Source organism: Haliotis asinina, chromosome 6 (genome assembly GCF_037392515.1).
Source record: "Haliotis asinina isolate JCU_RB_2024 chromosome 6, JCU_Hal_asi_v2, whole genome shotgun sequence".
In the NCBI taxonomy this organism is placed as follows: Eukaryota; Metazoa; Mollusca; class Gastropoda; order Lepetellida; family Haliotidae; genus Haliotis; species Haliotis asinina.
Genome location: NC_090285.1, coordinates 70,279,007 through 70,343,112, shown reverse-complemented (window position 1 = coordinate 70,343,112; position 64,106 = coordinate 70,279,007). Strand labels below are relative to the sequence as shown.

Sequence of the window (64,106 nt, the reverse complement as noted above, 5' to 3'; positions counted from 1 at the left end):
ATAGACATAAATGCACAGGGACGGGCAGAGACACATACATACAGAGAGATCGACACGCAGATAGAGACAAACACACACAGACAGACACACTCGCGTGTAGACATACGCACAAACAGGCACACAGAAGAACGCAGAGCGACACACACACCAAAGTTAGACACATACAGAGACAGACACCCGTAACAGACACATACACTGAGAGACAGGCACAAATGTACACGTACAGAGACAGACGCAGACTAATAGAGACAAACACACAGAGACAGAGATACACGAAGGCAGACACAGGCAAAAATACAGGGACAGACACAGACAGACATACACATTTAGAGACATACACGCACAGAGACACACTCACAGAGACACACAGACAGACACGCACACCGAGAGGCGGACACAGAGACAGACACTAACACAGAGACACAGACACACGCCGATACACACACAGACACACACAGACACGTACAGACAGACATATACAGAGTCTGACACATACAGAGATTGACGCAGACAGAGACAGACACACAGCGATACACAGAGAGAGACAGACATACATTCTCACAGAGACACACACAATGGTAATGATAAAAGGACTGGTAAAAGTTACACGTGTAAAGACGCTATGAAGATATAATAATGCAGCATATCCAATACAGCAAGAACACACACGCACAAAATCCTTACCCATCCAACACACAATTCATGGGGGTCATTTTGTGAACACGTCAGTCTCTCCGAAGAGTTAAGTCGTATTAAACTTTTAAGTCATGCAAGATTATAGTCTGACAAATTGTTTATCATATCAGCAGATTGATGATGAAACCCACGTCAAGCCGACAATATCTTCTCATCTATTTCTTGTAATCTTTTGCTCAGCCTTTGCTTTGCTTTTGCTACATTCGGATTTAGAACTAGTAAATAATTTTGTACCCTAGTAACTTTCAGACTTAGCTAGCCCGACTGGGTAACACAGCTTGGAAACTACTTCTCACACTGGTTTGTAATATATTAAACATCCTATGCACACCTTCCTTCACCTTTCAGTCTGAATTTAGAAGAGCCGGTGTACAACCTCTCCTTTACAACCTCTGTGTGGGGTTTTACATATCTGACATCACCTTCCCGTGCGAGTGATATATCCGATATACCCTTTCAGCCTAACATTCTTTGTGGTGTAAGTTATGTATCCTATATGAATTTCTGATATCGTGGACTATCTGGCCAATAACAACATCAGTACCCTCTCCTGACCCTCCAGATCCCAGGATCTACACCCAATCGAACACCTTTGGGATCAGATCCATAGACGGGTACGTCGATGTCGTAATCCACCACAGAATCTTCAATAGTTGTTCAACATGCTGCAGAAGGAATGGAGAAGGATTCCACAATAAAAATGCAACGACTGATTCGACCTGTACCCAGGAGGTGTCAGGCAGTGGTAGCAGCTGGGGTGGGTCATACGAGGTACTGATTTCAACACCACCTGGTGGACAGCAGTAATGGCTGTGATGAGTGTTATTCTCTTGAAATATGGACAAGATAGCAATACATTGCTCCACAAAATGTCATTCATGTATCTTTGTTTTCCGCTGATTTACATGTCCTTAAATAACGCCAAATTTTCATTGATATTTGGGTTTTGCGTTTCTATTTTTGAAGAATGTATATCCGAAATATACCCTTTCCGAAATTCATTCTGTGTGGTGACACTGGCGTCCAACGTGGAACTGAGCACGTTCAAATCAAATTTGAGCAAAATAAGCCTCAGTACCCAACTATGCGGCTTGGGAGGTGCGTTTTGTTGACGGAGGAGTATGCAGCAGGGTGTGGAGTCATCTCTCAGATGACACCTTGTCAGATTGCTGACGGGCTTCACCTCTTTGGTCATGTGGACAAGGCATCCGACTTCGGATCGGAAGGTCCGTCGTTCAAATCCAAGCACAGGAAATTGTGTGGCCGCTGCACTTGCATTATCAAACATCAAAGTTAATGTAAATGAGAAGTCGTGTACTATGAAAGGTTTTCTTGAGTGGGGGTTGCCGCACGATTGGATAACTGACGAGTATAAAAATATTTAGAAGCTCTTACGTAATTTTCAGTGTATTCCGCGCATAGATCACCTTAAGTTTTAGAGTTAACCGGCAGGAGTACTGCAGTACATTGTGGACTGTTTATCCCAGTTCTGAGCGTATCCCAGTTCAGGCTACAGCCGTTACTGTGTCCCGGAATGACGCAACAAACACCGAAAAGGCTGCTGGGTGCCAACTCAAAAGGGCCCAACAGAAAAGGTCTAGCAAGGTTTTACATAATGATTGACAGGTATCAGGCTAACTGGCTATCTGCCCCCCATCCACTGGCGGAATGCAGGTTATACAGGTTATGCAGGTTATACACCATATTGCAGCTGAAGTGACGTCATTAGTTAGGACACGGTTTATTCAAGTTTATTAAAATAAACAACAACTACAACAAGAACAACAAAAACCCACCAAACATTCCATGTTTTGAATAGATTTGGGTTGATTTGGGTTACTTTTCACACGTGTACATAAACGTACATGTTCTTAGAGGGAGACTCACACATGTACATATATGTACATGTTCTCAATGGCAGACGCACACCTATGCGAACACGTTCTTAAACGGAGACTCACACGTGTACATAAACGTACATGTTCTTAGAGGGAGACTCACACGTGTACATATATGTACATGTTCTTAGAGGGAGACTCACACGTGTACATATACGTACACGTTCTTAGAGGGAGACTCACACGTGTACATATACTTACATGCTCTTAGAGGGAGTGAGTGAGTGAGTGAGTTTAATTTTACGCCGCACTCAGCAATATTCCAGCTATATGGCGGCGGTCTGTAAATAATCGAGTCTGGACCAGACAATCCAGTGATCAGCAACATGAGCATCGATCTGCGCAATTGGGAACCGATGACATGTGCCAACCAAGTCAGCGAGCCTGACCACCCGATCCCGTTAGTCGCCTCTTACGACAAGCTGAGTCGCCTTTTATGGCAAGCATGGGTTGCTGAAGGCCTATTCTACCCCGGGACCTTCACGGGGCCTTAGAGGGAGACTCACACGTGTACATATACTTACATGTTCTTAGAGGGAGACTCACACGTGTACATATACTTACATGTTCTTAGAGGGAGACTCACACGTGTACATAAACGTACATGTTCTTAGAGGGAGACTCACACGTGTACATATATGTACATGTTCTCAATGGCAGACGCACACCTATGCGAACACGTTCTTAAACGGAGACTCACACGTGTACATAAACGTACATGTTCTTAGACGGAGACTCACACGTGTACATAAACGTACATGTTCTTAGAGGGAGACTCACACGTGTACATATATGTACATGTTCTCAATGGCAGACGCACACCTATGCGAACACGTTCTTAAACGGAGACTCACACGTGTACATAAACGTACATGTTCTTAGAGGGAGACTCACACGTGTACATATATGTACATGTTCTTAGAGGGAGACTCACACGTGTACATATATGTACATGTTCTTAGAGGGAGACTCACACGTGTACATAAACGTACATGTTCTTAGAGGGAGACTCACACGTGTACATATATGTACATGTTCTCAATGGCAGACGCACACCTATGCGAACACGTTCTTAAACGGAGACTCACACGTGTACATAAACGTACATGTTCTTAGAGGGAGACTCACACGTGTACATAAACGTACATGTTCTTAGAGGGAGACTCACACGTGTACATATATGTACATGTTCTCAATGGCAGACGCACACCTATGCGAACACGTTCTTAAACGGAGACTCACACGTGTACATAAACGTACATGTTCTTAGAGGGAGACTCACACGTGTACATAAACGTACATGTTCTTAGAGGGAGACTCACACGTGTACATATATGTACATGTTCTCAATGGCAGACGCACACCTATGCGAACACGTTCTTAAACGGAGACTCACACGTGTACATAAACGTACAGGTTCTTAGAGGGAGACTCACACGTGTACATATATGTACATGTTCTCAATGGCAGACGCACACCTATGCGAACACGTTCTTCAACGGAGACTCACACGTGTACATAAACGTACATGTTCTTAGAGGGAGACTCACACGTGTACATATATGTACATGTTCTCAATGGCAGACGCACACCTATGCGAACACGTTCTTAAACGGAGACTCACACGTGTACATAAACGTACAGGTTCTTAGAGGGAGACTCACACGTGTACATATATGTACATGTTCTTAGAGGGAGACTCACACGTGTACATATATGTACATGTTCTTAGAGGGAGACTCACACGTGTACATATACTTACATGTTCTTAAACGGAGACTCACACGTGTACATATATGTACATGTTCTTAGAGGGAGACTCACACGTGTACATAAACGTACATGTTCTTAGAGGGAGACTAACACGTGTACATATACTTACATGTTCTTAGAGGGAGACTCACACGTGTACATAAACGTACATGTTCTTAGAGGGAGACTCACACGTGTACATATATGTACATGTTCTCAATGGCAGACGCACACCTATGCGAACACGTTCTTAAACGGAGACTAACACGTGTACATAAACGTACATGTTCTTAGAGGGAGACTCACACGTGTACATAAACGTACATGGTCTTAGAGGGAGACTCACACGTGTACATATATGTACATGTTCTCAATGGCAGACGCACACCTATGCGAACACGTTCTTAAACGGAGACTCACACGTGTACATAAACGTACATGTTCTTAGAGGGAGACTCACACGTGTACATATATGTACATGTTCTTAGAGGGAGACGCACACCTATGCGAACACGTTCTTAAACGGAGACTCACACGTGTACATAAACGAACATGTTCTTAGAGGGAGACTCACACGTGTACATAAACGTACATGTTCTTAGAGGGAGACTCACACGTGTACATATATGTACATGTTCTCAATGGCAGACGCACACCTATGCGAACACGTTCTTAAACGGAGACTCACACGTGTACATAAACGTACATGTTCTTAGAGGGAGACTCACACGTGTACATAAACGTACATGTTCTTAGAGGGAGACTCACACGTGTACATATATGTACATGTTCTCAATGGCAGACGCACACCTATGCGAACACGTTCTTAAACGGAGACTCACACGTGTACATAAACGTACAGGTTCTTAGAGGGAGACTCACACGTGTACATATATGTACATGTTCTCAATGGCAGACGCACACCTATGCGAACACGTTCTTAAACGGAGACTAACACGTGTACATAAACGTACATGTTCTTAGAGGGAGACTCACACGTGTACATAAACGTACATGGTCTTAGAGGGAGACTCACACGTGTACATATATGTACATGTTCTTAGAGGGAGACGCACACCTATGCGAACACGTTCTTAAACGGAGACTCACACGTGTACATAAACGTACAGGTTCTTAGAGGGAGACTCACACGTGTACATATATGTACATGTTCTCAATGGCAGACGCACACCTATGCGAACACGTTCTTCAACGGAGACTCACACGTGTACATAAACGTACATGTTCTTAGAGGGAGACTCACACGTGTACATATATGTACATGTTCTCAATGGCAGACGCACACCTATGCGAACACGTTCTTAAACGGAGACTCACACGTGTACATAAACGTACATGTTCTTAGAGGGAGACTCACACGTGTACATATATGTACATGTTCTTAGAGGGAGACTCACACGTGTACATATATGTACATGTTCTTAGAGGGAGACTCACACGTGTACATATACTTACATGTTCTTAAACGGAGACTCACACGTGTACATATATGTACATGTTCTTAGAGGGAGACTCACACGTGTACATAAACGTACATGTTCTTAGAGGGAGACTAACACGTGTACATATACTTACATGTTCTTAGAGGGAGACTCACACGTGTACATAAACGTACATGTTCTTAGAGGGAGACTCACACGTGTACATATATGTACATGTTCTCAATGGCAGACGCACACCTATGTGAACACGTTCTTAAACGGAGACTAACACGTGTACATAAACGTACATGTTCTTAGAGGGAGACTCACACGTGTACATAAACGTACATGTTCTTAGAGGGAGACTCACACGTGTACATATATGTACATGTTCTCAATGGCAGACGCACACCTATGCGAACACGTTCTTAAACGGAGACTCACACGTGTACATAAACGTACATGTTCTTAGAGGGAAACTCACACGTGTACATATATGTACATGTTCTCAATGGCAGACGCACACCTATGCGAACACGTTCTTAAACGGAGACTCACACGTGTACATAAACGTACATGTTCTTAGAGGGAGACTCACACGTGTACATAAACGTACATGTTCTTAGAGGGAGACTCACACGTGTACATATATGTACATGTTCTCAATGGCAGACGCACACCTATGCGAACACGTTCTTAAACGGGGACTCACACGTGTACATAAACGTACATGTTCTTAGAGGGAGACTCACACGTGTACATAAACGTACATGTTCTTAGAGGGAGACTCACACGTGTACATATATGTACATGTTCTCAATGGCAGACGCACACCTATGCGAACACGTTCTTAAACGGAGACTCACACGTGTACATAAACGTACAGGTTCTTAGAGGGAGACTCACACGTGTACATATATGTACATGTTCTCAATGGCAGACGCACACCTATGCGAACACGTTCTTAAACGGAGACTCACACGTGTACATAAACGTACATGTTCTTAGAGGGAGACTCACACGTGTACATATATGTACATGTTCTCAATGGCAGACGCACACCTATGCGAACACGTTCTTCAACGGAGACTCACACGTGTACATAAACGTACATGTTCTTAGAGGGAGACTCACACGTGTACATATATGTACATGTTCTCAATGGCAGACGCACACCTATGTGAACACGTTCTTAAACGGAGACTCACACGTGTACATAAACGTACATGTTCTTAGAGGGAGACTCACACGTGTACATATATGTACATGTTCTCAATGGCAGACGCACACCTATGCGAACACGTTCTTAAACGGAGACTCACACGTGTACATAAACGTACAGGTTCTTAGAGGGAGACTCACACGTGTACATATATGTACATGTTCTTAGAGGGAGACTCACACGTGTACATATATGTACATGTTCTTAGAGGGAGACTCACACGTGTACATAAACGTACATGTTCTTAGAGGGAGACTCACACGTGTACATATATGTACATGTTCTCAATGGCAGACGCACACCTATGCGAACACGTTCTTAAACGGAGACTCACACGTGTACATAAACGTACATGTTCTTAGAGGGAGACTCACACGTGTACATAAACGTACATGTTCTTAGAGGGAGACTCACACGTGTACATATATGTACATGTTCTCAATGGCAGACGCACACCTATGCGAACACGTCCTTAAACGGAGACTCACACGTGTACATATATGTACATGTTCTTAGAGGGAGACTCACACGTGTACATATATGTACATGTTCTTAGAGGGAGACTCACACGTGTACATATACTTACATGTTCTTAAACGGAGACTCACACGTGTACATATATGTACATGTTCTTAGAGGGAGACTCACACGTGTACATAAACGTACATGTTCTTAGAGGGAGACTAACACGTGTACATATACTTACATGTTCTTAGAGGGAGACTCACACGTGTACATAAACGTACATGTTCTTAGAGGGAGACTCACACGTGTACATATATGTACATGTTCTCAATGGCAGACGCACACCTATGCGAACACGTTCTTAAACGGAGACTAACACGTGTACATAAACGTACATGTTCTTAGAGGGAGACTCACACGTGTACATAAACGTACATGGTCTTAGAGGGAGACTCACACGTGTACATATATGTACATGTTCTCAATGGCAGACGCACACCTATGCGAACACGTTCTTAAACGGAGACTCACACGTGTACATAAACGTACATGTTCTTAGAGGGAGACTCACACGTGTACATATATGTACATGTTCTTAGAGGGAGACGCACACCTATGCGAACACGTTCTTAAACGGAGACTCACACGTGTACATAAACGTACATGTTCTTAGAGGGAGACTCACACGTGTACATAAACGTACATGTTCTTAGAGGGAGACTCACACGTGTACATATATGTACATGTTCTCAATGGCAGACGCACACCTATGCGAACACGTTCTTAAACGGAGACTCACACGTGTACATAAACGTACATGTTCTTAGAGGGAGACTCACACGTGTACACAAACGTACATGTTCTTAGAGGGAGACTCACACGTGTACATATATGTACATGTTCTCAATGGCAGACGCACACCTATGCGAACACGTTCTTAAACGGAGACTCACACGTGTACATAAACGTACATGTTCTTAGAGGGAGACTCACACGTGTACATAAACGTACATGTTCTTAGAGGGAGACTCACACGTGTACATATATGTACATGTTCTCAATGGCAGACGCACACCTATGCGAACACGTTCTTAAACGGAGACTCACACGTGTACATAAACGTACATGTTCTTAGAGGGAGACTCACACGTGTACATAAACGTACATGTTCTTAGAGGGAGACTCACACGTGTACATATATGTACATGTTCTCAATGGCAGACGCACACCTATGCGAACACGTTCTTAAACGGAGACTCACACGTGTACATAAACGTACAGGTTCTTAGAGGGAGACTCACACGTGTACATATATGTACATGTTCTCAATGGCAGACGCACACCTATGCGAACACGTTCTTCAAGGGAGACTCACACGTGTACATAAACGTACATGTTCTTAGAGGGAGACTCACACGTGTACATATATGTACATGTTCTCAATGGCAGACGCACACCTATGCGAACACGTTCTTAAACGGAGACTCACACGTGTACATAAACGTACATGTTCTTAGAGGGAGACTCACACGTGTACATATATGTACATGTTCTTAGAGGGAGACTCACACGTGTACATATATGTACATGTTCTTAGAGGGAGACTCACACGTGTACATATACTTACATGTTCTTAAACGGAGACTCACACGTGTACATAAACGTACATGTTCTTAGAGGGAGACTCACACGTGTACATAAACGTACATGTTCTTAGAGGGAGACTAACACGTGTACATATACTTACATGTTCTTAGAGGGAGACTCACACGTGTACATAAACGTACATGTTCTTAGAGGGAGACTCACACGTGTACATATATGTACATGTTCTCAATGGCAGACGCACACCTATGTGAACACGTTCTTAAACGGAGACTAACACGTGTACATAAACGTACATGTTCTTAGAGGGAGACTCACACGTGTACATAAACGTACATGTTCTTAGAGGGAGACTCACACGTGTACATATATGTACATGTTCTCAATGGCAGACGCACACCTATGCGAACACGTTCTTAAACGGAGACTCACACGTGTACATAAACGTACATGTTCTTAGAGGGAGACTCACACGTGTACATATATGTACATGTTCTCAATGGCAGACGCACACCTATGCGAACACGTTCTTAAACGGAGACTCACACGTGTACATAAACGTACATGTTCTTAGAGGGAGACTCACACGTGTACATAAACGTACATGTTCTTAGAGGGAGACTCACACGTGTACATATATGTACATGTTCTCAATGGCAGACGCACACCTATGCGAACACGTTCTTAAACGGAGACTCACACGTGTACATAAACGTACATGTTCCTAGAGGGAGACTCACACGTGTACATAAACGTACATGTTCTTAGAGGGAGACTCACACGTGTACATATATGTACATGTTCTCAATGGCAGACGCACACCTATGCGAACACGTTCTTAAACGGAGACTCACACGTGTACATAAACGTACAGGTTCTTAGAGGGAGACTCACACGTGTACATATATGTACATGTTCTCAATGGCAGACGCACACCTATGCGAACACGTTCTTAAACGGAGACTCACACGTGTACATAAACGTACATGTTCTTAGAGGGAGACTCACACGTGTACATATATGTACATGTTCTCAATGGCAGACGCACACCTATGCGAACACGTTCTTAAACGGAGACTCACACGTGTACATAAACGTACATGTTCTTAGAGGGAGACTCACACGTGTACATATATGTACATGTTCTCAATGGCAGACGCACACCTATGTGAACACGTTCTTAAACGGAGACTCACACGTGTACATAAACGTACATGTTCTTAGAGGGAGACTCACACGTGTACATATATGTACATGTTCTCAATGGCAGACGCACACCTATGCGAACACGTTCTTAAACGGAGACTCACACGTGTACATAAACGTACATGTTCTTAGAGGGAGACTCACACGTGTACATATATGTACATGTTCTCAATGGCAGACGCACACCTATGTGAACACGTTCTTAAACGGAGACTCACACGTGTACATAAACGTACAGGTTCTTAGAGGGAGACTCACACGTGTACATATATGTACATGTTCTTAGAGGGAGACTCACACGTGTACATATATGTACATGTTCTTAGAGGGAGACTCACACGTGTACATAAACGTACATGTTCTTAGAGGGAGACTCACACGTGTACATATATGTACATGTTCTCAATGGCAGACGCACACCTATGCGAACACGTTCTTAAACGGAGACTCACACGTGTACATAAACGTACATGTTCTTAGAGGGAGACTCACACGTGTACATAAACGTACATGTTCTTAGAGGGAGACTCACACGTGTACATATATGTACATGTTCTCAATGGCAGACGCACACCTATGCGAACACGTCCTTAAACGGAGACTCACACGTGTACATAAACGTACATGTTCTTAGAGGGAGACTCACACGTGTACATAAACGTACATGTTCTTAGAGGGAGACTCACACGTGTACATATATGTACATGTTCTCAATGGCAGACGCACACCTATGCGAACACGTTCTTAAACGGAGACTCACACGTGTACATAAACGTACATGTTCTTAGAGGGAGACTCACACGTGTACATATATGTACATGTTCTCAATGGCAGACGCACACCTATGCGAACACGTTCTTCAACGGAGACTCACACGTGTACATAAACGTACATGTTCTTAGAGGGAGACTCACACGTGTACATATATGTACATGTTCTCAATGGCAGACGCACACCTATGCGAACACGTTCTTAAACGGAGACTCACACGTGTACATAAACGTACATGTTCTTAGAGGGAGACTCACACGTGTACATATATGTACATGTTCTTAGAGGGAGACTCACACGTGTACATATATGTACATGTTCTTAGAGGGAGACTCACACGTGTACATATACTTACATGTTCTTAGAGGGAGACTCACACGTGTACATAAACGTACATGTTCTTAGAGGGAGACTCACACGTGTACATATATGTACATGTTCTCAATGGCAGACGCACACCTATGCGAACACGTTCTTAAACGGAGACTAACACGTGTACATAAACGTACATGTTCTTAGAGGGAGACTCACACGTGTACATAAACGTACATGGTCTTAGAGGGAGACTCACACGTGTACATATATGTACATGTTCTCAATGGCAGACGCACACCTATGCGAACACGTTCTTAAACGGAGACTCACACGTGTACATAAACGTACATGTTCTTAGAGGGAGACTCACACGTGTACATATATGTACATGTTCTCAATGGCAGACGCACACCTATGCGAACACGTTCTTAAACGGAGACTCACACGTGTACATAAACGTACATGTTCTTAGAGGGAGACTCACACGTGTACATAAACGTACATGTTCTTAGAGGGAGACTCACACGTGTACATATATGTACATGTTCTCAATGGCAGACGCACACCTATGCGAACACGTTCTTAAACGGAGACTCACACGTGTACATAAACGTACAGGTTCTTAGAGGGAGACTCACACGTGTACATATATGTACATGTTCTCAATGGCAGACGCACACCTATGCGAACACGTTCTTAAACGGAGACTAACACGTGTACATAAACGTACATGTTCTTAGAGGGAGACTCACACGTGTACATAAACGTACATGGTCTTAGAGGGAGACTCACACGTGTACATATATGTACATGTTCTCAATGGCAGACGCACACCTATGCGAACACGTTCTTAAACGGAGACTCACACGTGTACATAAACGTACATGTTCTTAGAGGGAGACTCACACGTGTACATATATGTACATGTTCTCAATGGCAGACGCACACCTATGCGAACACGTTCTTAAACGGGGACTCACACGTGTACATAAACGTACATGTTCTTAGAGGGAGACTCACACGTGTACATAAACGTACATGTTCTTAGAGGGAGACTCACACGTGTACATATATGTACATGTTCTCAATGGCAGACGCACACCTATGCGAACACGTTCTTAAACGGAGACTCACACGTGTACATAAACGTACAGGTTCTTAGAGGGAGACTCACACGTGTACATAAACGTACATGTTCTTAGAGGGAGACTCACACGTGTACATATATGTACATGTTCTCAATGGCCGACGCACACCTATGCGAACACGTTCTTAAACGGAGACTCACACGTGTACATAAACGTACAGGTTCTTAGAGGGAGACTCACACGTGTACATATATGTACATGTTCTCAATGGCAGACGCACACCTATGCGAACACGTTCTTCAACGGAGACTCACACGTGTACATAAACGTACATGTTCTTAGAGGGAGACTCACACGTGTACATATATGTACATGTTCTCAATGGCAGACGCACACCTATGCGAACACGTTCTTAAACGGAGACTCACACGTGTACATAAACGTACATGTTCTTAGAGGGAGACTCACACGTGTACATATATGTACATGTTCTCAATGGCAGACGCACACCTATGCGAACACGTTCTTAAACGGAGACTCACACGTGTACATAAACGTACATGTTCTTAGAGGGAGACTCACACGTGTACATATATGTACATGTTCTCAATGGCAGACGCACACCTATGCGAACACGTTCTTAAACGGAGACTCACACGTGTACATAAACGTACATGTTCTTAGAGGGAGACTCACACGTGTACATATATGTACATGTTCTTAGAGGGAGACTCACACGTGTACATATACGTACACGTTCTTAGAGGGAGACTCACACGTGTACATATACTTACATGCTCTTAGAGGGAGTGAGTGAGTGAGTGAGTTTAATTTTACGCCGCACTCAGCAATATTCCAGCTATATGGCGGCGGTCTGTAAATAATCGAGTCTGGACCAGACAATCCAGTGATCAGCAACATGAGCATCGATCTGCGCAATTGGGAACCGATGACATGTGCCAACCAAGTCAGCGAGCCTGACCACCCGATCCCGTTAGTCGCCTCTTACGACAAGCTGAGTCGCCTTTTATGGCAAGCATGGGTTGCTGAAGGCCTATTCTACCCCGGGACCTTCACGGGGCCTTAGAGGGAGACTCACACGTGTACATATATGTACATGTTCTTAGAGGGAGACTCACACGTGTACATATACTTACATGTTCTTAGAGGGAGACTCACACGTGTACATAAACGTACATGTTCTTAGAGGGAGACTCACACGTGTACATATATGTACATGTTCTCAATGGCAGACGCACACCTATGCGAACACGTTCTTAAACGGAGACTCACACGTGTATATAAACGTACACGTTCTTAGAGGGAGACTCACACGTGTACATAAACGTACATGTTCTTAGAGGGAGACTCACACGTGTACATATATGTACATGTTCTCAATGGCAGACGCACACCTATGCGAACACGTTCTTAAACGGAGACTCACACGTGTACATTAACGTACATGTTCTTAGAGGGAGACTCACACGTGTACATATATGTACATGTTCTTAGAGGGAGACTCACACGTGTACATATATGTACATGTTCTTAGAGGGAGACTCACACGTGTACATATACTTACATGTTCTTAAACGGAGACTCACACGTGTACATATATGTACATGTTCTTAGAGGGAGACTCACACGTGTACATAAACGTACATGTTCTTAGAGGGAGACTCACACGTGTACATATACTTACATGTTCTTAGAGGGAGACTCACACGTGTACATAAGCGTACATGTTCTTAGAGGGAGACTCACACGTGTACATATATGTACATGTTCTCAATGGTAGACGCACACCTATGCGAACACGTTCTTAAACGGAGACTCACACGTGTACATAAACGTACATGTTCTTAGAGGGAGACTCACACGTGTACATAAACGTACATGTTCTTAGAGGGAGACTCACACGTGTACATATATGTACATGTTCTCAATGGCAGACGCACACCTGTGCGAACACGTTCTTAAACGGAGACTCACACGTGTACATAAACGTACATGTTCTTAGAGGGAGACTCACACGTGTACATATATGTACATGTTCTCAATGGCAGACGCACACCTATGCGAACACGTTCTTAAACGGAGACTCACACGTGTACATAAACGTACATGTTCTTAGAGGGAGACTCACACGTGTACATAAACGTACATGTTCTTAGAGGGAGACTCACACGTGTACATATATGTACATGTTCTGAATGGCAGACGCACACCTATGCGAACACGTTCTTAAACGGAGACTCACACGTGTACATAAACGTACATGTTCTTGGAGGGAGACTCACACGTGTACATAAACGTACATGTTCTTAGAGGGAGACTCACACGTGTACATATATGTACATGTTCTCAATGGCAGACGCACACCTATGCGAACACGTTCTTAAACGGAGACTCACACGTGTACATAAACGTACAGGTTCTTAGAGGGAGACTCACACGTGTACATATATGTACATGTTCTCAATGGCAGACGCACACCTATGCGAACATGTTCTTAAACGGAGACTCACACGTGTACATAAACGTACATGTTCTTAGAGGGAGACTCACACGTGTACATATATGTACATGTTCTCAATGGCAGACGCACACCTATGCGAACACTCTTCTTAAACGGAGACTCACACGTGTACATAAACGTACATGTTCTTAGAGGGAGACTCACACGTGTACATAAACGTACATGTTCTTAGAGGGAGACTCACACGTGTACATATATGTACATGTTCTCAATGGCAGACGCACACCTATGCGAACACGTTCTTAAACGGAGACTCACACGTGTACATAAACGTACATGTTCTTAGAGGGAGACTCACACGTGTACATATATGTACATGTTCTCAATGGCAGACGCACACCTATGCGAACACGTTCTTAAACGGAGACTCACACGTGTACATAAACGTACATGTTCTTAGAGGGAGACTCACACGTGTACATAAACGTACATGTTCTTAGAGGGAGACTCACACGTGTACATATATGTACATGTTCTCAATGGCAGACGCACACCTATGCGAACACGTTCTTAAACGGAGACTCACACGTGTACATAAACGTACATGTTCTTAGAGGGAGACTCACACGTGTACATAAACGTACATGTTCTTAGAGGGAGACTCACACGTGTACATATATGTACATGTTCTCAATGGCAGACGCACACCTATGCGAACACGTTCTTAAACGGAGACTCACACGTGTACATAAACGTAGAGGTTCTTAGAGGGAGACTCACACGTGTACATATATGTACATGTTCTCAATGGCAGACGCACACCTATGCGAACATGTTCTTAAACGGAGACTCACACGTGTACATAAACGTACATGTTCTTAGAGGGAGACTCACACGTGTACATATATGTACATGTTCTCAATGGCAGACGCACACCTATGCGAACACGTTCTTAAACGGAGACTCACACGTGTACATAAACGTACATGTTCTTAGAGGGAGACTCACACGTGTACATATATGTACATGTTCTCAATGGCAGACGCACACCTATGCGAACACGTTCTTAAACGGAGACTCACACGTGTACATAAACGTACATGTTCTTAGAGGGAGACTCACACGTGTACATATATGTACATGTTCTCAATGGCAGACGCACACCTATGCGAACACGTTCTTAAACGGAGACTCACACGTGTACATAAACGTACATGTTCTTAGAGGGAGACTCACACGTGTACATATATGTACATGTTCTCAATGGCAGACGCACACCTATGCGAACACGTTCTTAAACGGAGACTCACACGTGTACATATACGTACAGGTTCTTAGAGGGAGACTCACAATTGCACATACATGTTCCTTTAAGCCCCAGGCAGCACTAGTTCACTTGTTACAGCCTGTTTACCACTCGTTCTCGTGTTACAGGCTGTTTACATACAACTTGCTACCGAAACGTTGCTGATGGCAGGACGTTATTTGTCATTCTTGCGTCTTTCGTATTTTTTTGAGTTCAGAGCATATAGACACGGGTGATTGTTTACTGCAGGGATCAATAATTTTAATTTCGCTGAATCGATAACCAGTTGTACCAGACATAGGAAGAACAACATCGTTTTGCCCGGTATGTCACTAACTTCATGTTGTTTTAGTCCAGTGACGTTGTGTTCTTCCATAATTAGTCTCAGCAAGTTGAAAAATAATACCCGGTTGCTGTTTAGAGTATGTCATATATTCCAGCCTAATGCCTTCAACATGACAACACCTCTATATCCCGGTGGATGTACCGACCACGAGACGTTCAATATGATTTTCATTCCGTCATGTTGAATTATTTACCGTTCATACATGTAATCAATATCACACAAACTATGATGCATATCGACCTCTTCTTCATTGTGTGACCCGTGAAGGTCACAGGGTAGAATAGGCCTTCAGCAACCCATGCTTGCCATAAAAGGTGACTGCTTGTCGTAACAGGCGACTAACGGGATCGGGGTGGTCAGGCTCGCTGACTTGGTTGCCACATGTCATTGGTTCCCGATTGCGGAGATCGATGCTCATGTTGTTGATCCCTGGATTGTCTGGTGGAGACTCGATTAACTATAGACCGCCGCCATATAGCTGGAGTATTGCTGGGTGCGGCGGCCTTACAACTTGTTTTATAGCCGGCCCAGTGCCCTAATACATTTCCCAAGGGTATATATTTGACCATGTCATTGACTACGAGAAATGTTTCGAAACTAATTCACAGTTGTGGTAACTAGATGATGTCTGTATAGTTCATGATCAATCAAATTTCCTCAGATCAACCTACCCATTTATAACACTAAATGTGATTGGTCTACAGAATGCTTTCAGCCAATGAATAATGTCGTTCTTAATAGTGACCACCAAGTCATGATTTTATTAAATTTGCTTTCGCACATGTTTAAGTTTACCTCACTACAAGTAATTCACTAATTCTTTTAACACCGTATCTCGTTTTCCTATATTTAATGCAGGGCTGTTCATGTTAACAGGGCCGACAACATTTTTTAAGTTAACAGCCCTACAATGGATTGAGTGGGTGGTCAGTTTGTATTCACCCGACGAAAAGTTTGTCTTATACTTGAATACCGATATTATTCTATAGCCTCTCGGGAACCTTCTGTTATTAGAAGTTCAGAAAGCAACGAAACCCGGTCTAAAAGGGCAAGTAGGTGGTTACTCAACAACATCTAAATGCATTGTTCCATATTTTAGCCATATTTGTAATTGCGCCTTTCATTCCGCCTTGTTGCAAACATTGGACAAGCACGTTCCTATGAAAACAGCAAAGGTTGTGATTAGGTCCGAGTCACCATGGATGACCGATGATATCACTCATGCTAAACATGAACGCCGTCGTGATGAGAGGGCATTGCGGAAAAGCGGACTCGAAATAGACAGACAGATATTCAAGATGTGTCGTAACAGGGTGACGTCATTGTTGAAAAGAAGCCAAACAATTGCATATCCGACAGAAGGTTACAGAGAGCAAGGGTGATTCCAAACAACTGTTTTCCATTGTAAACAGGCTTACTGACACCAAAGGTAGCTCGACAACCAGCAGATCAGAACAGGAGACTGTTGAACGTGCTGAAGCACTCTGTGATTTCTTCATCGAGAAAGTGAATAACATAGTTCTCGACATTGAATCACGATGCCCAGACAAAAATTGCCCATTGTCACACCAGTCCTTAAGAAGGCATCACTTGACCCTAATGATTTTAAAAACTTCCGCCTTGTGTCAAACCTATCCTTCGTTTGAAAAATCCTAGAGAAGGTTATCCTATCTCAACTCTCTACACACATCATCGAACATGACTTGTCTGAGGTCTACCAATCGGCGTAGAAGAAGAGCCATTCCACAGAAACAGCGCTAATATGTGTGCAAAATGATATTCTCCGATCGCTAGACAGACAGGAAGTTGTTCTACTTGTGCTGCTTGATCTGTCGGCAGCATTTGACTCTATAAACCACAACATTCTTCTTTCTAGGTTACAACACACGTTCGGGGTCGACGAGCTTGCCCTCTCATGGCTGAGGAGTTACCTTGCGGGCAGGTCAATGTGTGTACATGTTGATGGATCATCCTCGTCGTTTAAACCTATCCTACATGGTGTACCTCAGGGATCCGTGCTTGGACCGGCTCCGTTTTCAATGTACATCCAACCTCTGGTATTTATTGTAAGAAAGCACCTGCTATTGTTCCATGGGTACGCTGATGATCAACAGCTCTACCTCTCCATAAAACCAGCCAGCCTCTGCACCGGTGTATCCAGACTGGAACGTTGTATCACAGAGATACAGGAATGGATGCTGTGTAACTCATTTAAGCTGAATAGTGACAAAACAGATTTCGATGATTACACGATGCCATTTAGAAAGTGGTCAAATGCAACATATGTCACATTTGGGATTTCACTTTCTCAGTAAGGTACAAATTCTAGTACTTTTTTTGGTTGAGTCCCATCCGGGATTCGAACCCGCACCCTCAGAGTCAGGCACCTAATCGCCAGCACACAAAGTCAGCCGCATAACCCGCTCAGCCACCGCGACTTCCACAAAAATGAAAGTCGGACAACTGGTAATATAGGCTGCGTGCTTTGTGTACCCCTCTGATGAGTGTGAATTGGCACGGCTCCCACGGCCAAAAGCTATGATTACACGATGCCATTTAGAAAGTGGTCAAATGCAACATATGTCATATTTGGGATTTCACTTTCTCAGTTGTCCGACTTTCATTTTTGTGGAAGTCGCGGTGGCTGAACGGCTGACTTTGTGTGCTGGCGATTAGGTGCCTGACTCTGAGGGTGCGGGTTCGAATCCCGGATGGGACTCAACCAAAAAAAGTACTAGAATTTGTACCTTACTGAGAAAGTGAAATCCCAAATATGACATATGTCGCAAAACAGATTTCATTGTGATTGGGACTAAACAGCAGCTGTCCAAACTACCATTCATCAACTTAGAGGTCGACAAAGTCACGATAGAACCGTCTGCCCAAGGCAAGAACCTTGGTGTTATATTCGACCATCTTATGTCTAGCAAGAAGCAATCTCTCAACATCGCCCGCTCAGCGAACTATCACCTCGCCAGCATAGGAAGAATCCGTAAATACATTGACTCTGATACAACCAAAACTCTCTCTTCAACTCCTTTGTTACTTCTCGATTGGACTATTGCAATGCCCTGTTATCCGGTACTACTGTCAGCTCCAATCTCCAGCGCATTCAGAACATGGCCGCCAGAGTTATCTCCCTCACCAAACCAACTGATCATATCACTCCTGTCATCTCCACTGGCTTCCGGTTCAGCAAAGGATTATCTTCAAGCAGCTCCTCCTCACGTACTCTGCAGTCTTTGTCCAGACCTCTCCCCGCTATCTGAAGGATCTCCTCACCACATACCAGCCTCAACGAACTCTCCGTTCATCCAACCAGTGTCTGCTTCACGTGCCATCCACAAGAACTAGGCTTGCCGAAAATGCGTTGTCTGTGTTCGCTCCGAAACTATGGAATATCCTGCCAGTCAACATCAAGTCTGCTGACTCCATCTCATCATTCAAACGACTCCTCAAGACCTACCTTTTCAGTTACTAACTCTCAATATCTTCCTCCAACAACTTTATTATGCAGCTATTCTCAGCGCCGTTGAGCAGGCTATGCCTGGAAACTAGGCGCTTTATAAATTAATTATTATCATTATTAATTATTAGTATTAATTCATAAACGTGATGAAGAAGTTCGATGCAAAACGTAATGTTCAGAAATCTGCTATGCCAGGAAGAGCATGAAAACAGAAGTTTTAAAACAGGTACCGAGTTTATATTTTCGAATCTGTCTGTGAAAACGAGTCATTAGTTTAGCTACTGTCGACTTCATCAGTGAGACAATCGACCGACCACGCTCGTTTGACAGACAGTGTTTCAAGTCAGTAATAACAATGCAGTGTGACAGCCGGGTTAAACTGGCAGGAAGGTTCACAGTGTAGAGCTATGTAATCAATGTGTCAATACATACACTATTAGCGTCTGTAAACACCAGGACCCGTGAAAGTCCCGTTCTAGAATAGGCCTTCAGCAACCCATGCTTGCCATAAAAGGTGACTGCTTGTCGTAACAGGCGACTAACGGGATCGGGGTGGTCAGGCTCGCTGACTTGGTTGCCACATGTCATTGGTTCCCGATTGCGGAGATCGATGCTCATGTTGTTGATCCCTGGATTGTCTGGTGGAGACTCGATTATTTACAGACCGCCGCCATACAACTGGAGTATTGGTGAGTGCGGCGTAAAACTAAACTCACTCACTCACTCTCTGTAAACACCAGTCGTCCATCTGGTGAGCAGTTTGATTCAAACGGCGAGATGAATGAGGATCTGTATAGCATGTACAGTATTTAGCACACAGATATATATGGAATGATAGGCACGGAAATAAGTGTTTCAGTAAACAAAACAGTTGTAGATATCATATTTACATTTGGCAGGATCAACTGATCAAACATTGGATAATACTTAAAGAGAAAATGAACAGTGTTCACCTTTAATACCATAAATACCCCGATTACACGGTGGGCTCAAAACTCAACCATCCTCGTTCGGTCTTTCCCTTCCGTTATGCAAATGAGTTTCCTGTTCAAACAGGCCTTTTTATCTGCACACAGTATATTGTAACTGGTATTAAAAGTAATGGATCAAGACTTAAACAGTACATAGTCTAATGTGAATTAATGAATAGTGACGGAGTGAGTTTTACGCCACTATCAGCAATATTCCAACAATATCACGGCCGCTGACACCGGAAGTGGGCGTCAGAAATTCTACCCATATGGGGGATCCAACCCGGGCTTCAGATTGACGAGCGAACGTCGTAACCACTAGACTACCTACCTATATAGGAATAATGGAATAAAACTGCGTCCTACACCAAAAGTACGGCATGTACATAATGTCTGATCGGGCAGAGAGGTGTATCTTACCGCACACCTGTAATAATCCTGTAGAGAATCATTTTAAATCATATGCATATATGTTTGTATATTCTGAACAGGGCTGGCGTTAAACAGCAAACAGATATCTAAAAAGAATTTCGTGTTACAAAATTTCACGCAGTATGTGAATGTCGTGTTCATATAGATGGGCATCCACCGTGTTCCTGACAATAAGAATATCGTACAGATAATCAATAAACAATTCAGATGATCGATTTATGTACACCCAATATTTCCCCATCAATAGGAAGTATTTGTGCCACAGATATTTGGAATCAATATTCCTGATGTAAGTTTCACGTTAACCTTTCTGTCACAATGGGAAAGGAGCAGCTGGGTTCAGCATTACCTTACCCATGCCTTGACGTTCGGATTGAATAACATATTGAACTGAGGACACATCCGGTTATGTCAGCATTCATCAAGTCTATGAAACATTAGTCTTGATAGAGGACGTTTTTCAATGACGCCATTAAATGGAGATGGGTTTGGTGATGTCCACTTGTAAATGTGTATCTTTGTTCATACTTTAATACATTATTATTATTATATAGATTTCACGGCATAATTCCGGTTTCAAAACAATAGTTGACATTTCAAGTTTTTCATTTAATATGACATTACATCAAAAATGTATATAAATAAAGTCCTGTCTAAATTCACAAACTAGTATTATAATATTGTAATCAAAACCCTTGACCTGCACCCTCACCACTTGCAAGCTGCTTATGGAAGAAGATTCGTTCTGTGTCAACAGATGTTAATCCTGATTCTGTAACTGCAGGACTGTTTGAAAATTTTTTTTTTTTGTGGCTTTAAGAGTAACCGTCTGTCATATATGAATTCAGTGTTTAATTATACAATTCCAGTGACTATAGGAGCAATAGAGATACACAAACGATACCAAGGGGAGACATAACTAGACATTCGTCCAGTAACTCATGTAGAGTAGAGTGTGAATAAAGGGTGCATAAAAAAAGTCTCAAAATGATTTTATTTTCATTTCGTTTTGTTAAGATATGTCCAGTAATATTTGTGCGACAGCCTGCTTCTAGGAATCACCCCCCACCCCCTTCAACTTGAAGATGTTTTCAGGAGAGAAAAACATAATTTAAAGAAAGTTCATAATAAGTTATCCAAACATAGTCTCTAATTTTATTCATAAAATAAGATCATTCTGGTAGTGAAACCAAATATTCTGACAGAAATTTCTGCAGCAGAAACAATACTGCCCAAAATGTCTGCTGAAATACATTTCAGAGGCAGTGTGTGAGCTTATTAGCCCTTGAACACACTTGCACATGGCCCGTTTAGGTTCGTCTCCTCGAGATCTTTCCAATCACATAAAACACGTCCTTTAAGCTTGATTCCTTTTGTCATATGATTACTGATCCTGGAAGAGTAATTGGCGGATATGGTGATTGTGTATATTCGTATTCCACACACTTTCACCCGGAGAATTGCCAAATATGTACAAAAAAGTTGGCGTATGACATAACCGCCGATAACCGATTTCTTATAAAAGGCATTGATTTTGCAAAGGACAGAATCTGAGTAAACTTACTGTCAGTTCTGTTCGTATTACTCCACTACAGTAGAAAAGTGTGACGAATAGTACTGACAGTAAGTTTATAATTAGACTTCCCTTGCTTCATGGATAGTTTCAAGGATAGATACATAAATGTGAGATGTAGGTAGTCAGAATGATTCTGACTATGTGTGTATTGTTAAATGTTTTTATCGTTTTCATTGTAAGAAAGAGAAACAGGAATGTTTATCGCTACCGTTGTCGTTCTGCATGATTCTCCGTCCGTCACTGCGCCACTAGAAGCTTGACGTTTCGTATTATCACACCACATTCCTGTATCGTATCTGGTTTGAATTTCAGGTTTGGTTTGAATCAGTGGCAATTAATATGCTGTTTTTGAAAGTCAGTTATCCGATTTTGGTTTCATATCTCAGTCAGGCATCCCTTCCCATAGATTGATTATAATTATATTTTTACAAATCATTTCAGCAATGGGCCTTCATTTCTTTAACATCCTTCGATTGTTTTTACTGAAGCAAATCATCTTTTCAAAAATGCTGTATAAATTGACGAATGTTTACTAACATAAGTATTGCTGATGTGTAGGAAAATAAACAAAACTCTTTCTGTTGTGAGAGATATGTAGGACTACTTCGTAGTCACTTTGATTTAAGGTTAGATTTGAACATCGAAAGCTTGTTGTCACAGCGAATACAGGAATATCTCTTGTGATATTACACGATAATGTTTGGAATTCTAGCTTATTTTATAACAATATCTGAATGCTAATGTTATTCTATGATAGGTTCATAATACACCCATGAAATATTTAACATGTTTACCGCCCATGAAGGCATTGAAAAAAACTTTCCATATATTTTCTGTGCATGCTTGAGAATTAAACACCAGGTACGTCTGATTGATAAGTATATGTTCATCTAAACAGTAGACGCAGCTTCAATGTTCAGATAATGACGATATTGAACAGTATTATTCATGAGATTCCTGTCAACAGTATGATCGGATAATAGATTGATCGACTTAGTAGCGCTGGCTCAGAGGACTATAGTGCAATTAAAGGCGGATCTACTAGCACGTGGTGCTTGTAACATATTAAATTTCTTTTGGCACTGAATGTATATTTCAGGTAAAAACGTAATGGTATTAATTTCACGTCTATTTTGTTTCATCTGGCAATATGTGGCCATACGCTGCAATATTTGACAGACTTGGCAAATAATTAACAAATGATATTGATCACATGTTCATGACTTGGCGGTACAGTCATGACAGTTTAAGGAGTGGACTAAAGGCGACGTGTCGTGTGGGAATTCAAAGATTCATTAAGACTGCAGCCGTCTAAACCCACCCATGTGGGTAATATTTGTAAATCGTCTATCCAAGGACAACATGCTTCTACATGTGGTAGTATGTGGTAGTAAGCACCTGACTCTTGAGACGACACAATGTATTGCTATGAGAAACTCTTGCTTCAATGTCGGCTGTATGAAGGGTAATTATCTGTATAATGTACAGTGTAGTTAGTTCCCCGTAGCCCCTACAATTTACACCACATTAAGAGAATAGCAACAAAGAGTCTCAAGGTGAGAGCATCATCAACAAAATTTCTCAATTTAACATAAGACGGAAACAAAATTCCGATAGAAATGTTTCTGGCTGTTATATTGCAATTCTGTCTAAATCCATGAGAAACTTGGAGATTCCAAACTATGGCAGGACTTGCTGTGAATGTGAAAAGGCAGGGGAGTGTTGGCAGATATTTATAGATTCTTTTCGTGTAGTTTTTAATCGGGAAGTTACCGTTTTATTACACCAAAGATGTGTATTATCGTCTTGCCAGAAGCACCGCACACGAAAGGTGAAGTCTTCATGGCAATGCTACCGTAACAACGAAAGGTCAAGTCTTCGTGGCTATGCTACCGTAACTACGAAAGGTCAAGTCTTCATGGCTATGCTACCGTAACTATGAAAGGTCAAGTCTTCACGGCTATGCTACCGTAACCACGAAAGCATCGAAAGAATGATCACTATCAAGTTCAATGCTGAAATATATCTTTAGTATTAATATGGAATTTTCAGAAAAATGCCAATTAAATCTTGGTTGGATCCCAAATAGTTTGTAACTGTTTACTCCCCAAATAAGATCCGAAAGTCTGACCCAGACACTGAACAGCACGCAAGGTGCATTATGTGAAAAGACAGTCATTCTGCTACTATGACAGACAGGAAATGTTCTTATTAACACATGACGGGGAGTAGTTTTACCCAATCTCGAACATCTAGTGTTATTTGATTTCTGTGTTGCTTTGGTAACTGATTCACATGTATTTTCCCTTTATTTATACCTCTCTATCTCAGGGGAGTGAATACTTTTCTGCTGGCTCAGCTCAACATTTGCAGGTTATTTCTTGCTGACTGTGCATGAATCTTAAATACGTTCAGCGCGTTGTGATGAAACCTGGCGCCTTAAACCCATCAGGAGAATCCCTGACCTAGTAAACAAAATAAATTTTACTTAAACATTGACATTGCTGCCGACATTATGGAATGAGAAAAACACCAATACTAATCAATCTTGTGAAATGAGAAACACTACAACAAACGGATGATGTACATTGCGGCAATCGGGAGCTCAAATGTACGTAACATTGAACGTGTAGAAGCCCAACATTCATGTAATCGATGAATCCAATTGTCTTCCAGTGTTCGTTATCAGGTAATAAGCGCTCAGTTGACGATATTCAAAAGGCACTGGAAAAAAAATGAAAAGGTTACATGAATGACGACGTCACGCGGGACACCATTTTTCTTGGCGAGGACCCTCGGCCGCTGTGGCAACGTGGTACAGTTTGCACTTTGATGATTCCTTGAGCGCTGTGCCGCCTGGCCTATGTCTGCCGACTAAACATATATCCAAAGGCATTGGTCAGTGATGGCGTCACAAGCAGGATGGTCTCGACCTGGGTCTGCATGTTCCTTGTCGGTCTGATGTCTGTCCGGTAACGTTGCATCTGGTTAGTTACAGCAACACTGTAACAACCAAACGTTCCAGTTACGTGGACATGAGCTCCTCCCATCTGTATCATACTTAGGGTAGGCTAGCGGTGTCCGGGTGTCAGGTGTGGCGCTTCAGTAGCGTTTTGTATCAGCAGGAGTGCCACACGTCCGCGTGTCATGAAAATACCCGAGTGCACTTTCAACACAGGGCATTGGTTTATTTTCGTTTCTGTGTAGAAATGTTTGCATTGGCCGTCGGTTTATTTTGGACGCTTTGAAGCCTTCCAGGGATTCTGAACTCTCTCAGCCCTAATGTAATAACAACAACAATGCTCTCCTCTACAATTGCAATACCGTTCCACCATGGCTACAGCAGCCACATGACAATATACAGAAAGGTAGGAGAATTGGTCTACAGAGAGTCAAGCTTCTCAAAATTGGTTCTGACATAGTGAAGAGCTTGGTATCCATGAAACCCAGGCAAACGTGCTCATGACACGTGAATCACGGGATTGTGTCGCCTAGACTCGACAGTTTACAGATCACTCTCATATAGGTGGAATACAGCTGTATGTGTGGCTTTAAGAAACAAACAAACAGGAACAATGTTGCCGCTGCTGACCACATGTGGAGATATATATTGATTCCTGGGGAGCATTATCATTACTGACGTTATATTTGCGTAGGTCTTACACTGAAGGTGAGATTCAGTGGACGGTGTATCAGCGGTGTGTGCACAACAATATATCCCGAATAGGGTGTCGAGAAGAGCCACCTGTGCTGGACATTTCATCGTTTCAAGTTTCTGAACTATTTAAAAAAAACGTCAACAGGATGAAGATCATATCTGCGATTGTTTCCATGGTAATAAGTGTTGACTGCATGATCGACATCTACCTGTTCGGACTGTTTCCACTTGATGGTGAGTATACCGGAGGGCGGGCCCAGCAGCCGGCCGCCATGATGGCGGTGGACGACATCAACAGACGACAGGACATTCTACCTGGCTACAGACTACACATGAAGTGGAACAATACCAAGGTAAGAACAAGTTTTGAGATTCTAGCACTGAAGAGGTCATAAACGTTTGGGTTGTTCCCACTTGAGAGTCAGTATGTTGCCTCCAGCCATGATGGCGGTGGACGCCACCAACGTACGACGGGACATACTGCCTGGTTACAGATTACATATGAAGTAGAACAATACCAAGGTAGGACACGAACAACATATCCCAGACATTGGGACGATGGTGTCCGTGTCACATAGTATTGGCAACATGGCATGGCCCATTTTTACATACCTGACGTCTTGTTAAGTGACATCTACAAATAATACATTTTGATTCAGGAGCGTCCATTCGCTGGTTTCATACAAAGCAAACAGCAGACGTTATCTTTCATATTAAGTTGGTTTTCCCGATACAAGTTTAATGCAATAGCATTTAATGACCTCGTCTGTTTATCACCATTTGAAAAGTTCTCCCTTCAACTCTTGATCAGATGCAGTCCCATCCTTGTAACAACATCAAGATCAAGGAGGACAATTCCAAATTTGACAAAATGACGTCGCCTTATTCAAATCCCTCAATACGTTGCCATGGTATTTTTCATGTGCATAGTTTACTAGACTCTGCATGTGTGTATGATATTTGCCATCGGTGGGGCAGGATATCGCTGTCTTATCAAACAGCTGGTTTCATCACAATTTAATGTTAATAAATAAGGATGTGTCCACAATATAGCCAAAATCGTACAATCAGCTCTACCTTTAACAGAGACGTCTTACGGATGCTCAGTTATATGTAAACTAACTAGGAATGTTTCACTAGGTTAACCTGCCGGTAAGGGAGACTGGATGCTCGGATCTAGTGTAAGTTGGGATTATACAGAAGGGCGACAGACGTATCCAGCATTATTCTACAGAACTAATCTCCAGGAGGTATTTATACACTAAGCGCCAAAAAATGCATTCATGTCTAGGTGAAATGCGTCTTTTCAGAACACTAAAATTGTCCTATTTTTGACCATGCCGAAGTAAACTTAATCAATAACTGTGATTTAGATGTCCAAAAATAAAGATGGAAATAAAGTTCTACTTTCAGACAGAGATAAAATTAGTAGTCACCATTTTTCATCTATTAAATCAAGAAACAACTTTATGACGATAGCACCGAAACTGCGAATATAATGAATGAACGAACGAACGAACGAACGAATGAATGAATGATATTACAAAAGCAATAGGCCCTATAAGTATCTGAAATGAACGTTCGACTTTCTGCTGCTCCTCCATCGATATCTGCCCAAACCACTCTGAAGACACCTTTCCTCAAGTTTGCACTGACAAGTTGTCTGACAATTTGTTTTAAACACGAGTTTTCAAACAGTCTTCAGTTATTTTAGAGATATTCGCATAGTTTCTAATGTCCATAAATCCGGATTCAAACGCTACTGTTAATCAACTGACGCATTTATATGATTTCATTGCCGGTGCTGTAGATACAGCCAAAGAAATTAGAGCAGTGTTTTGTGATGTAAGTAAAGCATTCGACAGAGTTTGGCACAAGGGAAGGGAGAGATACGGCATTAAGAGTAAACTATTTAAACGGTTTGAGAGTGATGTTGAAAATATAGAACAACGAGTCGTACTACGTAGATTCCGATCTGATAATAAAGCTGTTTTAGCTGGAGTACCTGCTGGGACAGCTCTTGTATATTGTTTATATAAATGATATAGTTGAAAGTATAAATTGTAATATACACCCATTTGTTGCTGATGATACTTCTTTATATGCGATGCTTGATGATCCCGAGACACTGAGTCTGTCTTATGGGAGGTCTGTCTTATGGGAGGTCTGTCTTATGGGAGGTCTGTCATTTGGGAGTTAACCAGTCGTGTACGCAAACTGTATTATACAAATAAATACTATCTCAACATAATGGTTTGATTTCAGTCGTTATTGTATTACAAAGGATACATCCAAAAGCCACACTTCCCGTAAAACTGACGTAATGAGAACAAGAAAAAGCTTAGCCATGCTGTCCATCCCTATTTAATTAAAGTGCTGACCCAAATGTACTAAAGAGTATAATAACAACACAGTCATATCTCTCATATTTTACTGGTGAATACTGAGTAGCACAGAACTGATTTGTTAGAAGTTACAAATGTACTCAAGCACCTCACGTTGTATCTTTTGTATTACATCTATACCGAAAGTCATTTAAAACGCCATTTGACATTCATACTTTCTTAACTGACACAGTTGTCGACAAATATCAATATAACTGAAAGTATTTCTCCTTTCTCCTGTAGATAAATCCATATGCAAAGGGTACGTTAAACATGGTTACGTTTTTCCCAGAGAAAACAAACATTGCCAACATTGCAAACAACTACTCAAAATGTCAGTTTTGGTAAGTTCAACCCCGCGGTGACATCTCCATAGTCCCATCAGCTTATATCAGCATCCGTCAATATTCACAATGAAAGCGAGTTTTGTTCTTTTAAACTTCTTTTTTCTTAAAAAAAAAACGAATTCCAATTTCTTCAACATGTCAAGGTTTTGAACACAATAGTATTATTTCTAAGTTTATGTCAAATTAGGTGAATACCATAAAAACATCAGAAATGGCGATAATTGGTCTTGTTAGTTGCAGGGAAAGCACAATCTACACTACCGCGGTTCCTGTTGACCGCGTTTTGGAGAAAGACGATCGACAACTTTAAACAAGCAGAAAACATCGGCGAATAGCTGATCTATCATCAAGAGAAATTTTATTTCTTTCAGTGAAGAAATAATGGAGCAAATCGTTAAAACCGCTCAAAATGGCGATAACTGGTCGCTAGCCAGTACCGTAATTACAATAGAATTGCAATGGACAAGGAGCAAGAAACTAGTTCCATTGTGGTAGCATAGCCGTTAAGCTAAATAACAATCATTCGTGCGCATGAATAACACAATTATGCTTGTCATATGGAAAAGACATATTTCCGAACACTTTTTCCCCAAACAGTGATTAAATATAGAAGGTAAACATGAGTAGTGATCAAGTGCGTGATGCTACAACACCGCGAACTCTCGCATTTGCAATGGACAGTTTGGGACAGTTCCCGAAGAACACTGGACTCAAAAGGTAAAACATATCCATAACTTACTTCTTGTTTCAAAGGCATTTAGAAGTTGGTGGAATCAAACTCAATATACTTTATGGTTCTTTATTATACAAAGTCACAACGTTTCGAAACAGTTCCTAGTCTCTTCTTCAGGTGCGCATGAATAACACAATTATGCTTGTCATATGGAAAAGACATATTTCCGAACACTTTTTCCCCAAACAGTGATTAAATATAGAAGGTAAACATGAGTAGTGATCAAGTGCGTGATGCTACAACACCGCGAACTCTCGCATTTGCAATGGACAGTTTGGGACAGTTCCCGAAGAACACTGGACTCAAAAGGTAAAACATATCCATAACTTACTTCTTGTTTCAAAGGCATTTAGAAGTTGGTGGAATCAAACTCAATATACTTTATGGTTCTTTATTATACAAAGTCACAACGTTTCGAAACAGTTCCTAGTCTCTTCTTCAGGTGAAGTGATTGTAAAACTAAAGGGATGTGGTGTATACTAGTATATACACATAACAGTAGACAGATAAAAATGGGTTACAAGATATACAGGTTTCTATTAATTGATGTACTTGATGTACAGGCTTCACCTGGTGGGTGTGCAGGCTTTGTTGGTGGTATATTAGGCATCCCTGGTACAGCAACGGAGAAATACCAGTGACACAAAAAAGTTAGTCAGCTACGACGTGGTAGACCTGTTTACCAATATACCCATCAAAGAAGCTATTCACATTCTATCCACTAGACTGGAAACATCCCTACCAGACCTAGACACCAAACTCACACTCCAAAGCATCGTCGATCTCGTAAGTAAATGCTTCATGATTTCATATTTCAACTGGAACGGCTAGCTCTACCAACAGATCCATTGATTGCCAATTGGATCCCCTCTATCACCACTACTGACAGAAATATACATAATTACCTTTGAGGAAACTGCCCTGAAAATTGCACCATTCACCCCAAAGCATTGGTCCCGCAAAGTAGATGATGTCCTAGCCCTCCTAGACGACAACTAAGATCCTGATACTGATCAGTATATTCATCACCAGTCCAACCATCAACCCCCCCCCCCCCCCAGATCAAGAAAGGCATAGTAGCTACTCTGACACGAAGAGCGAAAGCAGTCTGCAGTCCTGACAGTCTCCACAGCGAATTAAAACACCTGAAATCAACCTTCCAAGACCTTAACGAGTCAGCAATACCATCACAAAAACACTGAAAGAAACTTCTAAGTCAGCTAAACCAGAACCTTCCCCCATCAGAATTAACATACCATACCATGGCCAGATAAGTCATCGCATCAGCCGTCTCATCAAGAAAACAACAGGAATAGATGTCACCTTCCGTAGCGAGACCAACATGAAAACACCATTATAAGCTAATGGACGCGGGCCAACAATCCAGCAGGATGCATCTACCAGATCCTGTGTAGTTGTAAAGAGACATATATAGGAGAACCCGGTCGGTCACTGGCTGTAGGTTAAAAGAACACAGAACATCAGTTCAAAATTTGGATCAGAAATCTGCTGTATGTGAACACATCATGCACATCCCCAATCATAAGATTGTATGCGACAACACTAGGACATTAGTTAGGAACGCCAATGACTTCAAAAGACGCAAGCTCCTAGAAGCCATTGCAATCAAGCGAAACAAGCCCTCAATCAACAGAGACCGTGGTGTTTACCCACCCAATGCATGGAACCACCTTATCTTCAGTGACTAACCTTTATCTAAACATCTTTACCTGTAACTCGTTAACATAACTAGCCTATTATACCACCAATAAAGCCTGCACACCCACCAGGTGAAGCCTGTACATCAAGTACATCAATTAATAGAAACCTGTATATCTTGTTACCCATTGTTATCTGTCTACTGTTATGTGTGTATATATACACCACATCCTTTTTGTTTCACCATCACTTCACCTGAAGAAGAGACTAGGAACTGTTTCGAAACGTTGTGACCTTGTATAATAAAGAACTTGAACCATAAAGTATATTGAGTTTGTTTCATAATATTTTTCGTTTGTAATTGTAATTTATAGAAAGGCCCACCGTTGCAGTGCGACAGAGGCGTGGGGCTCAAGGCTCTGTCGGACAGTTTGTACAACAGTGACATCAAACTCATGGTTATTGGAGGAGCATGTTCTCAGGTGTCAGAAGCAACAGCCAGAGTGTCACATCTGTGGAACCTCGTGCAGGTACAGCACACACGTACCAGGTGAACTGGGTGGAAGAAACAATGCCCATAACAGTATTGATGTATATATTATGTTGAAGGTCGGGTACACGGGCATTACACGTGCGTTACCAGATGTCAGTTTAGATAAATAGAAACACTTCCTCTTTAAAGCCCGGGGACCCCGATACCACTTTCAGATGCCTTTGTTCATAAGTCAAGTACATCTGTATCAATATTCATTGATGAGTACATGTTACTTGTGCTGTACATATTTCATAGTACCTCGATTACACAGGTACCAATATTTCATATATGAGACTCGTTAAAGGTCGAGTGCAACCTGGACTTGAATACGGATTTCATGTCAGTCGAGACCCAAACACTAAGGTTTATTGCATATGGCACAGTTTTACTTACTAGTTCCGGGTGACTTCTGCATAACGGTATAAACTGTTGTGTATATGGAACAGAGTAGACTACTAAACATTGATGCCAACATACGTCTAGCTATCAGCTGCATGAAGGTGGTTTTCTATGTCCACATTGTCAGGAAACTGGAATCCATCTGACCCCCCTTGAACACAACTACCAGCAATCTCGCCTACAACCTTGTGCTTTCAGATCTCCTATGGATCGGTGTCACCATCACTGTCAAACAAAAAAGAGTTTCCAAAATTCTTCAGAGTTATCTCCCCTGAATCCCACATCAACAAAGTCCGTGTGAAACTGTTCCGACATTTTGGGTGGAACAGGATAGGAATCATCTCTGAGAACATGGATCTATTTTCATCAGTAGGTATTTTAACGTAAACTTAGAACGTATCTTTCAAGTAGAAAGCTGATTTTACAATAAAGTTCTTGAAGAATCTGTTTGGGAATAAACTTGAATTGGGATCTGATTTACATTTGCAGATCATGCGACCTGTGACTGCCAAAGTTTCTGTAATGTATTTGAATATTCGTAATTTTTCACAAGATTTTGAAATCAGTTCATGACAACATAAATGAATAATTAATAGATTACATAGAAACACTCACGTCTGGGTTCACTAAAGACAATGCTATGGGACACATAGGTGACAGCAGAATGAAGTACCAAGTTCACTTTTAGATGTCAGATGTTCTGTCCATTGTCTGTGATCGAGTGTGATTTACACACATGGACACTACATGCCATGCAGTTCATGATGTAAAACGGCTTGGGTGGTCCTCCTCGTATACAGGTAACCTCGAACCTTCCTAAAAGTTCAGGATACGTTTTGATCGTTGTCATGTGTTTATGATCAACAGCCAAGGGAGGTAACTCCTAAATATTATTTCTGTGTAAATTGCTTTCTACGGCACAATCTTTCGAACGCTTCATTCACCACATGTACCTTAGTACACTCTACACTACACGGATCAGTGTGTCTGAGTGTTTACGCCGCCTTTAACAATAGTCTAGCAATATCACGGCGGAGAACACCAGAGATGTGATTCATGTGGGGAATCGAACTCTTCAACGTGATGAGCGAACGCTTTAATCACTAGGCTCCACCGCCCGCATAGATCAATGCCTCTGTTTGTTGTGGTTACGCTCAAGACGTTTTGCCATTGACACATTCTTAACTATTAATCTTGAAAGCATTCTACTCTCACTATGAAGTAGAGACAAAACCTGAACAGAATTGCTGAGATTGTTGCAGTGATGTAAATGTTCTCTCTCTGTGGAGAAACCATTTGTTACTTTGGTAACAGGATGCTAAATATCACTGGAATGTTTCAGGCAACTGAAGATCTTATAAAACAACTTCATGCAGCAAATATCACGGTACAATCACGCCAGTTCTTCAATGATCCATCAGTTGAAGTTAAAGAGCTCAAGGTAACTATGGCAACCTCGATACGATCTATAACTCGCTTCAGTCTCTGTTGTACTAGAAGATACTAGTTAATAAACATACAGACGTTTCGCTTTAGAAAGTGTAAAAACTTAAATGGATCCATTTATGGTGCCTGATATGCAGCTATACACAAGTGTTCAAAAACTCTGCCTTAATGGTTGTCACACCAAAATTCTCTGTTCATGGAGCTTGTTTGGAGAATCTCATTCTCAGCCATTTCCCCCACTTGGTTATATTTCTATTTCATATTGATAAATACCATTGGCCATTTCGTATCACAACTGAATTTGGATGCACCACCATCGCCCCTATGTCTAATCTCACAGGACTTATATATCGAACTGTGACATTGTAATTTGATCCAGTGTTTGGTAACGACCGGAACAAGGGTGCTGGAACTGAAACAGATGGTGGTTGTAAGCTGATGGGATGTAATAGCCTTGATCGCCCCTATGTCTAATCTTACAGGACTTATATATCGAACTGTGACATTGTAATTTGATCCAGTGTTTGGTAACGACCGGAACAAGGGTGCTGGAACTGAAACGGATGGTGGTTGTAAGCTGATGGGATGTAATAGCCTTGATCTCTATTGATAGAGCGATTAAATGGCATATATGTAATGCTTCGGACAATTTCTGCTGAGTTCTACTAAATCTAGCGCAGCAAGCGGTCTTGAACGTATTTATTACATTGGCCAACGTTGGCGAAGGGCAGGCAGATGACACAACTTCTGCATTACTCTGTATACATACAGTCACTGATTCTTGAGCATTCCAGCGAAGTATGGAACCTTCGCGATCGGCTCGTGTTTACCGACAGTTAAAACACACCAGAAGGAGGCAACTCTAAAGCGCTACCTTAAAGGTGTGCCGCTAAAACACTATTACCGATGACACGAAATGTGATCCATAATAAACATTATTCGAAACTCTAAATGTTGTGACCCAGTAATAACTACCACTTAATCAATAGCAATACAAACTACAGAAAAATATACTCTCGTAACAGTATCATCAGGCGTGGTGGGTAAATTCTGTTTCAGAATCTGGATGCACGAATAATTGTCGGCAACTTCTACCCCCAGCAAGGACGGGAAGTGATTTGTCAGGTAATTTAAAGGTTACATGCAACCAAAAAATTAATTAGACTGAACAATTAAAACACAATTATCACTTATTCATGACTTATAATATACATTGCTGCTTGTAAGAAAACAAATACACAAAATTATAAGCTTAAAATCACGATTCCAAAGTGGAATATCTTGTACTTGGGCTTACTTCCCTCGAAACGAAGCCCTCGACAGACCGAACCCAGTCATAGCGGGTGGCTGTGCACACATGTGTAACGACGGCTTCCGATTGACTTGTTCATTTGGTAATACGCTGAGGGCTCATGGTGTGTTCAGAAAGATAATCTGTTTGATGGGCATTTTAGAAGTATGGCGAATCACAAGAAAGTAGCATTCTTTATGGATAACAACTTCATCTATTGTACTTGATGCGTCGTTTCAGTATGGATTCAGATACCGCTGTCAAACAAAATCATATAACTAGAAGAAGTTGTTATCCATAAAGGATGTATATACAGATGTTGGGTTTTGTAAATACATGTTCACTGAATCTGCGTTCGATCCAATCAAAAATCATCTCAGTAGAGATGGTGAAGTACAGCGTGGCTGGAAACTGTCATTCGTCAAAGTACAAAGCAGGACTTGAAACTGACAAGAGTTTGCACCAGTTTCCGGTAGGGTAGTTATCGCGTTTTTCAACTTTATACGTTGAATTGGCATTTTCAATTATTTGTTTTGGTAAGTGCATACCGAAAGGTATCAAAATCTGCAAAGTTGTGTTTTACGTTGTATGTGACCTTTAATATTTAGGTTTTGTGTCTGAAACAGATTATAATTGAAACATTGAACCAAAACAATCCCATGGAGGCATCTATAGGATATCAAAGAGTAGTGGTCGTGAGTACATGGCCTTCTATAACAGAAGGCCTCACTTACTGGAAACGACATGGTCGTTCGTGTTCATATATCATCTGTATTTATGATTGGCTAATTAGATAATGGAAACTGTTCCAAAAAGTGATTGACACTTGTGTATTCCTAGGCGTTTAGAGTCGGGCTATACGGAATGAAGGTGGTATGGCTACTCCCAGGCTGGTTTGAGCCCGACTGGTACACGACATATGAAGACACTGCCAACTGTACCACCCAGGACATCCAGAAGGTTATAGACAACGCTTTTAGTCTGGACAACATTTACGACAATCCGAACGATGACGTGGCAGTCTCTAACATGACGTCAAAGCAGTTCCGGTTCCGATTCAGGGATCTGCTGAACAAGACAAAAAACAACACAGTGTTATCCGGGTACGAGCGAGCACCCGCTGCCTATGATGCAATTTGGGCTGCAGCCATTGCCTTGAATCAAACAAACAACTATTTCAAACAAACTAGTAAGACATGTTTTTTGATGTTTTTAGATTAACGTGATATTTTTTAAATAAGAAATACTAGGTGTGTCCTTTTCAATGTTTTACGAGGGCGCCTATATGAGGGCAGCGTCTGTGTAATCGGTGTCTATATCGTCAGTATCCATGTAACTGGTGTCTATGTAATCATCGTCCATGTAAGCGGTATCAACACAGGTGTCATCACTGTTTCCTACTTATAAACACCGGCTCATGAAACAGTCGGAATCGTACATCCAAATCTGCTGATAGTAGACTCTGATTTATGCACTTCATCATACTATCCAGTGTATATAGTCATTTCAAAACAGGTTGCAGATAGACTTATCGCATATCAACAAAGTACATTTAGTCAGGTGTCAGTATAATGGTGTCATCGTTACAGTCATCCGATCAGATAACAGCATCATTACTTGCTGTGGCCTCCATCAGCAAAAACAGCTGCGCCTATCAGTCTCCCCACTGACTGTTTCCTTTCCCGATGATGAGCGCCATTGTGCTAATCAGGGTTTGGCACCGCAGCTGTCTACCGAATTTTCGAGTTCTGGGTTCTTGCCGGCCATTGGAATGTTGTAATGGCTTCCAAGCGAAGATAATCACAATTCGCAATTTGAACCCATTTCATTCTTCATTCCTATATCCAGATGCATAGTAGATGGCTGGGGGACACATGTAATCTTAAATTGTACATTCATACAGGCCTGAACATCATCCAAGTAGGAGAGACAGACACATTCGACCGCGGCATACAGTGGCTGATGCCAGATTTCAGTGTATTCAGAGGTAGGTAAAGTGTGTGCAAAAATGTGAAAGTCAGATCGGGCCTGTATACCCCCGATTACAGTATTTAACCATCATTCCGAATTGTGTTCTTAATTATGGAAGGCCTGGTGTATATGTTCCAACGTGATGATACATACGATCGTTTGACATTCTGTTGTCTTATCCCCCATCTGGATTATAAATGGCAGAATATGTTGGCATTGTTGTTGAGGATATAGTATGGCATGCATTTTATTGCATTTGTAAATGTCAGCATGTTCCGATAAGATCTTAGTTGGTTCTGTCACCGTTTGAGTTTCGTGTTTCTGCGATGCTTCTATAAGATTGAACCGCTACGTTTCCGGTGTGTAGGTCAGGTGGTGACATTCAGACAGACATGTCTTCTGTACTTGCTGAACATCAGTTTAAATTGCCATCGCCAGTCAATGACCTATCAGTTTTTTAGTTACATCAATCTTGATCGTCAGCAACGGAACTACAATAATGGAAGCTTCAGAACGAAACTTATAGGTCAGAATGAAGGAGAGGATCAGCACACTCATATTTATGGGTGTGGTATTTGTAGATTGGCGTGTCCCAGTGCATTGCGTGAGTGTAAAGGTTAAGATCGTCACACTGCTGGTATGATGTCATATGTATATTTTATAGGTGTGGTGTTTGTAGATGGGCGTGTCCCTGTGGACAGCATGAGGGTGGAGGAGAGGGTCACCATGCTGCCGACGTCCGTGTACATAGCCATGTGTTGTCTTGCTGGAGCCGCTATTTTACTGGCCATTGCTTTCCTTGTGTTCAACGTTGTCTGCCGGAATGAACGGTAAAGTGCCACATGTTGAAACAAGTAGATCTATTTCTCCATTTCATTCTGTCAAAGAAAGGATTCAAAAATGGATTTAAAGTTGTAACACGATTTTTAAAACTTCTGGTGTATTCCCAGGTGAATGGATTTGCAATATGTCTCCAGCCAACCGGAATCCTAGCTCCAACAGTTAGTTACATCAGTGTTTTCATGATGTCATTTCTAAATGCTTAATTTGGGAAAAGGGAAAGATAACTAGAATCTGGAGAAAGAGCAATTCTAGGTCATATGATCTTTTTCATATCTTGCACATATCTTGTGAAATATAGTGTCTTTACTGAGGTAGCGTATTGCATGCTGGATTTAAATCAGCTGATAAGGAACGACATCATACAGTATATACTGGTATATTCAGTATAATTAAGATGTCTTCCCCCAACCTGAACACCGTGATCCTCAGCGGCTGTGTCATCACCTACACAGAGGTGTTCCTGCCCGACCTTCACAGCAGCAGCAGCCAGTGTCAGGTAATATACTTGTCAGTCCGCACAGGTCCTGGCGGTACACAGGATGTATAGTTTTGGCTTATGTCGGTGATCTAAAACAGAAATATGTTTATGTATAATCCGGCAACATTTCACTGAAACTCTGTCTTTGAAGCTCTGTCCACATTCTAAATCTTACTGTACCAAAAATGAGCCTTGGTCCCCAATTCAAGATATACAAGATGCATTATCTTATGTCCACAAACATAAACAAACATCGAAATCAACCCATGCTCCCATCGTGACCAGTGAACAACTTATAATATTTACTTGAAGTTGCATGTCGTCTGTTGGAGGTATTTCAAGCTAAGATCTTTGTCTTGACGGTTGGTTTCTCGATGACGTTCGGTGCCCTGTTCGCCAAGACCTGGAGGGTGCACGTCATCTTTAGGTCGCAGTTCATGGTTACCACTAACAAGGTAATGTATCCACTCTGTTGGGAGTCCTGGGAAATCTGGTTGGAACTGATCTTCAACACCCAATGTTTCTCGACCCCAAAACATGATAATCCCTAGCACTGTTCGATGTATTCTGCTCTTATCCGGAGTGGAAAAGTCACGTAGTGTTGGAAATCCTTGAATTTTGGCGGACGTCTTGGATTTTGTTGCCGGAAAAGGAGACCCCCCTCCCCCCCCCTTCCAAATCAGGCATGCCCCAACGTATGTTTTGTCATGATATTCCCGAACACTTTGCAAAGTTTCATGCATGTATCTATTTTTAATCTTAGCCAATGTACTAGTGCGAAGGTAATAAGCAAAATGCTTACAGACACTTTCCGCTGGTCAGCGCATACCTGTTTCTGCTGGTCAGTGCACACCTGTTTCTGCTGCTCAATGCACATCGGTTTCTGCTGGTCAGTGCATACCTGTTTCCGCTGGTCAGTGCATACCTGTTTCTGCTGCTCAGTGCACACCTATTTCTGCTGCTCAGTGCACACCTGTTTCTGCTGGTCAGTGCATACCTGTTTCTGCTGATCAATGCACACCTGTTTCTGCTGGTGGACGGGCATCATCCCTGCCGTTGTGCTGACTGTGACTAAGTATCAATTTCAGGTGTACAAGGACTGGAGCCTGTTTCTGCTGGTGGGTGTACTGGTCCTGGTCAACTCGGGCATCCTGCTGGCCTGGATACTCACAGACTCCATAACTGTAACCCATCACACACAGACACCTCACGTGAGACATATCTAATACAAGCATCACAGTCTGATACCTGAAGTGAGATAAAGAAATATCACCGAACACACACAGACACCTGGAGTTAGATACAGCAGCTGTTATTGTTATTTAATATAAACAATTCAAACGCAAGGTTGTTAGTTTGTGTTGTGTGATGGTAGTCTAGTGTTTAAAGAGGTCGCTTGTCACTATGAAGCCTATTCCTGGTGTTCCCCACCGTCATATTGCGGAATGTTGCTAAAAACGGATTAAAACTCTCTGTCTCTGTCTCTGTCTCTCTCTCTCTCTCTCTCTCTCTCTCTCTGTGTGTGTGTGTGTGTGTGTGTGTGTGTGTGTGTGTTGTTCATAGTCGTAGTAACGTTGTTTGGTGGTCTGGCATTCGTGCAGGACCCCGCGTTATAATTTGATTCTAATCTTTCCAGACACTAACAGAAAGTGATGTCGTTATCCAGCCCATTGTCAGCCTATGTAGCTCAACGAAGATCGAGCACTACGTCGGATCCATCCTCGCTGTTCAGGGGACATTGCTGTTGTATGGAGCATTCCTTGCCTGGGAAACCAGGAAGGTATGTCTGTAGGTAAACAAGGAACAGGTCCCTGTTTGGTTTGTATTGGGAGATATATTATTAAATGAATTTCAGGTTCACGTGGACGTTCTCAACGACTCTGGCTACATCGGGGTCTGCATCTACAATACTGTAGTCATGACAGTGATGGCAGTCATTGTGTGTCTCTCCCTCAGGAAGGAGGTCCTTGTGTATTATTTAGTCGAGTCAACCATCAGCATCTTCACAACAACAGTCACCCAGATGCTCATCTTTGTCCCCAAGGTAACGGTTAAATGGGCACTTCAATATTAAGCCAGTACTGTGACAAAGCCATCTATTGTCCACAAAGGAACATAGTCGCGTCTGAATAATTAATGCTGAGAAAAAAAGAACCGTGTTGTCAACAGGAAGACTTATTGATTGACAACACAGTCATATTGTCATGTTGTGTGGTGGGTATTTCATGTCATATCAAACGGACAGGAAACACAATTTGAACAACTCTATAACAATGTGTCGTAAACACGCTACTAAATCAATGGTACAAAAGCACTTTGGATAACGAAAAACATCTATATCCAGGTGCTGAACTCTTTCTATCAAGAAATATCTTCTGTTCTGTTTTGGGGGGTATTTTTTATTGTTACTCAAATCAGTACAAATATTTCAGGTGAAAGCCTACCGGAATCACAAGAATCATCAGAAGCGAGGAGTTCTATCACGTGTAAACTTCACGCACGACATGTCTCAGTTTTCGTGTGATGGAGCTGTGACCGTTCAAGGAAGCTGTGAATATTTATCAGAGGTCAATACGTCGATTCAGGGGAGCTATCCAGATTCAAAAGAGGATACTGAGGCGTCGCACTCACCTGAACAGTATATCTAATGGCCAATCGTGAGCATGTGTGACGAATACCACCTTTGGCACAATGTGCTGAATCTCAGAACATCCTCCGTCACTGAACATCACTTTCCCCACCCGTGAGAAAACTCAGTGTGAAAACTAGGCAGCAGTCACGTGATTGCCATGTATATGTTCACGTGTGTGTTTGCATCATAGTTCCAGCTTCCTAGGTAATTTCTCAAACTGAACATTTCAGATTGAAATCAATGGTTAATGCCACAAGGCTGGTTGATCCTGCTTCTGTGTGTAAAGCTGTGTCGTGTACTTGTATTTTGTTCCTATCCGTTGTGAAACTACATTTACTTGTAGAGTAAGCCGTTATGCATTGTTCAAGAAACTGATGAGGTCTTTGCTTTTCTGGACATTAAATGCGTTTTAAAGCAGACAGCATTGCCTGACATCTATAGCGGATCACAAATCACGTACTGAGAACATTACACTACCAGCGCACAGATCAAGGAATATGACAAGAAACAAGAAATTAGTCATTTCTACCAATTAGAAAACAGAGACGGTAAAATATATCTCAAATTATACATAATCTGAAAACGTTAGAGATATTTAGAACTAACCCACCTTCAACAGATTACCACAAACTGGCTGGCTATGTCGCCCTATTATATATATCAGTAGGGCAGGTGGTGGACTAAAGTACTGTCGAAAATGCTAGAAAAATGCTCTTTGACTCTTATTTAAAATAAATTAAGACACATGACAGATGCGTAAATAACGAACATCACTTTAAAAAAACATCTACCTCATGTAAACCGATGGAATACATTTTGAGACATACCCAAAATGTGTTTTACATATCAAATTATAAGTTAGAAAATTACGTAGTGGAACGTTATTTGATACAAACACGGCATCGACAGGTGAAGCGTCTTGTCTTGATAATGTGTACGTATAGTGTATGTATTGGTTATGTGAGGGATCATGTGATATCCACAATAGGATAATCAATTTCACACACCTGCAACAGTTAGTGATATATTTATGTATGTGTATCAGTGTGTTTGTGTTGAAGACAAATCTAAGAATGAATGTTTTTAAACGACTGATTATAGAAATGTGCAACGTTTAAATACATGTTTTGCATGTAAACAGTATATTTCATGAAAGTATGGATATATGATGAGATTTGGCAATGTTACAGTAGGACCGGATGACCAAAGTTAACTCTTTACGTCGTTGTGTGAAACTAATCAATTAATCAAAGTAAATTTCAGATGGCTCGATGTATATAAAACAAGCTGTGTGAAAGACACACAAACTTCATGCAGCTACAAATTTTATTCAGATGTAACAGACATTGGAATGAAGACCAGTTGGACGAGTGTGAATCCGTGTCCTCATGCACTGGGATTAGAACAGGGGTCACAACACCGATGTCAACTCCGTCACGTCTTCTCCCTGAGGACAGCTCTGTCAGCACCACGAGCTGTGTACTTGTACCCCATCTAATGGAGGACAATGATGACGGTGGTTCTTGAAATGTTCATACTGCCCTTAATTTTCTTTCTGATACTCCTACACGTAGATGGAATATTCTTCTCCTAATTTTGTAAACCGCTCATTTAATCACCCCCTTGTCAAAGTTGTCAAGGGGGGTTTTACATCACGGTTTTGCTTTTGAGACGGCCCCTGTCTTGTCTGATCATTTTTTTGACAATATTGTTAACCTGTTGGTAAGACAAACCGACTGGGAAAGAGGTTTTAGTTTTCCCGAAACTAACGGAAATTACCGAGACCTTGCAAATGATCACTTTTGAAGCATCGTCGCTGATTGCACAACTAAATCTGATTGTAGCCATACAGGAATCCAGAACCTGGAAAGGGTTGTATTCGAACAGAGGTTCGTGGGAAGATATGACAAGTAACCGTGTGGGGAGAGAATGGGTCATTGACGGAATGACAAAAAGGAATAAACAAAGTCTGTCCATTACAACTAATATCCAAAGCATGAACTCGAGAAGGCCATGTTTCCATACATTTACACTGACTGGTCAAAGAACATGGTATTTGTGCAAACATTTGAATTGAGTGCAACCATATACATTAAGAAGACATTGTCAGTCTGCTGCCCTGCTGTGTGTGTGTGTGTGTGTGCGTGCGTGTGTGCGTGTGTGCGTGCGTGCGTGCGTGCGTGCGTGTGCATCAATGGAGGGTCCGGCTCCACCGACAACGAGTACTCATACTAGGTTTCAATTTACAGAAGATATTTCACAGGCTCAGGGGAAAATATTAATCGTCTTTGTGTAATTTTATACAACATCATCGTCTTGTAACATCTTCGCCTCGACTGTAGTTGCGTCTCCAGCCGCGTCTTCTCCGTCCGGCTTGTTAGGGTCGTCCCCTGCCAAGCCAGGTTTGAAGAGATGCTGGAGAATAGACGCGGCGAAACAGTCACCACTTACATTGGTCATTGTCCTCGTGCGGCCTCTGAAACAAACACGCAGGGAATCTAGGTACTGTGTGCTGGGGAACTCGTGCATTGGGTTATGTAAGGGGTATTGTCCGGGCAACTCTCCATTCCTAAAACATAATGGAGCCGAGGCACATTATTTTAAGGCACGGGGAGTTACGAAGATAATACCCTAGTTAAACTAACGTATTGGGAATATTTCTGTTATCAAAATTAAACGTCAAAATGAAGTCTAAAATTTGAATCTGGTACACACCTCTCCATTCCGGAATGGTTAATGAAGCGAACAGACAATGGAATAACGTCACAAATGTAATTTAACATCCAATAAAAAAAACCTCCTCAAAACATTAAGGCAAATTATAGAAATGTGACCTCTTCCATGTCAAGCAAGGTTTCACCTGCAGTGATTTGTATGACACAGAGAGGTGAGATAGTATTATCCAGTGCTGAAATATCACCAACACTCTCTCTCTCTCTCTCTCTCTCTCTCTCTCTCTCTGTGTGTGTGTGTGTGACAGACACAGAGAGAGAGAGGGAGGGAGAGAGAGAGAACGATGGGATAGTATAATCCAGAGCTGAAATATCAACACATTCTGTGTGTGTGTCGGAACGATGGGTATCACAAATGGTAAACGTCTGAGGACTTCAGTCTGACCTCTCACATTCGTGTATCACGTCGCAACATACTTGCCATGGCTTGTTCAATACCACACATATTTGTACAATACTGTTATACTTAGAAATTATATCACTTACAAGAACCAGTCAATAGCCATTATCATGAAGATGTCTTTGACTGGCAGTCCCACGGAAGACATGACCATCATGGAGACAATGAGTCCAGTGCCAGGAATTCCTGCTGCTCCAATACTGGCTAGAGTTGCTGCAAGGCTAAAACAACGAACCCAGACTTATAGTGTCCTGCCCTGAACTTTCAACCCAGGTGTTTCTATTGTGATGGAAGACCGTTCGGTGTAATTACATCTTGTGCAATACTTCACAACTGGTTGTAATGTGCTTTCTATGCGTTCATTATTCCTCTCAGACTAGATACTATAATATCGATTATAATTTTGGAAATGTGAATTTACTTCTGAGTATTATCTGAATTCTTTGAAGAGTACAGATACATGATTACTAGTGATGATGGCTTTGAAAAAGAGAAACACCAAACTGCACGCCTGCCCATGCCATATAAACATACTGAAGTTCAAATCTCCATTTGTTTGGGCAATCATTTCTAAAGTCAAACGTCCAAAAGTCGTTTAGAAATACAACGGTCCATTGTTTGAGACACACCGTAAATACGCCCAGGCGCTCACCAGTAGCAGCTCAAAATGTCCAGTAACATCAAAAAGTGAGATGACAATACTTACCCCAGTGTCACCATCTGTACAAAATCTAGATTGATTCTGCTGAGCTGAGCCAGATACACAGGAGTGATGACTTGGAACATAGCTCCCCCGTCCATATTAATCGTCGCTCCAATCGGCAGCACGAAACGGGTGATTGTCTTATCAATCTTCAGCTTCTGTTCACAACAACGTATTGTCACAGGAAGAGTAGCTGAGCTGCAATCATGTCATGAAATACATAAACGTCACAATCTATAATTACACAAATGCATCCTCTATAGTCAGAAGGACGACAGGACGACCAGGCACCTGTTTACACACTCCAGTTAGTCACGGTACAGAGCCTGACCACAAATCACCATGTCACATCGTATGACAACTGCCATGATGTAGTGGTCGTGCCGCTCTGATCGCCTCCGTTGGTTTATTGTGTAACGCCGATACTCGTGAAGATCCGGGTTAGGTATTCATTAACCCATGCCCGTCGTAAGAGGCGATTAACGGGATCGGGTTGTTACACCCGCTGACCTGGTTGGCATATGTCATTGGTTCCCTTTTGGGTAGATCGATGCTCATACTGTTGATAGCGAGATTGTCTGGCCAAACTCGAATATTTACAGACCGCTGCCATATAACTGGAATAATGTTGAGTGCAGCGTAAAACTAAAGTCACTCATTTAAAAGCCGCACTCAGCGACATTCTAGCTGTATGACGATGGGGGTCTTTATGTAATGCCTCAGAGGGACGAAAAGTTTGAAAGAACAAAAGTTCACTGACAGTTGGCTTTCTATATAACACGTGACATACCTCGAGTCGGTTCCAAGAGCAGTGACAAGAGCTTGAAGTATTCCTAGAGTGACTGTGAATGGATTCCTCCTTGTGAAGATGTAATATATGAGCGGAATGACAATGACAGCGTGGATGAAGAGGCCAGTCAGACCAGTGACCATGTACATTCCAAGATGCTGAGCCGTCTCTGCCAGGTCCTCCACAGCCAGGATCTTCCCCGCTATCAGAGTGAGAATTCCAATCGGGGAATACCTGCGACAGAAGATTAATCAGTCACGTTCTAGCTATATGACGGTCACAGTTAAAAGTGTGAGTTTGATCTTCGGACAACAGGGGCTAACTGGGTGAGTATCAAGACCAAACAGGCGGGTCAGAGGCACACAATCACAATCCCAATTCATATGTTATACCATTCAAACATATACATTACACTTTCATAGTAACGTACACATTCTAGTACTTTTATGAGATCAGACCCATCCGTGATTCGAACCCACACCTTCAGAGGCAGGTACTTAATCGCTATCACACAAAGTCAGCTGTCTAACCCTTACGAAGAAAGTGTAATTCCAAATGACATATGTTACATTTGACCACTTTCTAAATGGCATCGTGTAATCATAGGTTTCGGCTGTGGGAGCCGTGCCAGTTATCAGACACTTGTCAGAGGTGTACACAAAGCCCGCAGTCTAGACTACCAGTTGTCCAACTTTATTTTTGTGGCAGAACAGGTTAGGCGGCGGACTTTCTATGATGGCGTTTAGGTGCCTGAGTCTTAGGGTGTGGGCTCGAATCCCGGATGGGACTCAACTGAAAAATAAGTAATAGAATGTGTACTGTTACGAGAGTGTATTTTCTGTAATTTGTATTATTATTAAGTGATGGTTATTATTGGGTCACAATGTTTAGAGTTTTGAGTGATAGTTATTATGGGTCACATTTCGTATCACCGGTACATAGAGTTTTAGCCTTTAAGGTAGAGCTTTAGAGTTGCGTCCATTTAGTATGTGTTGTTGGTAAATACGAGGCCGAACGAACAAGTTCTAAGTTAGTGGCGATGTGGTGGCACAGAGCTCGAACAATCAAGAATCAGTGACTGTGTATATAAAAGGCCGGTTGTTGTGTTGACGTGACTCACACACACACATAGATTTACTGGAGTTGTGTCATCATGCGACCTACGTACAGCTGTCTGCCTCTTCGCCAACGCTTGACCTACATTCAAGAAAGCTCGCTGATTCAGTATGACTGTTTCTCAATCTCAAACCAGGATTTCGGTGAGTTAATATCATATTTGTGGCCCATTACTTTTTGATTTGAATCACGTATATTTAAAAGTATATTGTGAATGATTGATCTTGCTCTTTGGTCAATACACATTACTAAATATTATAGACTTGTCTGTCATATTTTGCCACATTATTCACCGTAACAGCACATTACTAAGAAAGTATAATGCTAAATATAATGCTACATTTCTATGGTCTCATCGCCCCTCGGAATACACATTAGTCTCACCCAGAGGGCATTTCCCACTGACAAAAATGCAGAAAGATATATTAGATTATTATTACATATGTAACGCTCCTGTCTAAATGTTTGTTTTCAACCTCAAGTACTATGATTTATGATCAACGTGGAAAATTTCCATCGCACAAATCATGTTACTGTCTATGTTTAAAACATTGGTGTAAAATCTGTAATTTGCCTGAACATCGTTTACCTGAAAAGACCGCCAATATGCGTGCACATCGTGATAGTTTTGGAGAGAATAATTGGACATCTCATACTGGCACCTTATTATTTAGATATGGTTTGGGGTTTATTTTTATTTGGTTCTATTTAGTTATGGAGGCAGTTGGCAATGTAATTATGTTTATCGGACAGCAGGTATTTGATATGCTTAACGAAGTATGACGTTCAACTATTAATGAAAGTTCTAGGTATGATTCATATTGTCAGCCTAAGTGTTTACATGAGTCTTATTTTGCTAACCTACCCTGCCGAAATGTTCGCATTGCTTTTATACGTTGTATATTAGGTCTTAATGATTTAGTAATTAAGATTGTAAGGTATTTGACAAAAAACAAACCCAAAGCTTATGTCCATTTGTAACATTATTGAATATGAGTTCCACATTATGTTTATTTGTCGTGTATATGATCCCTAAGAGAAATACTTATCTGCCACAATTGCCTTCATCTCATATCAAGGTTTAACAATACAAAACAATACAAAGTAGCCAAATACATATTGAATATGTATTGTCTGTAATTTTTGCCATGGACATTTTGTGATAAAATGTGGTAGCATTTAGGTCTAGTGTGGGACTTCATTCTCAATAGCCGCTTTCAAGAACCGGATATGTATGGAACTGAACATAAAACGGTCTGATTGAGAGTCAGTCTGTAAACTCGTTCACTTTGTGAATGATCTTACATCACGTTAACGCGAATGTGAATGTGTTCTTAATATATTATCTATCCTTTAAATATTTCTTGTTTTGCCCTGTTTCCAGTGTGTTGTGCTGACACATATTCTTGACTTACAACATCGCTCTGGTAACCATCTTCATAGTGATGATGGTTATGCCATTGAAGAATTTGAGAAGAACCTTTCCACTTTTCCCCATTTTCCCAAGTATGGCTCCAAACACACAGCAATACACCAACAGGCCTGCAATACACATACCACAGTACACATACATTTATATATATTCTACCATGAACACATTTAGTTAAATAATACTACTGCAAATTCTATTTTGTATTTTTAATGCCGCACTCTGCAATATTCTAGCTATGTATAGCAGGTCTGTAAATAATGGCACCAGGAACAGACAAATCTTGTAACTGGCATGAACATCGATCTTTTGCTGCGGCCATATATATGTGCGTTGCTGAAGACCAATTCTAATCAGGGTTCATACTTCAAGATTTTATCTTGTTTTTCGCAAAACAAGTCTGTTACTATGGTAGTAAGAGTGAACTCCACCAGTATTACTGAACTACTTTCCTTACCGATTGTATTTACGCCAGGCGTGTAGGCAAGTTTACCCACCCATGTGACATCGTCATCGTGTTGCGTGTCATGTGTGACGTTAGTTGACAGGTTAGCTCCAGTGGTGGGAGGGATTGTTTCATTTCCCACCATACCTCCCTTTGATGCCTCTTTCCGTGTATACACAGTGCCAGTACTTTGGAACGCTGCGCGAACTAGATTATCGGGAAACAGGTTTCTGGAAATAAAGTGCGTCCCACTGAGCACATTTTCGTTTATCGTTAACTTGGGATCAATTATCATCTGTTGGTTGTCGAACAATATCCCTCCCTGTCTAAGGCTTTACAGCTCCAGGTGTAAGCGAAAGGCATTTACTTAAACATACTGGTAGCAAGGCAGTAACTGAGAATACTACCTTAGTTTAGCCTCTTTTAAATTGGTGTCATTACTGTTTTGACCAAATGTCCGTAAATGCACGGCTTCAGTTATCAATATATCTGCAAACATAAAACATCTTCACACATTGCCTGACTGCTGAGTCTTAGAACCACTGGTTCCGGCACTGCAGTTACCTTTCACACAAGGTCCATGAAAACATCCTTGCATGATGCTTGATAAAATTGCACAGGATCAGAAATAGCATCTGCAAACATTAACCCCAAACCGTGTGGACTGATCTGTATGTGATAACTCCTAAACTAGAACGCTGCCGTTACCTACCGCACAAGATCCATGAAAACATCCTTGGATGATGTTTGATGGACGATGTCAGAAACGGCTTGGTTGGTGGTGGTGAAGTCAATATTTCCAGGCTTGATGCTGAACACAAGGATAAATCCTACGATGATGGCGATGACAGTGGTAGAAATGTAATACGCGATAGTGAAAAGTCCCATCTTCCCCGACGACTGACTGTCCATTCCTGCAACACCTGAACAAAAGATACTGGTGACTGGTGGATATGGATTTACGCCATTTTCATCCGTCTGCCGGCATTATCACAGAGGGGACATCTCAGACAGCACGTTTTCACATTTCCCCTTGTGTGCATAAACTCAGGCTGGTCAATGCTAAACCATCTTGAGTATTTCACTAATTCCGTTCCCACTGCGACTTCAATGACCTTGGCTACCAACACCGTTGCACTGTTGTGCAAATTGTTAACACAAATCAGGACAGGTTTTGATTTGTTGGTACATAAGAGCTATAGCTAGTAGTGAGGGTAATGTAATTGCAGTCCCGAATTTTGAGCGGTATATGATAGTAATCATTGTTCAGAGTATGTGATGGTAAAAGTCCCAACGTGCTGCACCCTTAGCTGTGGCTTCTGACTTACCTGTAATCATGCTTGACACTATCAGGGGCACCATCAACATCTTTAACATCCTGATAAATATTTCCCCGGGAAACTCCACCAAGGCAATGGTTTCTGCTGTGGGCTGGAACCGCCGACACAGCAGCCCGATGGTCGCCCCAATAAACACTGACAAGATCGTTGCTACGAGCAACGCGTTTCCACGAAGATGTTTCAGGAGCTGTCAGTCAACATGCAGTAAGTGAATGGATAAGTGAAATATGCTCTCAGCTTTCTGTCTTATTTGGCAGGTTCTTAAAGAACATGGCGTCTTTGTCGATGTCAGCAATATGCGGTTCATTTCTCATAATATCAGTCACATGATTGTTTGGTCAGGTCACGATTATTTAAAGATCACCGATTTTTAGCTGGAATATTGCTTAGTGTGTCGATAAACAAAACACAGTGTGACAACAGCACGTGGCCTTGTCCACCGTGGAGCTATTGGATCAAACAAATGTGAACGTTTCACGGAAGAGTGCTGCCACGATGTCAACACGACCATACTCCTATTGTGTCGAATTAGGACAGGTAAATGTGGGTACAGAGGCCCTGAATACCGACCAGGAACTGAAATGAGGACTGAAGTATGTGAGCGTTTTGGATTCATCGGGGCTTCAAACAATATTCCAGCAATATCACAGCGAGAGCACACAAGAAGATTTTAGGATTAGAAAGCGAGTAGAACAGTTAAGTTTAACAATCTGTAAATATATGTAATAATAATTCATGTTAGTTTACATCCTCAAACAAAACGCTGAAATTGAGTCTTGTAATGGTCGTGGTTTCCCATCAGTTTTAGAGGTTGGGCTGACGTTCACGCCATTGTCACAGCGGACTTCCATCACACTGAATTTACATGTTCGGGCTACAAGTGTAAAGCAATGCTGCAATGCGTACACACAGATCTGTGTTTTATTGAAAGCTCCTTCTTTGTGAGGGTAACAGACTCTCGTTCGTTGGGTGAATACTACTTTGGTCATTTGGAAAACATTATTGAAAACGCACTGACAGGTTTCATCATGGAACCTTGAAACCCGTTCATCCTGAAACTTACACATTTCAGTGCAACAGCTGAAACAACAGTACAACGTGATTAGATGAATAAACACTGACCTTCAGCTGGCGTGACTGGATGCGAGCCTAAACACAATAAAAGTGATAGATAAACTAACATAAGGGGCAACAATGCTAAGGTCCACTAATGTGTTTAAACATTGCTTTTGTGCCATACATTCAGGACAGGATTTACTTCAAAATAATCTTCGAACTGGTTACATATTATTCTGAAAATATACTTTTCATTCACACAAGATGTAAGATGTTTCCGTAGAGACTTACCATTTTGCTTCACTGGTAGGGCAAGTAATGGCGCTTTCACCTTTCTCACGATATTAATGAATGACGTCAACACCCCCTGATTCTACAAGGCCTCTCGGAGAAATGTGTTTCTAGGCCTTCCGTCTCTGAACCGAAGGGGAACGGGTGTGGCCTTTACATAAGGATGACGCCGCACATCAAGTCCACCATAGCCACAGAGGCAGTGTTTACCCATCGCACCCAGTAATAGTGGTTATCCAGGGAAGAAGTTTGCTTGAAGACTTCATGAAACACGTTATATTTTGTTTGACATTTCACTATGGTAGGCGAGTATTCCATGTCACGCACGGCACCAGGTCTCTCGCGTTGGTGAGCACCCACAGACGCATACCAAGAGTGACTTGAAATAAATAGGGCTATTGCTACTGGAGCATAAACTTTGTTTGACCCTTTGCGATAAATGCATTATATGCTAGCATACATATTATTTCAGATACATTGTGGTATATCTAGCCACGGGACTGTCTACTGAAAGCAGACAACATGCGTCCAGTAGACGTATCGAGTTGTATGACCTCCAAGCAGATGCTGTTGTGTCCGGCATCACGGCCGGACCTGCCTTGATTGCCAGAGCTCGTGTAACTAGTGTGATCAGTACACAGGTCGGCATTCAAATAGGTCCACTACCATCCCGCGCCTGTTTAACTGTAACCGACCAGCGAGAAATTATAGATCACAACAAGAATCCTAAACCACAACCACAGAGACCTCCCCCCCCCTCCCCCACCCCCGAGGCAGCAGCGGTATAACATCATCATGGACATGTATATCACATGAATCTAATGTGGCCCAAACACACACAGGTCTGCCAGTGACAATCAAACACACTCTACACATCACTGGGGTTTTATTTCTAGAAAAACTTTCTGACCCACTTTTGTCGACACCAAGGTTTAGGGTTCTTCTGATACCTAACCTTGGCAAGTTTTGTTTTCGTGACATGTCTGTAGGAACATCCAAGCCCAGCCTGTTTACAGGTCCTTGCCAGGGATATCTTCAACTCATAATTACACCATCCTTTCGTTATTCCGAAATGTGCACCCTGAAACAAATGTCACACAATGAAAGGTCAAAACAACTTCTTGAACAAATGACGCTGACTGACTTGTCTGGTCACTGATTGTCCGTGAACCGTTAATGTATAATATCCTTCCTAACTCGATAGAGTCAACGCATAGCCAGAACATAATATGTATACATACGTAACGGACAACAGAAGCTTTACAAATATAAAAATGAAATAATTGGAATGAAAAGTTGTCTTGGCTCTGTTCTCCCCCATCTCGGGCCGGTGGTATATGACTTCCATCAGGCGTACCTTCTGTCCCTGCCAGTCACGTTGCTGCGAACGACGTACAGTTCAGGCCCATGTCAGTCTCTGACGACGATGTAAAGCGGTCAGTAACTGTCCTCGTAGTGGTCGGTATGCTGTTATACCATGAACCGGGAGTGGTTTGCTGATTCGAGAACCTAATGCATTCGTCGCTGATGACGTCACTGTGGGGAATCGATTGCGGAGGTGTGAGATGCGCAAATACCGATCTTCGCTCGGAGAAGTATCTCTGGGTCTCCCTGATCTGAGGTCTGGTCTGGTCTGGTCTGGTCTGTTAAGCACGCCCAGTCTGTCAGAAACGTTGCATCACATTGGTTACAGGAAAACGTGAGCAAACGAGGATCCTTGCAGTATGGGATGTCTCGTCCTCGCTCTGCAGCTGGAAGGCGTGGCTCTTGTGTTTTTTCGTTGCAGTAAATGACGGGCAAGTCGGCAAGTGCCTTTTTCATAAGCGACATTAAGTTTTCATACTTACGTTTTCACATATTTACATGCAAATCATGTACTTCACATGTTGTATCGAGGGTTGTTCTGTTCTAGCGATGTGTTTTTATTGGTTTGCGGACCTACAAACTTCTTTTCATTCCAGTTATGTCATTTTTATATTTGTATAGTTTATTTTAGCCAGTAGTTTATACACGCACAATATGTCCAAAATAGTGCGGGTGTTCAATCACAAACATCAGATAGATAAACACAGAATGCCCATTTCTCCAGCATGTTTTCCTGTCTGGTCCGTAAACTAGTAGCAGTTACAGTATGAGTCGTCATTACAATATGTAGTGTGACGTCATAATAGGGTCACCATTTTAGGGCGACAAGGTTAAGCTTACATTGGCTTATCATTCGTTTTAACGTATCTGTGAAGTGGTTTTCTTTTAGAATTCGCTTTACTTTGTACGAACTTTGAACCTGATAAAAAGGAAGTACTGCAAAATTTAATATTTTGCTCAGACACCCAGATATTCCCTGTGTGAGATACATCGGATTTTAGGACACTTTATGTGTTTAGAAATTTTCTGACTGACCAATACACTGTTCACTGAAGCCAGTGTATATATAACATATAATATATACTCATTGAAACGAAAGTATAAGTGTTCCTTTCTTTATTTCCAGAATTTCCCCCACAGTGCAATACATAGAAGACACCTGGAAAAGAATAAAGGAACACCAGTTCTTTCATGTGTTGCTTACTCGTGTCCATGAGTATGTGTCTGGAAGAACAGTCAAAATCCTGGTTTACATATAATACTCCGAATATGTGCATATTGGTGCTCGTACATAAATATAAGTGCATTTACCGTAAAAACTCCAGTAACACATACTGCAATGCCTTACTACATATTGGCCGTTCTAGGATGTTTGATAAAGACAAGGCTATAACTATCAAAGTGGAAGCACGTGTCGGTGTACAGATATCTTACAAGGACATATGACCCTTACACATGAGTAGCAAACAATATGTCGGAAAATCACAGGCCCCAATATTTTTCGAATTTGTCCTCGACTGGCTCCAGCATCAGTAACGGCAGTGAACATCAACATACACATCAACACCGACAGCCACTGCATCTGCAAAATCAACAGACAGCGTACTAAGCAGCATCTGACAGTTCTGATACAGTACATTCTGATACAGTACATTCTGATACAGTACATTCTGCGCCAGATATGAATTGCACAGTGAGCACCCTAGGCTAACTTAAACAAGTAATAGTGCCTCTAAGAAAGTTCCATACAAATACATTCAGAAATTCCAAACACCGTGACCCACAATGTTTGTTGTGAGTATGGTACGCATGCCCGCGGTTCTTACAATGTGAAAATCACACAAGGATTGTTCAGGTGCCAGGTGATCATGAAGACATGCTGGCTCAATTATAAATAACACTCACACAAATGCCTTCAAATGTTGCAGACGGGAATGGCGATAAATCCAGACGAAGACATTTTATTTTTCTTCGAAAGAGGTCTCAAGGAAGAGCTTATCTACTGCTAAACAGGTCTCACGGCTTTTCATGAACCAGTAGTCCAAGCGTGGAGTCACGTTACCGAAACAACTACATCACACGGGTGTATCAACATACAACCGGCACCTTAACAGCTCAGACAAGGCTGGATTTGAGACGAATCGGTTTGCGGGAATAACATCATCAGCAGTTTGGTCGACATGGACAGTCCAATATACACAGACAAGACCTGGTGTCAAATCTTTCTAAGCAGGCAGGCGCGTAGCAAGCCATGTTTTTCTTTTAAAACAGATCTGTTGCAAGGCTTCATATGGAGACAGTATTGAGGGTTTGTCCAACGTTTTTAGCAACAATCACGTGTCAGCCTGGGCTTTTTTTAATGGTAGCTACGTCCAAGCTTATTGACAGTTTGTTGGTAGGAATCTAATGATGTTGAGTGGAATCACAGTGCATTGAGAACATCTCCCGTCACTGACATCTTGAATGTCAACTTGAATGTACTAATGGGGCATGGATTGAGATCATGTTGTACCTTTCGGAAAATAAAGACATGTACCGTCACGTTGCAAGACAGTAAATACCCGCCCACGTGTTTTAACATGCTGTAACATGGAGATGCAGTGTAACATGTGCATGGATTGAGATCATGTTGTACCTTTCGGAAAATAAAGACATGTACCGTCACGTTGCAAGACAGTAAATACCCGCCCACGTGTTTTAACATGCTGTAACATGGAGATGCAGTGTAACATGTGCATGGATTGAGATCATGTTGTACCTTTCGGAAAATAAAGACATGTACCGTCACGTTGCAAGACAGTAAATACCCGCCCACGTGTTTTAACATGCTGTAACATGGAGATGCAGTGTAACATGTGGGAACTTCCATGCCGACTGTTTCTTCACACCTCTCCTATAGAACATAGATTTGTACGCATCGAGAGCTCTCTAAAAGCTGAAAGTATTTCACAAATGGGGTTACCCGACTGATGACTTGTTACTATTAGCTGATCCAAACAGGTCAGTCTTAGTATTTTCTGTGACGTGGGCTCAAAAGGGTTTCAATGTCAATCCACAACTCTATCATGACCCAAGAAAATACTGGATTCTAACTGGTTGTTCAGAACAATCAGACGGCATCAATTCTGGATTGACGCTCATCTGATATTAGGCCGTTTCACAGCGCATTAACAAGTCTTATTGTAAGAACTACTTCCATTTGACCACAATATTACTCTCTCTTATAAAAAATATTCAATTACAGTACACAACCCCTAACATAAACAATATCTAACACATGAATCAGAATGCATTGCAAAAGTACTCCCCTGTCTATACAAAATTGATCAGCAAAACGTTAGACGTTTTCACCCCATGAGAACTATTTTGTTCTTTCGTCAGAATTAGGTAATACTGACCTTTTGGTATCGTTGGAAAGTTCTTGGCGCGCTCTACATGATAGAATTAACATCAATACGATTTTCTCAATAATAAAGCTGTCAGAGACAGAATCAGTTGTTCTGTTTGAAAACCTTCACTTGGTTTCAGTTCTATACTATACTGTCAACTCTACGAATTTCATCCAATCCACTGTGTTAATTCACATCATGTGATCGAAGGTTTCTTTGAGTTCGTGCAGAATGGATGGGATGTTGGTGATCCTCATAACATCAAGTGAATTGATTCTTAAATCGTGGTATGATGGTACTCATTCAATAATAAACTTGATGTTTCATAGTTCTGTAAATTTCATTTAATTCTTTTCAGAAATAACCGATGAGAATTTAACCGACCAATTAATGACAATTTGCACATGTTAACCGTCTTTAAGAATTGTATTTTACATGTCTTAGGACAATGCTCCACAATATTTTTGCATTTTTGCATTTTTTAAGGTTTGTGTTAATGTTCATAAGCCAATGTTTTAAATGGCATATAGAATAGGATATATGATATTTATATAGCGCACATACCCACGCACTAGTGCATGCTCAAGGCGCTGGTAATTCTCCCTCGATCACTGGATGTCAACCTCAACAGCACATCGTATTTCAATCTCAACTCCCTCACTCTTGCTGCCACTTAGCGCACCGAGTTCATTGAGGCTCTCACATCCTAACGAGGTACCCATTAACAGCTGGATGGACTGGGACACATAGTCACAGTTCTTTGTCCAAGTTCACTGCACGTTGCTGTACCTGCAACCAGGTGTTTGCACGTATTCGTGATTGCACCATCTGGTCATATACCAATGAATCCGTGGGTTCTTTTAAGTGCACGGGGTTGTGTACTGTACACTAGGGGTTGTGACAAACGTCTGGTCTATTAAACTATTTAAACTATTTATTCTTCATTCTATCCTATTAGAAGCCTTCATATTAAAAAGACTTGTGATACAGCCATAGTTGGTACAGTGATTATTTCTCAGAACGGTTGATGGCCATGTTTAAATCATCATGTTGGTTATCGTGTAGAAATGTTGACAGGCCAAGGCTGGCTCTCAACACTTTTGACTGACTTACTTTTATCCTTTTCATCGAACAAAACTGTTGCGGAGCTGAGATTATTCATATAATCTCTTGTTTTTGAGTTGTATTTCTTAAAATTAAAAGTATTCACCAAACTTGAACCTTTATGTTACTCTTTGCCTCAAATATTAATGACACCTTTTGGTAAAACAAACAAACAATTCCACGTAATTCTCATATTTATTATTACGTCTGCTTTCGTTGTAGTCGATTTCGGAATTATAGATTAAGAAGAAGAAGAAGAATAAAAAAAAGAAAATAGAACACTATATAACCAACAATATGCTTTAAAAACTATAGAATAGTTTAAGACTTTCGCTCCAGCGTTCTATCTCAAGCATAAAATCCTCGTTTTCCCTTAAATTAGGTTTAAATAATGGTTAAGAAGATTAGTTTTGTAAAGTCACAAGAAATAAATACCAAAAAAGCCATTTGCAACGATATAATATTGAAAATTACATAATACCATTATGCCAAAATTTCAAACTCAAATTTCCACAAATCTGAAAAATGGCGGATAGAACAAAATAATTCTCATGGAACGGAACTAACAATCAACAGTTTTTGATGAATTACAGACCATATGTCTATGAGAAAAGGATCTATTTTCTGTTCTGGGGATTCTGATTCAAGCGCAAGTAAAGTATTTACCACTTTCACGTCATATTTCAAACTTTCTCTACATGTAAACACTGGCTCGTCCGCCATTTCAAAACCTACCTTCATCGTGATTGTTCCATGTATCGTGCGGGATTCTCAAGGTGAGAGGCTTTATATTCTCACTAAATAATGGACACCACGCATGAAGGTAATGAAACAGAATATTCACCACTATAAAACATGTGCATATGTCCCCAAGTATGGAATGATAGAAGGCGTATCGACCATGCAGTCGGTTGGTATGCATTATCATGGATAATGGCCAGCCTGCCCTGCATTATACAAATGTTTAGATGTCTGTCTATCAACATGTCATTTCTGAAACAGTACATCTTGTTATAAACGTGTAGTTAAAGAATCGGCTATTGTTTATATATACTCATGGAAACAAAAAAGGAAACACGTGAAAGTACAGGTTTTACTATATATTTCCAGAACTTGGCCCACAGTGCACTATGTACCTTGTGAAGAAACCTGGAAAAGAATAAAGGAACACATGAAACGTACTTTCATGTGTTCCCTTATCTGTTTCCATGAGTATATTAAGGCCATGTGGGTGTGATGCCAAGATAAGCGGAATTGATTTGAATCTGCTCTGCCAAAGAGACTACAAAACTATTCAGATATCGGATCCACTATGTCAATGCCGCGTCTACAGATAGGGAAGCATGACAACTTCAAGTCTAGATTACGAACTATGTGTACCCATCTGGCAGGTGTAAACGGACACGGCTCCTATGACCGAAAGCTATGAATACACAATGCCACAGATGTCGACACAGTACCGATCAATTCATTCAGTGACAGGCATCAACACTGATCTTCGCAACTGGGATACAGGTAGAGTCCAGTTGAGCACACCTGATCACCGTGCACCTGCTACCACGCCACGTAGTGGATCCAGGGCACCTGTTCGTGTTACAGTCCCAGTACTGCCATGGTATCGCCATTTCCTTATAAAATGGATGACATTGCGTCTTACTTCTTCTCTTTCTGGTTACACATCACATCCCATTCGATATCCAAGAATAACATCATTGTCTTGATCTTAACAAAATATTATCACATATGCTGTAGAAGAGTACATTTCGTTCATTCATATTCATTGTGCAAGACATAAACACGTGCTTTACATCACTGGTAACCGTTCCACAATAATGTAGCAGGGCAGTGAATGAAAATCACTGCTGACACACGCTACAGGTGTGAGCTTTTGCCCGAGGAGAAATAATTGGTCGATAATTCACCCTGAAACACTGAAGAAATAATGATAATTTAATAGTACATATAATAAAATCATCAATGTGCAATAGTTCGAACTAGTGGTTGTAAACAGACTAGATAACATAAAATACACATTAACGTTACAACCAATCTTGCCAAGTATATAGCAAGATATATGTTTCTAAATATTCCAATTTCAATAAGATTATGAACTTACTTTTTTTGCGATGGGTAGAATGTTAACTGATCTACATTAAACCTCTTAAGAAATGGGTATAAATGTAGTTAATTGTACAAAACAGTATGACATAACTGATGATCATACAAATGCCAAATTGACAACACATTCAAGCAATAAGCCTACCCTGTTGATGAGACGGGAGACGGTGTTTTCGTAGACTGAACCAGTTCGTAGACGCGGTGATTTCGTAACCCAGAGTGTTTCCTAGACGGTTATTTCGTAGACGTGTATAAATAATTGAATAATATTATTCTACAAGCATATTAATTTTGATAAACCACTAGGCTTATATATTGTGAATATTTTTTGTTTTGTTTTCCGCAAATAAGAAAACAATGAAATAGTTAAAGTTTTCACTGTTTACTCATTGAAGCCATTCGATTGCACATAGTTGTTGTGAATGTTAATTAGGAACTAGTGAGTTGTTTTGATTGCATTTTGTTAATTACTGCTACTTCTGGGCTTGTGTCTGTGTCGTTGAATGTTCATCAGTTCTGTGGGAATAGGAAGTAGTGAGTTGTTTTGATTGTGAAATAGTGTGTGTATATTCAAGTGTGATGTTAATTATTTGTTGGTGACCAACACACTCTATCCTTCTTCTCCATTGTTACTTGTTTCCGAAGCTGAATGTTGATCATAGTTACCTATTGTGTAGTTTGGTATTTATTTCAGAAAACTCAGAGATTATTATATTATTTGCACGCCTCTCATCTTGTTTTTGTAAATACCAATCATAATTACCTAATACATTGTTTTATTTCACCAAACTCACACACGTTTCGTTTGCACTAATGTCAGAATTAATAACAATACCAAACTAACATTTACTAACGTCTACGAACCCACCGCTCAATTCGTCTACGAATCCACCGCTCAATTCGTCTACGAATCCACCGGATTTCCACGTCTTTGAACCAGTCTGGTCTACGAATTCACTGCGGGGGGAGTCGACAGGCACAGCAACATAATATATCCAGTATATATCGGAATAAAATATATATTCCCTCGTAACTAAGTGTAACACAAGAAGAATGAAGATTTTTATGGATATCAACTTCTTTATGAGAGAACACAACGTTTCGGAGTTAATGCTTACTCCTTCATCAGGTGATGAAGGAGTAAGCATTAACTCCGAAACGTTGTGTTCTCTCATAAAGAAGTTGATATCCATAAAAATCTTCATTCTTATGTATTTTCACTTCTAAATGACATTCAAAGACTTAAGTGTAACACACTTTACAGTTTATGTACTACTTGAAATGTTTATGCCATATATTACATACACATACCTTACCACAACAGAATTTGAATAAGACTAGTTTGCAACATATTCAGGCTCTTATCTCATGCATACAAGAGTAAAAATATAGAGAATGTATTTGTTAGTAATTACAAAAGCTTGCAATTGTTAAGCTTGGATTAACATATTTATGTGAACAGATAATGGTTGAGATTTAGACAACAGCAAACACCTAGTTTACTTTAACAAAACATGTTTGAAGTTCTGCAACACATAAATACAATAATATAAATATACAGAGATATATTGAACTAACCGTATTTGGAAAGTATTTCTATCAACTTGTCTGACTTTGTGCAGACTGAGTGCAGACAATAGGTTTTACTCGGAGAGTTAGCTTGGCCAATGAGCTGAGCACGTCATGGCTTGTGTTTGTTAACCAATTACTGTGTACACAATGTCTTCCATTTGAGTTATCATACTGGTATATAAACAATACATAAACCTACCAGGTGTGTGGGCCCAGGTTTATTTCACACTTGGGGACGCTGTTGTCTTTGTATCAAATACTTGTCTGTAGAGAAAATAATAATACTCATATGTACAGACATGCTAATGACGAACATATACAAAGAATCCCCAGCAATGATGCAGTATTCAAACATCTAAATTTGGCTGTAGCTGAGCAAGATATAAAACAATGCAAGAAGATCTCATTCAATCCTTCTTCCATTCATTCATTCATGGTTACAAAACTATGCTTGTGCTCATCTGTTTATCACACACCTTGCCTTATATCAACCATGTTATTAATATTACATTATAATGAATGTAGAGTATTTACTGGGCCATTTACACCAATAAAAACACCAAATACACAGTACTATGCATTTGACAATAGCAAACACTTATACAAAAACTAGATATGTCCAAATATGATATCGCATGAACAATAAGTAAATATAAGAGCCAAATTACCTCAGAATGCGATCCAAAGACTTTGTCCAAAGATATGTCCCAACAAATCAACATGTCATATCAACACACTGACGATTGAATGTGGATTGACCACAAACCTTGTAATGTGTAAAAGTGTAAAGCTCAGCTGATTGCCCAAGCTGGCTATGAAGACACAAGGACCTAAGTGGGAAAGGGCTTATGTTATTGTGTTGTGTGGTGAACAAGCGGAAAGCATGCTCAGTGAAATGGCTGTGAGTGATAGTTAAGGCAGGGTGAGTAATAGGATAAATAATATGACTAAAACCGTGCAATGAATTTTGAAGAATTTATTTTCATGAATTCTAATTAATACACAACATGTTAAAATATACAAAATCTGTCACTGCCAGATTTGTATACCTGTGTTGAGTGTTATGTGGGCCTCGAGACCTTACAATGGTGGCAGAAGTGGGATAGTGTGAACACGTGAAAGAACTTTGAAGGAGTGTGCTCTTCACCTTATGGTTGAACTGTTTCGTCCTCTCTGTGAATGACATTAAACATTTGAGCAAGAATACTCTTCATTTCATCATGGCTGAAGGAGGTACAAGTCAAGAGCATTCTGGCGATATCAAGCATTTCAACTCTGTCTGATACGAAACGGTCAGTTTATGTGAACGTTATTGAAAATGAGTATGAAGTGAAAGCACCGGGCCTTCCTTGACTTCAACTCTGATAGAAAGCTACGTAGTTCAGCTTTCGTACTTCCTGCAGGGTTTTACTCACGAGTATTCAACGATATTTCTGATGAAAACAAAGCTGATTATGCAACTCCGAAAGCCGATTTGATTAAAGAACTCAAGAACGTACTCAAACTGCTCCTAGGGAGCTGAGAGATACTTCTCAAATACCCCATGAATCTATCAATGATTTCGCCAACCGTCTTCAGGTCAACGTTGATGAAGCATACCCCTCATTCGCAAAAGCTAACTAAACTGAACTCTCTGCTCAAAGGCTCAAAGTAAGACACTGAGAGAACAATTGAACACTGTCATTTGTCAACAATCTAAATCTCCAAAATTTGATGCTCTTGTAGACTAGACGTCTTACGGGTTCTCTGTGTGAGGACAGAGATAAGTCTGTGTTTCCTATCAAGTGGAACTGTTGCACGAAGCCAGGTCATAGAGAGCGACATTGCTTTCAGAAGAAAAGGGACTTAGGCTCATCAAATAGCCGTGGCAAGTTTTGTACTTTAAAGTCAGCTGCTGAACGCGGTGATATGCCAAAGTACCGAAACATTCGGTGTTACAACTGTCGAATATATGGACATATTGCAAATAAATGTACATTGCGTTTCTTCAGACACCAACAGTAACTTTCCCCAAATTCCTCAAAATTCACCAACCACACAAATCCGTCTTCTTAGTGAACTGAACCTTAAAGCTTGATGCTGATCTCAGTCAAGTGTGACATGGTCTGTGACAGTTTGGTCCTCACATCGATGACATTATAGAAAACAGACAGAGTCTGTGATTGATAGGATATGGTTGAACCAAGTAATTCTACTGTGATATCACCAATCGTTTTGGCAAACAAATATGATTCATCTCCGAGATTTTGTCTAGACCTACGTGTTATAAACAAGCAGATAAAAGATGTTTTTTTCCATTAATGTCTCCAACTGAAGCCCTTATGAGACTTAAGAATTCCAAATACTTTAGCACACTTGACATGAATGCTGCTTGCAATCAGATAATTCGTACCGAACAATTTCGTCCTCTCACTGCCTTTCAGAAAAGCTCAGAACACGTCACAATTTAATTCTGGACTCACAATAGTCCAGAAACTCTCCGCACTGTGACCGCTCTCTCACAAGAGATTTGGCAAAAATAAACATGCAGCTATTATGAATATGTGCTAAGGATGAAAAATTGAAAAAAATTGTTTTCGAAAACTGAAAATTTAAACTCGCTCGCCCATGGGCACGTCCATGGGTGAACAGCGACCCATAGACAGGCCCATGGGCAGGCCCATGGGCGAGAGTGTTTAATTTCGTCCAGAATAAATGTTTTGGAGGTTGTAAATGAATGAAAAAATGTTAATAAGTATTATGACTCAAATTTCAGCTCGATTTGACTTGACTCCGCTAACTGACAGCGATTTTAAAAAATCTCGCCCATGGGTGAAAAACATATTGGCCCATGGACGA

General features: G+C 41.2%; 2 protein-coding genes and 1 long non-coding RNA gene across 4 annotated transcripts; 2 read left to right on the top strand and 1 right to left on the bottom strand.

Annotated features, from left to right (window-relative positions):
• Positions 1-32,316: 32,316 nt before the first annotated feature.
• On the top strand, positions 32,317-34,157 carry LOC137287677 (uncharacterized). Its single transcript, XR_010957048.1, has 3 exons — positions 32,317-32,353; positions 32,956-33,126; positions 34,100-34,157. It is a non-coding gene; the product is annotated as an uncharacterized lncRNA (long non-coding RNA).
• Positions 34,158-38,476: 4,319 nt separating this feature from the next.
• On the top strand, positions 38,477-42,777 carry LOC137287008 (gamma-aminobutyric acid type B receptor subunit 2-like). Of its 2 annotated transcripts, XR_010957007.1 has the most exons (6): positions 38,477-39,241; positions 39,875-39,997; positions 40,423-40,566; positions 40,642-40,830; positions 41,219-41,622; positions 42,753-42,777. XR_010957007.1 is itself a non-coding variant. In XM_067819087.1 (5 exons), the coding sequence occupies exons 1-5, from the start codon at positions 39,161-39,163 to the stop codon at positions 41,432-41,434; spliced, it is 753 nt and encodes a 250-aa protein (XP_067675188.1). In that variant the 5' UTR covers positions 38,477-39,160; the 3' UTR covers positions 41,435-41,765. The 2 variants fall into 2 exon arrangements, 1 of the variants encoding a protein (XP_067675188.1); XM_067819087.1 differs by lacking the exon at positions 42,753-42,777 and having other exon boundaries at positions 41,219-41,765.
• An 896-nt stretch (positions 42,778-43,673) lies between these two features.
• Positions 43,674-58,319, bottom strand: LOC137288033 (excitatory amino acid transporter 3-like). The gene is made up of 11 exons (XM_067820393.1): positions 58,314-58,319; positions 54,539-54,667; positions 51,496-51,522; positions 50,362-50,560; positions 49,746-49,956; positions 49,046-49,263; positions 48,575-48,701; positions 46,044-46,277; positions 45,257-45,451; positions 44,637-44,771; positions 43,674-43,894 (listed from the first exon to the last, which is right to left on the bottom strand). Exons 1-11 carry the CDS (start codon positions 58,317-58,319, stop codon positions 43,717-43,719), a joined length of 1,659 nt encoding a protein of 552 aa, XP_067676494.1. The 3' UTR covers positions 43,674-43,716.
• Positions 58,320-64,106: the final 5,787 nt, after the last annotated feature.

Excerpts from the sequence above, each read along its gene's own strand:
- LOC137287008 (XM_067819087.1), top strand. The coding sequence starts at position 39,161 with ATGACGTTCGGTGCCCTGTTCGCCAAGACCTGGAGGGTGCACGTCATC. Across the intron at positions 39,242-39,874 it reads TCATGGTTACCACTAACAAG|GTGTACAAGGACTGGAGCCT; the intron begins GTAATGTATCCA and ends TATCAATTTCAG. Across the intron at positions 39,998-40,422 it reads ATCACACACAGACACCTCAC|ACACTAACAGAAAGTGATGT; the intron begins GTGAGACATATC and ends TAATCTTTCCAG.
- LOC137288033 (XM_067820393.1), bottom strand. Across the intron at positions 51,523-54,538 it reads ATATTGTTTGCTACTCATGT|GCTCGCATCCAGTCACGCCA; the intron begins GTAAGGGTCATA and ends TATTGTGTTTAG. Across the intron at positions 49,957-50,361 it reads AGTGTCAAGCATGATTACAG|GTGTTGCAGGAATGGACAGT; the intron begins GTAAGTCAGAAG and ends TCTTTTGTTCAG.